The sequence below is a fragment of the Daphnia magna genome, linkage group LG2, assembly GCF_020631705.1.
Source record: "Daphnia magna isolate NIES linkage group LG2, ASM2063170v1.1, whole genome shotgun sequence".
Lineage (NCBI taxonomy): Eukaryota > Metazoa > Arthropoda > Branchiopoda > Diplostraca > Daphniidae > Daphnia > Daphnia magna.
The window spans coordinates 2,567,983-2,636,379 of record NC_059183.1 but is presented as its reverse complement, the minus strand read 5'-3'; the positions used below and the strand labels follow the sequence as shown (position 1 = coordinate 2,636,379).

Below are 68,397 nucleotides of genomic sequence, written 5' to 3'. Positions count from 1 at the left end.
AGTCCGGAAGGGGAGTAAATCGCGCGATGGTATAAAACGCTGCCCCGAATCTGCGTTAGATGAGTCTCCATTGGGTGAGCTCCAAGAGCTGGGTTCCATTAGAGGAGTTCCCTGGTTTCCCTAGAGGTCTTCAGACGCTTCTCCGACTTTGGGTAATGTTATCCCTTTTTAGTTTTAGTAAAAAGTATTGTTAGATTTAAATCCTCACTGGTTGTATTCGTTTATGCTGGATCAAATACAATCTCGTGTGACAATATGCTATTGAATGCTCATGACCATCCTGAATTTAAGACAGTTCAGCTTGTATTCCATATTCCCCCGCATCAATATAAAGCAAAAATTTTTCGTTAAAATTTTAGTAAGGGAGAAGTGGGGGGTGTTAGTAAAGAAGTCCACAATTTCTCAAAAGCAGTTTGTTTCTCAGTTCCCCAAGCAAAAGGTTTTCTGCTAAGGTCCTTATGAGTTAATCGAGTTAAGGATTTTAGCGATTGATCCAAACTCTTTAATAAATCTTCCATAATATTCCATCTTCCATAAGTCCAAGAACTGATCTTTCTTCATCAACTATCCAGGCAGTTCCATCATGACATGAAATCCTCTTAGAACAGGAAATAAAAAAGAAGAAGTAAGGAGGACTCCAAACTCCAACACATCTTAGATGAAAAAATTTATGTCAAAGAGGTAAGCAACGCAATTGGAAAACTAAAAAATACCACCATGGCAGACGACTTAATTCACAACGAAATGCTACGAAACCTAAGTAAATAAAATATAGAAGCGGTAACGTGCCTATTCAACCTATCCTTTTCGCACTCTTACGTACCACCGCATTAAAAACCCGCCGGCTCATCTGACCCATACTTAAGCCCAACAAAGAACCTGGCAACTCAGAATCATATCGACGAATTGCATAAACATTTAGCCTCAGTAAATTGATGGGAAAAATTATGACACACAGTATCACCTGGGCCCTAGAAATGAACAAAAAACTTCCACCTAACCAAGCAGGATTCAGGGAAGGAAAATCAGTCCTTGACCACATTCTGACCCTCGAAGCTAAAATTAAAGAAGGATTTAACAGAAGCCTCATTACCTACGCCATATACCTCGACCTATGCCATGCATACGATTCAACCTGGCACAAAGCAATACAATACAAAATGGCCCATCTCCAAATCGAAGGAAAAACTCTAAAATGGGTTAAAAGTGTCTCCAACGAAGGAAAATGCAAGTAAGAGTGGAAGGAGAAAAATCCGAACCAATCTCACAAAGCATCGGCGTTCCACAAGATTCGGTGCTAAGCCCCCTCTTATTTCTTATAACGATGTCTGACTTCCCTCCATGAACACCAAAATGCACCACCCTAGTCTTCGCAGACGATATAGTAATGCTATGCAGAACAAAAATAACCTGGGAGCCAAAATTATCATGCAGCCGCATCTAGACACCAAAGTAAAATGGGCGTAAAATGGACTCGCCGTATCGAACGGCCAATGGTACGCTTTGTCACTTACAGTGCTGCCCTCACGGGCAGGATTGTAGGTGGCAAGGGCCTTCTTAATTTTATTTACGTGTGAAGTAGCCCTTGCCCAATTTTCTCAGTGTATCCCAGTAATTCGTATGCCGTAGACAAGTACACCTTGTCTACCCCCCTCACCCCGTTATTGTAACCAAGTAATAGTCAGTTCCCCCTCTCTTTTTCACACGCTGGTGGCCATTTTCACTGTCCACCTTAAAAACGAAGAAATATAGTTTGTTTCAAATCCCACCCGTCTCATTAATCATCATCTTTTCATAACCCTCATACCTCATCTCTGTTTCTAACGTCCATCTGCACGTAACATTCGAAACAAATAGTGCAGAAAATCTGGATTTAACGAACACATGCATTTCTTTCGCAATTTCAGTAAAAACGTGTTAGATTCAGTAAAATTGTCGGTAATTCTCCTTTGTAAGACTTTGGCATACGTCCACGCCCACGCCACACAAGTCCCTGTCTACCACGCTTTCAGCATCTGACTGTATCGTCGCTGTATCTACGTGAATCATCGACATCCGTTTACGTGTGACTACTTCCTTGTCTTTGAACGTTTCTACGTCATGAGTGAAGTCGTAGCAAAAGCTGAGAGTATTGAGTCGGGTGGCAATATCTCTGAAGAAGACGAAATGAAGCCAGAAGCAGTGAAGAATGAAGGCCCCCTCCTCCCAGACAACGATCTCAAGCAGAAACGTGGGAAGATAAAGGCGGCTCACACAAAGTTAAAGAATCAGCTCAGAAAAGCAGTGGCAGATCACAAGATGGGAGCCATAAGACTCAAGAAGATGCAAGTTGCAGCATGGCGAGACGAATTAATTCGTATCTACGAAGACGTCAAAGATCTTCACTACAAGTATATGGAAAGCTTGCCCGATATTACACATCAATAACGTAAAGCATGTGAAAAATGGGAGATACAATTCGACACCGACCACGTGGAAATCCTCAACTTTGCCATTAGGTATGCCACGTCGTCTCGTCATTCAGTCATTTCTATAGGTACGTCGGCTTCAGACGTCACGATTAGCACAACGTTATCGCAGAAGAGGTCTACTCGATCGACGCCAACCGATCTTCCCAGACAAACCAGCCAGCTAGACCTGTACATCCAGAAGCAAATGCTGGAGCTGGAAGTAAAGTTGGAACAAATTAAGATCCAGATGGAAGCCAACGCAACGTCAGTCACGGAAACGTTGAGTAAGGCTTTAAAGAGAATGGGTGAGCAACTAGGAACACTCATAGACAGCTCCAAATGTGAAATCGTCGCCAACACACAGTTGGTTAAAGACTCACGTAAGACGTTGCATGAAATGGATCAGAAGATCGAAACGGTTAAGTTAGACTTAAACGCACAGATCAATGGCCTTAGAACGGAGATTGGCGTCAAAAAGGTTCACTTGAGAACGATACATGAGCAAGTCATCAACCAAGGAACACGCATACCTAATCGACCACAGACTCTCTCAGCTAGACAAGAAGTTTCTGCCCGGTCTACCTTGAAGTCACTTGAAGCCACGGTACTTCATCGCAAAACTCTGCTCGACGCCGACACCTCTTCATGAGGGCACTCTTCAATACCATTGCCTATCATGCATCCAGTCTGCGGCCCTCCCATTGGGGACGATACGTCTTCGGACACGTCCCCTGACCACCAGCCTGTTAGTGGCAGCTCAAATCCTTCCCATGGTGGTTGCTGCAGTCGCCCACGTACCTCGAGCTTCACGATCCAGCCGATCGATGGAAATCCGAAGAATTACACTCGGTTTAAGGCTAAATTTCGAACCGTCCAAATCAGTACGGTTTGATGAGAAGAAGCCAGTCAAGAGACAGAACGCTTCTCACACGTCAACCATTGGACACGTTTCGACAGAGGAAGGCTCTAAAGTAACGGCATCATCACCTTCGTTAGCTGCTCTCATGGGAAGACGACATAAGACGGAGGAGAATGTAAACTGAAAAAAACTGACCAGTGGAGTTGCCTCGCTTGTAACGGCAGGGCTCACAACTTTGCCAGCTGTAACGTGTTTATGTCTTTCACGCCCAGGAAATGGGCTGAAGTCGTATTTAAGTCCGGAAGGTGTCTACTATGCCTCACCGGCAAGCACGAACGCAGGGAGTGTTCCAGAGACATCAAATGTACCATTGGTAGATGCGCTGTTTCAAGACAACATCCCTTGCTTCACGGATCTGAATTCATCCCACTGAGGAAACTATCGGATCCAACGACTCCATCAGCGTCTACATCGACTGCATTCCTTAGGACACTAAACCAAAGGAAAACGGTAAAGCGACATGTACGTTTCAAGATCGCGCCCGTTCGTATTAGCGTCGGCGCAACATGGGTCAACACTTTCGGATTCCGGGATACCGAAAGCGACACCACGCTGATTAGGAGTGACGTGGTAAAGAAGTTGGGATTAGTTGGACAGCCCAAACGCATAAACGTTGTCTCGTATGATGAAGACACGTCGAACGTGCAAGCATCGGTTGTGAACTTCTCCCTCTCGTTAGTCGACGGAACAAGCCGGTTTGAAGTCAAACACGCCTACGCCGTTGACAATTTGAAGGTGACAACGAATCCTCCAATCAACTCTCGTCAAATGGAGTCCTGGACGCACCTACGTGGCCTTGTCCCGAACGTAAAATCCGAAGACATTGTTGTACTGATTAGACTCGACGTAGCAGAGGCCCACGACCACATAGATTCCGTCAAGCCGCCGGCTGGAACAATTGGGCCTTTTGCTTTCAAAACACCAATTGGTTGGTGCCTGGGTGATCAAACGGGCACACCACAAGATGGACCTCCTTTCATCGCCCATATAGTATCAGAGGAGTGTCCCGAAAACCTATTCTACCCAGTGAATCGGATAACGTTGTTCGAGTGGTAAAGGTCCCGATCAACAATCACAAAAACCCCTGTATTCGTCCAGTGACTAAGCTCTGTGTTATGGCTTCGACCAAAGAGAAGGATGTTCACGTAAAAAACGAAAATATTGGGTCGTCAGAGTCAAAATTGTTGTCATGGAGTAAAAAAATGTAATGTAAATAGTAAACTCTTAGTAGAAGTTTTTTTTGTACCTGTGGACAGGTGGGCCAGCAATCACTTATAGTGTTGCTTCACGGGCAGGATTGTAGGTGGAAAGGGCCTTTTTTTTTTGTTTACGTGTGAAGTAGCCCTTGCCCCTTTTGCTCAGTGTATCTCAGTAATTCGTATGCCGTAGACAAGTACGCCTTGTCTACCTCTATTGAGTGATAACGTGATTTCCACAAAAATTGCAAATCATTGACATTTGCGTAGGTCTATGGCTTTTGTCGTCTTGGCAGTTGATGCCAAAGCCTAGCACGAACTGTTCCACATGAAGCGGATCAGTTGTCAAAGGATCATCTTTGTAGAGCAACTTACATAAAACTAAATCTTTTCTCTTTCTTCTCTTTCATTTCAAGCCAACATGAGCAGTACCCACCACTCTCACATCATTAATTGTACGCCGGTAGGAGACCTATAAGAAAACGCCACTGGGTGTCGGCCTTCGAGATTTATGTGGGGCTGCGTGGGCTGAACCGTCGGTGGGTTGCCAAGTTGAAAATGCGACACCTCGCTTCGCTCGCCATTTTCCCTCTCTCTAGGTCAGAAGTTTTCTGAATTTTTGTTTAATTTATTTTATTTTTAATATTATTTAATAAAATAATTTTAGATTTGTATGGTTTTATGTTTTTTTTTTTATTTTACTAATTACATATATTGTTATTATTTCACAGAATACCTTTGCGAGGAGCAGCGCCATTTTATCGGATGTCGATGAATATATAATTTGCTTTTGTTTCATTTATTTTAACATTTTTACCGAGTTCAAATCTCGGGACGGTTGAAGTGATAATTGAGCGAAATCGTGGTCTCAAAACAGTAAAGCCCACAAAATAGAAAAAAAACAGCAATAAAATTTACGTTTTAATATAATTACATGTACGCTTTCAGATGGTTGGTTAACGAGTACGCCTACCATACGAGAGGGCGCGAGTTCGAATCTCGGGGAAAGTGAGTATGTATTCAGGAACAATGCACGTTGGTCACTATATACGAAAGGTGGGTCTCGATGAAAAGTCGTGACCATCCATCCCCGTCTTGTATATAGTCCGCGTACTCTTCCCAGTATAAAATTAAAAGCCGTGGAACACTTGTTGATGGACAAGAGTTTGCCACATTGGAATTCCCTACTGGTCGATGGAGATTGTTCTTCTTTGTTCTGTCGAGATCTTACTAGGCTCGATTTCATGTCCGATGACGACACTTTTTGCATTTTTTGTTTTGTTAGTCACATATGCATATGTCCGGTAGAGGGCGCTTTTTTTGCAAATTTTTTTAATTAAATATTTGTGTTTTCATGTATGTCTTATATATATTCTGTATGTTCCCTTGCATGTCCAGTAGAGGGCGCTTTCTCCCCTGGATTGTTTTTCTTTGTATTTGCTTGCGTATGTCTGGTAGTGGGCGTCTTTTTTCGCGTCTTTAAAAAAATTAATAATTGAATTTTCAGGTAAGTCGGACATTCATTGTAGTGTAGATTAGGTTTTATTTCTGAATATTCTCTTTCATAGGTTCAGTAGAGGGCGCTCTTCTGGCGCCCTCTTCTGCGTCCTTTTTATAAATTTACGAATTAAATTTTGTACGAAAAAATTTTAATTGGACTTTCCGTTGACAATCAAATTTTTATTCGGCAAATGGTTGGTCATGAAAACCATGTTGTAGAGCATATCAGGTTCCAAAGTTTTTCACCGTTTGTGCTTAGATGTGTTCATTTTGAGGAAGGCTAGCAGTAAATAGAAGTCACTTAGATGTTATTTACCTATCAAAATGAAGAATGAAAATTTGTTATTTGAAAATATATGCAAAAGTATGGGAAACTGTTACACCCCAATTTAACGTCCTATTCTGTTGACCTTAGTCTCCCAGTCCCCTTGACAAAGCATGACAATTTTCCTGATCGGAATGCAGTGGTTGGTATCTAGTGCTACTCTGATTGGTGAACAACACAATTTTGATTGAAGAATATTTGTTTTTATTCTGGTGACGGCCATGGATTGTTATGGATTACACATTTTCATAATTTCTTTTTATTTGTGATATCAGATTTTTCTTTCTTGATTGACTCGTTCGCGTTGGTGAAATTCATCCCGTTTTTTATTGCTTTTGGATTTCGGCTGCTTATTATTCCACTTGTAGGTGGTTTCAATGTGCTGGGAGCTAGAGGTAATGATTTTGATCTATGGTGTAAAAATAATTTTTTTGTATAATTTGTAATAGTTAGTTGGTTTTTGTTCACGTACTTCAAATTTTCCCCCTTTGGACAGTGTGAGAGTCTTGTTCCCGTCGAAGACATGGACTATTGCATCTTTGACTTTTAAGCAGTAGAAACTTTTTGGTTTCAGCATGTCGATTTGCTCGATTTCAGAATTCCATACTTCCAAAATTTCCTGAGGAGAAGAAAAAGTTTTGTTAGCAAGTTTAAATGGGGTTTAACAAATTTTTGTATTACTGTCTGTTCCTTTTCGCACGAAGCGTCCTAGATGAGGATTTCTTTCTTCTTTGTTTTTTCAAATTTCCTAATTGGGCGCGTGCTGTTACCGATGATGCAATTTGAGATCTGTAAATATATAATTGATGAATGTTTTAAAATTTTCTTTGAGTAATCAAAGAAAGTGGTGTGTTGTTGGATATTACAGATGATACTGTTTGCAGGCATTTTCATTGCCTCGACGAGGGGTGTTATGGGATAATTGTATGTCGGAACGCTCGTGTCCTCGGGTTGCTCAGTAACCTGCATGGCGTATTGGAAATTATTTGATTAATGTCTAGTTTTGTTAATTAAATGTTTTTTGGTTTTTTTAAATTTTACCTGCGTATTCGATTTGAACTTCAGTTCATATGAGTGTTGTGATGGTGTAGTTTTTTGTCCATACTGATCTTGGACTGTGCAACCGGAGATCAGATATATGTTTCCTTCGCGTACATGACCAATCAGGTTAAATTAATTGGCAAAGACGGTAGCTTTTATGGAGGCGGAGCTGTCTATCATTGTGAGCTCCTTGAGTGCGTCTCTGTTTTTGGTGTACTTGATAGCTGTTTCACGGATGATTCTTGCTTTTATGGTCCATCTGGAGTGGCAAAAATTTTTTTAGATAGTGAAGCAATAGGAAGTAAACAAACCAAAAAAAACAAACGGAAAAAAACGAAAAAAAAAATAAGAAATAAAAAAGAACAAGAAACAAAGTAAATTTTTTTGGTTTGACAGAACGAATCAACAGTAATGAGAAATGATTTTTTTTTTACCCTTCTTGTAATTTTCTTAAGTCCGCAATTTTGGTGATGGTGTGACAGGGACCCTTGTCCATGTTTAGCTCCAAATCTTCCTCGTTTTCCAGATCTTCGATCTGAAAGGGAGTGTCTTCTGAGGTCGAGTTATCCATCTTGACGATTGTAGCACACTGATGTGTTACGCTAAGTGTTGCCATCCATTATATAGTACCCGGTTGACTCGGTTTATTCGTAAACTTGACTAGATGAGAACAGTTTTTTTTTTTGAGAAATGGGTGACTGTGACGCGAATTCCAAGTCGATCCAACGCGTTTCTTTGAACGTCCAATTGTTTGTTTCTTCCTTTTCTTGCGAAAAAAAAAGTTTGTTTATCGTCGGCGGTTTTTCTCTAATAATTTTTGGAAGTGGTTAAATCTGATCAAGTCGAATAAGTAATTTCTGCATGCAAATATGTATGAACATCACCCGTGGTGTATTTGAATGTTATATTTTCACGCGAAATATATTGTTTGTTGAGTAGCTTCTTTTTTTAAGATTTTAAACAAGTTCAATATGCGCTTACAGTGCTATTGCAATTATCAGATGACTCGGCAACAATATTGATTGATATGTCAAACTATTTTAAAATTTCTTTGCCAGAGAGGCCATTCGATCACAGAAAAGTGATCGTTGATCTTTCGATATCATCAGGCAAATGATGGATTGATCGTTAAATAGATCACTTTTAGCCAACACATTCAAAAATTATATACGTCGGGTCACGGGCTTGGGCGTCCAAAAGGCTTTTTGGTTTCAACTTCAACGAATAATCGGGTTTGAGTGCCAGGGACTCGACGCGGTGTAGAGGTATCCAACGGAAGAATCCGTCCTCGTCCTAAACCTTTTACGGATCCGTATTTTTTATGAGGTAGAGGGTTAGAGGACCATTGATTTCTCTTCCGTGGGGGTATGTTTGGTTCTGGATTTTCATCAGGGAAAAGTTGGATAAGAGACTTCTCGTGTTCCGGTGTGGGTTCTGGAGCAGTTTTTGGATCGGGTTTTTCCGTGGGTTACCCACTTGGAGTAGGCGTAGATCCTACTTCTTCTGGAACTTCCTCAGTTGGTTTATACCTGATATATCCGTAATTTTTCGGTGTAATGGCCTCTTTCATCTCCACCAGGGGCATATGTTTCACTATTATTGGGAGTACTCACTCCAGGTGGAAGTGGTCTTCTTTTTGTTCTCTTGATCCGTTGTAGCACCTGCTTCTGCGACTTGGGGATTATATTCCCGGATATAGCGACGCCCATAAGCGGTAATTCGAAATTGCCCTGGCAATTGAACACCAGTTCACAGCCTCTCCAGGTCCACCGCCCTTCTTTGCCCCCGTTTGATCTTTTCTGAATCACTAATTTTTTGTTTGGTGTTGGAGACCCTAGGTGCTCCGCTAAAGCGGAGAAAACAAAGGATATGTTATTAGGAATTTGTACGTCCAACGAGGAACTGGGAATGTGAGAAAAAAAAAGAAAATTTCAAAATTGCTACCGAACGTGGCAAGAACGTGATTCAGTATATTTTATGTGCAAAACAGAAAAAATAAAAGGAAGAAAAAAGATGGCCGCCACCGAGCAAACGATAAAAAAGAGAAAAAAATTAACCACTTTGATGTTAAACCTTTGACACCTAGCCCCAAGTGAGGCGAGGAAGCAAAAAAAAAGGAGAGAAAATAAGATTGGGAGAAAAAAAGTAAGAAAAAAAAATCCTGGAGAGCAGGATTGCATCCAATAAAAGCCTCAGACAAAAATGGGAAATTTGAAGTAAAAAAAACGACCACCTTAATGGCCGCAGACCACGCGGTGCAAACTAAGGATAAAGTCTATTTTACCCGACCAAATATACTGTATTGTTACTATACTTTTACTGAATTCAGAGAACCAAGTATACTGAACTGATCTGTATCTACTTGAAACTGAATAAATGCTCTGCTGGAATTCTAATGTTGCCAAAGGTAGGAATGCAATGTTGCCGTCATTAATTAGTAATATCTATTAAATACCTATTAACGTATATAGATATTGAAAAATATTTATATGAACTGGTAACTTTGCTAGCTCAGTGGTATAGCACTGGATTACCAAGAAAAAGGATATAGGTTCAAATCTAGTTGATGAATGTTTATTTAATATTATATGTTTAGTATTTAGTATATTCAATTGGGTATTTAGATGATAAAGTGATTGTAGTATTTACTTTATTTTTATTACGACATTTCTGTACTTTATGTCTTATTCTGTACTTGAAATTATATTGTATACCGAATTTGACTATACTATAGTATACTATACTGTAGTATACTATACTATACTATACTATACTATACTATACTATACTATACTATACTATACCATATTATACTATACTAACTTATACTATACTATTTTATACTATATTATACTATACTACACTATACTATTTTATACTATACTATACTATACTATACTCTACTATTCTATACTATTTTGTTTTTATTTAGCTCATAGAACACCCATTGATTGGTATAATTTTTGCCGTGAAGTTTCGGAAGATATAGTAATTAACAATTCTGAAAAGATTGGTGGCGTTGGTATTACGGTAGAATTTGGCAAAAGTAATCTGTTAGATGCTTTAATCATATTAGTTATTGTAATATAACGTTTATATAAGAAAATATAATCGAGGAAAAAGGGTAGAGGGAGTATCGGTTTTTGGTGGAGTTGAAAGAATATCTGGATTCTTGTTGCAGTGACCAGTGAGTGATAGATCCTAGAACTATATCTGCTTCATTATTTATATGTAATTGTTAATGTTTCAAAAGTTATATCGTTCAAAAATGTTTTACCTTTTTCAAAGTTATTAATGGTTTCCTTCAGCTCTCCATTGTCTGTTTCTAATTTTTGTATTTGTTGGTTTTTATAGAAATATAATGTTAAATATATTTTTTTTATAGTTTATTAATATAATTATTATATTTACCTTGTTTATTTCTAATTCCTCTAATTGTTGTTTGTAATTTTCAATAGCAGCCTAATATCGAGTACAAATTATTTTCATTTTTGCTACACAGTATTGTAAGATTTCTTTACCTTATTTATTTCATTTTCTTGTTTTATAGTTTTTGATTCAGCTTGAAGTTTTAATATTTTGGCCACTAAAGATGTTTTTTTACACTAAGAAATTTTTTTCTTCTGTTTTGGTAATTAAAAAAATTTGTTTGTAATTGTATTTTTGATGTTTTTGAATCTGTAGCAGATGACAGTAGTATATAGTTTATCCAGTGTTGTGACTTTATATATATGATTATGTAATTTATAGTTTTCACGAATGATTCTTAGACTTTATTTGCTTGTTAGATATTTAAATAAATTTAGTTATACTTTATTTTTCGGAAAATGAAGTTATGGAATGTAAATGTTATATATATAGATTTTAAAATATAACATGCAACAACGGATAATTTAAAGTTGCAGACGACAAATCATATACTTTGTATTTCATTCATTTTTTACAGTTTGCAGTGTGTACATCTATGTATTGGATAACACATATTTTTAAGGTAATATTTCATTTTTAATTTTTTGGTAATAGAGTAGTGGTATATTTATATTTGTTTGTTTTTTATATATTATTTACTTGACTAATTTAATTAATTAACTTAATTATACATTACTTTATAAAGTAATTATTAACTTAAAAGATGTACTTTACTTATTTGCTGATATTTTAGTTTTCACTTAACTTAAATTTGTTAATTTTACTGAATATTTATAGTATTTAACCTAATTATTTAACTTAACTTTATTACTTTACTCTTCCATTACTGTACCTACCCAAAACCCCTATTTGGCCTCGCATAGCTCGGGCTTGGTCCCGCTTAGTAACTTAAGTATAGTTAAGTTAAGTTATTTTAGTTAAGTAAATTTGGTCGGGTAAAATAGACTTTTACTCAAACTAACTTTTGTAAAGATGAGTGGTGGGAAACACAAACAAAAAATTGCACCCCACCACGCTGAGGGGCCGTTAACATACTACGTAGTGGGATTTTGGCGGATTTTTACCCCCCCCCTCCCCCTTGTAGTAGATTGAAGTGTTCGGACTGACTCACCCCCTTGAAATTACGTAGTAGTTCGCTCGACCCCCCCCCCCCTAAAAAATATAGGCCTATATATATTTCGAAACTCAATTATTTCTGTATTAAAAAAGTAAGCATTCTTTGTATCATTTTTGGTACAGTGACATATTGAAAATTAACGATGCAAAGTATTTTTCTGGTTGCCAGATTCTACTTTTTAACGGATTAATAATACAATTATTAAACAGAAACATTTTCCCATGGACTAGCATAATGATCATCAATAGAGCAAATGGGCATTAAGGGAACTGAAGTATTGTTTGCTTCCACTGGATATCCAGGAATTCGGCCTGACAAGTCTAGTTCATCTTCCTCAATCCATTCGGCGTCTTCCGGACCATTTTCACTGTTAGCAATTATTACCATCATTTCTCTTTGACGCCTAGCTGCAACACGAATAGGTCTTATCCGTGTTTGAATTTCAACTTGCGCAGGGGCGTTTTTTTCATTTTTATGAATGCGCATATGGGTATTAAGCATAACTTTTGATGCGAAATATAACGAAAAATTTTTACAAATGCGCTCCGTCAACTGAGATTGAACAGAAGGGTTGTAGAGATCATAAGGAAGAGATTTGAAACTTCGAGTAGATCGCGGCAACAACTCTCGGCTAAGGTTCAATGATAAAAAAAGAGAAGGAAAAGAATGTTTTTCAAAATGAGATCTCTCTGTGGCCCTTAAACCACTTTCTAAAGTTGGAAACAACGGAACTGGGCCAGGCAAGAATCGAGAAGGAACAATAGAAGATTGGCGGTGAAATAGGACCGAAACGAAATAGGACTGGAGAAATAGGACTGGAAATTTTCAGTCCTATTTCTCCTGTAGGAATAGGACTGGGTGAAATAGGACTGTTTTTTAGACACACTTTGAACAGTCCTATTTCTCCTTTGACCAGTCCTATTTCTCCTTGGATATAAGGCTATTTCGATTGCGTTTATCTTACATCTTTAAGGGACAATGAGCCTCCAAACCGGTAGGCGAAATGGGGGGGAAATTGTAGTAGAAGAGCGTTGGCTTTATATGCCTACGCCCTTGAAAATTACCGTTGGCAAAATGGCAACGCTTACTTCGCTTGCATGCTAAGAATTCCTTATCCTATTTAACTTTTTATTGCAGAATATTAACCGTCATTTTTGACTGAATACAGTTCATTTAACAAATAATTTAATTTAATAAATCTAAATGTTGTTTAACTTTTTCTATTGTAAATTTTTCGTACATCTTGCAACACAGAGGGGGTTGCGGGGGATGATTCGTACCTTGGAATCTCAGCCCCTTTGGTGAATCATCCTCCTCCCTAGATGGGTGAGGACCTCACCCATCGTAGCCCCTCTATGATGCAAATCGTAAGAAGAATAAATAATAACCAAAGTAAAATTGCACTCATATTTATGAAATGATTATTTTTTTGATAAATTAACTATGTATTGTAAAAAATTTCGGTTAAAGTACTGATAAAAAAATTTTTTTATCATAACGAGTTCTTAAGCTGCAAGTGAATTAAGCGCTGAAATTTTGTCAACGGTAATTTTCAAGGACTGAAGGATATAAGCCAACCCGCTTATCTTCAACAATTCCCCTCCCATCTTGCCTACCGGTTTGGAGGTTCATTGTCCTGAAATATGAAAGAGTAGGAATAAACAAATAGGCCTAACCTTAAGGAGAAATAGGACCGGTCCAAGGAGAAATAGGACTGTTTCAAATGTATTTAAAAATCAGTCCTAATTCTCCCAGTCCTATTTTTACTAGAGAAATAGGACTGGAAATTTTCAGTCCTATTTCTCCAGTCCTATTTCGTTTCGGTCCTATTTCACCGGCTACCCCATAGAAAAGTAAGAACTTCTTGGGGCTGTGCAACAGATTAAATTATTGCACTTCACGATTTGGAGAAAATACTGACTAGTCCTGACATGCTCAGAAAACGAATTCTGATCTGCAACGTTCAAGTGCAGCTCATCATTGAGTTCGGAGCTAAGAGGGTCAATATAATGAGCTACAATTGGATGACCGTCGACAATTACAGAATTCCAGACCTCGGCGAGGGTGCTTCCAGCATGTTCAAAATTCTTTTTCTCAAGCTCAGCATCAGTTGTTTTACCAGAATTATCTAAATGACTGCCGTAGTGGCCGTGCTGCAAAATCAATCCGGCCAACTCGCGACTCAAAGGCGCCATTCTTCTTTCAACGCGATTGAATGAACTCCGGCCTGGCGCATTAGTAGCCACGAATACAGCGTTGAAATTCTGCTTCTTGAAGTGATGAATAGCAGTCTCAATTACCTTTTGGTAGCGCGGATTCTCATCTGGCCCTCCGTCCACTGAATAAAGTATAAATATTGATTTGATGAAATTAAAAAGAAACAAATAAGTATTTTAAGTATTCATACCAGTTAAAATCAAGATAGGTTTCACCGATTTATCCGTACCACATTTGGTTAGCGCCTCAAATTCCGGAATACAAAGCAACTTTTCAAAATCTTTTCCGTGGGCCGACGCTGTCTAAGAGCAATGTTTCCCAGAGCGAATTGCTATATACGTCGGACCGGAATAGCCTACAACTTCCGTCTTTCCTAGACCGTTGGCACCAATAACTATTCCGGCGTACACCGAAGGAATTAACTTGTGACCCGACGCCACTACCCAGTCATGATCTGGAAGTTGAACTTCATATTCTAGATGCATTAAAATCGGGGCTTGTTTATTTGCTGCAACAATTCCAATTGCAACTCTATAAAATCGTGTTGAATGAAAAAAAGATTAGACTTACCAAAGAATACGTATTATTAACTCATATAAATCAATCATTACCTGGCTTTATCATCTTGAGAAAGAAAGATGACTTCAGATGGCCCAAGAAGAGAAGCGAGCTGCTCCAAATTGTTGATTGTAGCTTTGCAAAAACCTTGATCGGGATGACTTTTGTGCAGATCATTTTGGGCGCGTATAAGTTGTACTGGCATCGTTTTAACATGGCGCTTTCCTTCCGTACTATTCCTTCGTTTAGGTTTTAATCGAAGGTAAACTGAGCTTCGAGTGACATCAAAGCCATCTCTAATTAATTGAGCAGTCAAATCGTCAAGCGTCAAGATGCTACGATATATCTCGTTTCTTCTCTTTTCTTGGGCAGCAGATCCGTGCATCGCAATGTTTACGATGGTCTCCAAAAAATACGGCTGTACAGTCTCAACTCTAGGTTTTCCAACTTGATTTCGAAGTTTGAGTTTATCCTTGAATTCAGAACTGGCAGATTTAAGAACAACAGCACGGTTGTTGCGAAGCTTTTTTTTATTCTTTTTGCGATTTTGCAAGTCTCTTAGCTTGTTTTGAAGCTCAGTCCTTTCTTCTTTTTTCTTTTTGAAAACAATTTCTTTGTCGTGAGTCAACATGTCAGCATCGCGACGCTTATACAATGCCACCAAATCGCTGTGTATCACTTCAAGTTTGGCCTTGATCGCATCTTGTGCAGGAGTCTTTGAACTAGTACTACTGGCCGATAAGTTACTGCTATTGATTGATGAATTATGAATAGCTTCCCCTTCTGAATCACTCGATGATCTTGGTTCTATAAATTGAGAAGAGTCCGGCAGGAACTCAATGTTTACATGTTCGAAACCATTTTACTTTACGTTTTCGGACTCTTCACTACTTGCAGCATCAGCAGACTGAGCTGTTGAAGCTTTTGCTGCGACTTTGGCAAACAAATTAACAAGACTACCTGGTGAATGACGTTTCAAAGTGATGGCACCTTTTAACGCCTTCAGATATTTTTCAGCTTCCTCTGAACGATTTTTACATTCTTTAATTGTTTTCCACTTTTTGTTAAACTCTATTTGACATTGTTGTCTGGTCAAATCACTATGAACTTCAGAGTAAGCTTGATATAACTGTTGATATAGGTCCGGTTTTCCCGTAGGATTTTGTTTAGACATTCTTAAGTTTCAATCCACTCACAAACGAATTTCAAAATACCATAACAGTCGAATGCTCATGAGGAGCTTTCGCCAAAAATAAACAACGACAGCGTTGCCAGCTTAGGAAAACAATTTTTTTTTTATTGGAAAATTTTTGAAAATTTGTTTCTACTACGTATCAAATCCCCGGGCTCCCCCTCCCCCCGTAGTATTTTGAAGTAATTTGTCTGACCCCCTCCTCCCCCTAAGCCCACTACGTAGTATGTGAACGGCCCCTGAATTAAAAACGTGGATTGAAAATACAATGAGTTTGCAAATTTTACAATCTCTGATCTTTGAAAATAACAAATGCAAAGGAAAAGAATGTAAAAAGGAAGACAAATTTGTGCTCTCTATGAGCTACGCACGTGGAGCACTACACTAAGGGCAGAGAGGGTAAAAAGGGGGTAAAAAGAAATAAACTCTCCACACAGTTACACAAAATAATTGCCTAATTTTGATTTTATTTAAATATGAGCTGGTTTGAACTACCATGTAGTAAAATGGTCAGCCCGTGCGCTGATTTTTACCTTTTAAAGATGATAAGTGTAGAATTTAGAGATAGCAAGGAAAGCACTGGTTTAGTGTTGACTGGATTGTACGACTGGAAGCCCTTTGCCCTATTCAAAGCAACGGCAGGTAGGCCAGGGGCGGGGCTCACATATAATTGAAGCACAGAAATTAGGGTGTCGGCCCTCCAGTTGCGTTTCCCTGTCGAGGGAAACCCAAATCATACAAAGAAAATTGGCTGGGCAATCTTGTCCGTCATTACCTTGTTTGTTGATTTTGGCGGTAAAATAAAGCATTATTATTGAAAAAAACTACTAATGCCATTCGTCTGGTCATCCACTACCAAAAAACTATACATACCCTATTAGGCTCCACCTGTCACAAAATAGCCGGGTGAACGAACATTTAGATGCGAACCTTTAGACCACTGTAAGCTAAATTTACGGCTAAACTAAGCATTTTGATATAGTAATATGATTGGCAATGTTTTTTAATTTGACGAGTTTTAGAAGATACAACCAATAAAAAAAAAGTTTTTCCTTTTATCCCTATTACCATTGATGGCATCGCTCAGATTTCATGAAAAGGGGAGCAGGATAATAATGGGAACTCAGCTTTGATAAGCATTGAATCTGTCTTCCTGAAACTGGGAACACATTCGAAAACTGCTCTCATCTGAAAAATTCGATTCCCCTCAGCTGATTCTGACATACCATGAAAAGTGTTTCTTACAGAAACTTACTGTATTCTTAAAACCGTTTTTATCTGTCAGAGGCCTTGCAGGGAATTAGCTATCCTACCATTTCCTTGATTCCCCCTGCTGTTCAGATTCAAGGCAGTGTGACATGAAAGCATTCTACAAAATTTTAAGTTTGTTTTCGGACCGTAAAATTTCTATAACGGAAATAAAGATAAATGTGAAAACCACTATGCTATAACGGTTTCCGTCTGACTTGGACGACTAAATAAAACGCCATATCTGACCGATCTGACTATCATCCAGCAAAGAAAATTATAATTTTGGTTTTTTACGGTTACGTCTTACATACAGAACCCTTAATAAGTGAAACCCAGAAGAGCTTCTTAAAGCTGAAATTTAAAAATTCCTCTCCATTCCTAGATTGACTGCCCGTGATATGGACGAACTTGATATCTTATTTTGGTTGAATCGTCAGTACGATTTTCCGCTTCTTGATAGTTATGCTAGATATATCTTAGGGATAGTAGCAACGTCGGTACCGCCTGAAAGGCTTTAGGCACCGGCAGAAATGTTGTTACTCAAAACGCTAGAGACTAAAATCTCAAAACGCCAACAAATTAATCTTCCTAAGGGCAAATCCCCCCTCTAAAAAAAGAAGGTAACATTTGCTGGGAATTTTTATCAATTTTAAATGTGATTATTTCAATTGTTGTTCTATTAGCCGACAGCCCAACGGATCTCGGTAAATCACATAGAATTTGCGTAAAATATTGTTACGTACGCACATGCTCTGCTAACCACTTTTGATCTTTAGATTTTAAATGTTGCTAATCAAGTTCAAAATTAGTGGGATCAATATATTCCGCCGGAAAAGTCATCCATTTCCACTTCAGACCAAATATCAGCGAGAAGATGTCCTGCGAAACAAAAATTTTGTTTTTCCAGGTCATCATAAAAGTCGCAAGGGTGCTCGCACACCCATTTTTTTATTACTGGCTTCGTCATGGTTTTTTTCTATACGAATAGCTTTTTCGGTTGCATCAATGTGAGATCCTAAATGGTCATGCAGTAAAATTAATCAAGACAGCTCTTTACTAGCGGAGCCATTTTGAACTCGACTCCATTATACACGATCCGTTCTGGTTGGTTTTTACCGTCAAACAAAGCGTCCAATTTGTATGTAAATAACTGACGATGGGATGATGCAATGACTTTTTGGTAACGGGATTCCCATTCAAAGTATCATCGATGGTAACAATGGTAACGGGCTTCACTGATTTTTTAGGTCCAGTTTTCTTGAATGATTCAAACTGAGGCAGCTGCAGTAGTCGGCTGAAATCAAATCCAAGAGCAAGGGTAGTCGATGACGAATGTTTACCGAATCCGGTTTACCAAGGTCGTCACGCCCGATTTCTATGGCAGGAACCACAGAAAGAACCGATTTGTGGCGGTTTGCCGCTACCCAGTCATGACCAGGGAGAGTAAACCAATATTCCACGTGCATTAAGATAGGGGCCTTTTTTCTGCAGTTATTCGATAGAAAAGCTTGCTCTGCCATCCTGACAAAAAAAAAGGTATTGCCAGGGTTTAAAATAGAGGCTTTTTCTGTCCTCCTGATTGTGGACGCACAAAGCTTTCCATTAAGATGTTTAACGTAAAGGTTATCTTTTGAATGTATGAGTTGGACAGGAACAGTTGAAACAACGTCTTTTTTCCTCGTGAGTGCTACTACGTTTTGGGACCAAGCGTATATAAACGTTACTTCGGCTGATTTTGAATCCATCTTGTTGTAAGTGCAGACATGCCGTTCGATCACTCAAAAATTACCAATCGCTCATTCATCAATTTTAAAAAACATTTGATCAATCGATCACTCAATTCGATAAATTTTCGATTGCAATTTTAAAAATTTTATTTCCCTTTTTATTATTTTTAGCAATAATAATATCAGTTCGTGTACCACTGTACTTTACATTTAGACAGTCTTGCCGTCCGATCAATTTTTTTAGTTTGATCGCTATCAAACTCAAAAGACGATGAGTTGATCTTGCGATCAAACTAAAAAAATTGAGTTTGATCACGATTAAAATTTTTGCGATCAAAGTCAAAATCATTTTTCTCACAATTTACGCCATCTAGTGGTCAATCTAACAAACCCACCTATATCTCGTCCGACCAACTCGGGAAGTAGATTGTACAATTACAAAAGAAATTTCACTGGTAGGCTAGTGTAGTACATACTATCATATATAAGATAATTAATATATAAAAATATACTATTTCTCTAAAATACATATTGTCATCAAGAATTTATTGATAAAAGCGAACATGAAAACAAAAAATTTATTCTTAACGCTTCCGTTTTATTTTATTTTGTTATTGAAACATAAAATGAAACAAGAAACATAACGGGAATGAATTTCTCACGTCGTCTGAGTTTACCACTTATTTGACATGTTGTTATTGACCTTTAGGAATAATAACATTTTAAAATGATTTTCAGTTAACTGAAGTCTTTTGGGTGTAAAAATTATTCCACCTTGACTGAAAAGTCTCTCCACTGCAGCTGATGATGGTAGTGTGACGTTGTATCGTCTAAAGAGCAAAAATAATTACATGTATTTTTCATATTATGATATCAATACAAAAAAAATGAGATATTCATTTATGATACTTACTTATACATTTTCATGATCGTCGGAAAATTCTTCAGGTCTTCAAAAGTTTTAGACAACTGCAAATAAGACTCTACTTCATCAATTTCTAGAGTCTTAGCATTTCTTTTTGTTATTGAGGAAAAAAAATACTTTGCATGTTTCCGTTTTTTCTCAGGACTGGGATCTGAAAGTGATGAAGGTGTCCCGTCACTAGAATCATCAGAGCTGTAACAAGTTAAAAAACATAATTTATATCTATGATTTTGTTCAACAGATATGTTCAAACATAGGATTGAGAATCATCGTTGGGTCCCTGGAAACGGATGAACTCTCCTTTAAGTAAAGTTTTGGCACGACGTATTTCATCGTCATTTTCCAGCCATGAGAGTTTAAAATGAGGATTAGTGATTGTGGCCAACCGTTATTCGTTGTCCGCAAACTTTGATTGGAATCTAAAAGTATAAGAAATATGTTGTTGATACAAAACAAATACTGACAAACTTTTTTCTACATGATTACGTACCTGAAGTGAATAGCATCAAGAAGCCCGGTAATCAATGGTTGACAATGTGTTATTGTCGGGTCATCTTGAAGCTTCTGAAGTTTTCCTTTTAATTCACTAATCGTTGGAAGTACCCAATCCGATTTTCTTTTCTCATTGTAAAACATTCAATGCGTCAGCAATTTGTTTCATGATCCTTGAGTACTCTTTTAAAAACTGTACCTCGTTTGGAGTCAAACGAGTAATCTTGAGTTCTTCAAATAGTTTTCTCAGTGCTCTATTTTTCTTCTTTAAGAGCCGGACTATGCAATTTATCGCATAGTACTCCGAGTTCCATCTCGTGTCATTCTTTAAAACCAGTAGTTGGTCAAGATATTGCTTAATAATATCAACGTTCAAAGAGCTGGAAGTTTGTTTATTCCACAGAAATTGAAAGTTCTCTAGGGTTGATTTGCGCAAATGTTGAAAGCCCGGATCTTGAATCTTCAAAACATTAGCCTTTCCTATCAGGCTTAACAATTGGCATGCACATCTCCGATGTTGGGGAAGAGTTGGATCATGATTGTTGGAGCAATTATGTTCCGTAATTCGAGCGTTAGTTATTTCACCAATTACAAAATAAGCCATTTCTTCTTCTTCTTCTTCTTGTTGATCCTCGTAATTAGGCACAGTATACGCCTCACCACTCTCGCGAAATGCCTTAAGAAAATTGGAACCCTATCCGTTGTGGATCCTCGCAATTTTTCTACGACATCATATTCCTTATGGAGATCTTCTATTAAAGTTGTAAGTACATCATATGTATGTCGTCCTTTGATGCGGCGAATAGCAAGACAAGCACTTTTTCGATTTAGTGAGTCAGAATCAAACCAATGTATGGTTTCACCCAGATAAGATCTTCGTCTACATGTCCAGGCATCAATCGTAGTTGCTGCATCTGTACATTTTCCTAAGGCATCGATTAGCTGTTGTCTTCGTTCCTCATATTCTTTCTCTAATTTGTTGGTAAAGAAAGTCCTTCCATGTAAAATTAAGGTGGGTGCCAGACTAGACACTAGTTTCTTAAAACCTGGCTTTTCAACAATGCTAATGGGCAAGACATCGACGATTATAAAATCCTGTAAATATAAGAAATATATAAAAATTAGAAATAATGAAAAGAAGATCAACCATAATAGCTGATGTAGGAGATTAATGTTGCTTACCAATACCCAGTTGTCAAGATCTTCTTGAGTTATTATTTCATTTCTTTTTGTTGAAATAAAGTTGGATCGAGAAGATGTTGATTTATCATCAGCTGTTAATTTCTTTATTGCATCGTCCCACAATTTCTCATGTCCTAGTTTATCCTTGGGATAATGACTCTGTGATAAAGTGAATAAATTAGAGTGTGTGGTATGAATTGTGACTCAAAGTAGACTGTAGTACCAAGTAATGTCTTTTTGCATTGTGCCTAGAAGTATTGGAAACTACTAGTAGTTTATCAGATTGATCCTTTTTTTTGCACAGCCAGGAAAGAGACACTTATACTGACTTGAATTTTTCCCAACTAAATCACCAACATATTCGAAAAACTGTTTTGGAAGAACTAGCTCCTTTGTAGGAGTAGAACTTCTACTATATAATGAATAAATAAATTGTCAAGTAAACAAAATGTATGTAATGTAACATAAAAATGTTTTACCTTGCATTTTGTTGTGATGTATTAGGATCGTTGTTCTCCTCATCAGACGGCTCATACACTTCAATGAAGTTCTGGTGAATAAACACGTAATGACACACAGAATCTTGTAGTGTAATGCCTCACAGTGAGAGAGCGTATAGATGGTATGGAAAAGAGATAATTGGTGCGCGATAATCTGTTGTGGTTCCTAAATAAATAAGAATTTAGACTAGTAAGAAAGATATAAAACTGGCAATGAAATTTACCAACATAATGCAGGACACACATACACAGTGTATGATCACCACTTCTTCTTAAGTCTATGAGTGTCTTGCCTCACAGACAGAGAACGTCTAGGTGGTAGGAGGAAGAGTTGAAGAGATAATGAGCTGATGTGTTCGTGTGATTCCTAAAGAAATAAAAATGTAGATGGCCATAAAAGAGAGAAAACTGGCAATGAAATTTACCCACGTAATGCAAGACACACACACACAGTGTCTGATCACAACTTTTTCTGTAATCTTTGAGTGTATTGCCTCACAGTCACAGTGAGAGCACGTCTAGGTGGTAGGTTGAAGAGATAATAGGCTGATGTGTTCCTGTGGTTCCTAAAGAAATAAGAATGTAGACACTAAAATGCTAGACAAGAGAGAAAACTGACAATGATATTTACCCACGTAATGCATACACACACAGAAAGTTTCTGATCACAGAGAATGATAATTCAAGCCAAAAAATTTCTTGTTTCTATGAATAACTAAACGAGAATCGACGTGATGTATATTGAAAATTGCCACGTTTCTAGAAAGCACCCGAGAGAAATCAGACGTCAGAGATAAAATCGAATACAGAATTAAAATTTTTATTAGAAGATGGCGTGCATAACAACAAAATTGATTCCAGAATTGAGTTTGAGTTGCGATCAAATTTTTTTAGTTTGATCGCGATTAAACTCATTTAAAAAGAGTTGATCGATCGATTACTTTTTGAGTTTGAGTTTGATTTCGATCACGGCAAGTCTGCATTTAGAAGGTTTTAACCAAATACAATGATTCTTTTTTAAGTTTTTTCGCAGGATTATTGGTCCAACCAAAGTTAAAGATTATATGGTTTAGGTACCTCATGATCCAAACATGCCTGTTTGCAATCGTTTCGAAAGTATTTAGCAAAACCGGGTGAAAAGTAGCCCTTGGCTATTGTCCCACGAAATTACCGGAATTCTGGACCAGTTACCAAAATTCCGTTATTCTGCAATTTTTTTTTAATATTTCGGATAGATTACGCCGAAGAGAATACTAGCAAGTGGTGTTACCTGACAAAATCTCACCCTCACCTTCCTTGTCACAGTCCATAACATTTCGTTTAACTCCTATCCACCCTATCGCGTTACATAATATATGAACGCCGCCCATGTTATGTAATTAACGCATTACAGTGATTGTGTTTAAGAATGTCTCCATCTAGTTATGCTAATGAACTATCATGTAAACAATAGTTTAAAAAATTCAAAATAATTAAAATAGATATCTGGAGGTGAAATTTGTTGATCTGTTGGGCAACAGTCTAATCCAAGGAAAAATGTGTAAGCTAATAAAGGATAAGTAAATTAATTCTATAATTTTCCCATTTCACCCTAACACTCCTATGTTATTTTCTCTCCCTGTTTTAACACACAAGCATGCAGAGTTTTTTTATTAAGTAACATTGCATCCGGTAAAACACTATGGGATGATCATAAAGTATGGTTGAAACGCTAGAAGGTACTGGCGCGACGTGCTGAAATTACTCAAAAAAAAACTCTTCGAATCTTTTCACCTTTTACGCAATCAAAATATAATTATTATACTCACCTAACCACCAGAATATCACGACATAATTTTAATCGTGTTAATTCCATTAGTAATAATTTAATTTAAATTGCTGACGCGTGTAGAATTACCGGAAGATACTGGCGTAACAGCTAAAACAAAACCAAAATACTAATGAAAACAAGCGTTGATTTATAGACGATAAATCCAAATATGAAATAAAATTTTAACAAGCAAAATGCCATTATATTGCACAGATTTTATCTCAAAAATACAAAGCAAACAGCAAATTATAAATAAAATATGCGATGAGCAACTAGGGTACTATGACTCTGCTGTGAGGATAAGAGCTAAGGATTAGTCCGACTGGCTTTAATCGGGGTCCCAGCTCCGAAAAATCAATTAGGGGTCCCACTTCTTCAACTAGGGAAGAGTGGTACTATTTTTTGTGTGTACAGTATCCTCAAAAAAAATCCGAATGCGATTTTTTGGGGGGAAACCATCTAGCGGCTGGTGAAATAAGTAAACGTCGAAAAAACTGGATAAGTTACGAATTATGCGGAATTCTTTTGAAAATGGAATTACGAATTGTGTCTGCTTCTGTTATTCAGTAATAAATTGTTGGTTTCATCTGAAATGTGAAAAAAGTTGTGACGTGTTAATTTATCATTTCCAGATTGGTGCACTCTGAAGTGTGGCAGGAACTTGCAAGCTTTAGTCACAGAGGAACCAACTCATGTTTCTGATCGCTTCTGATGTTGTCCGTTTCAAGTCTCATATAAACATAGCTGCTGATTTACTGTCTTGTGAGGTTTCTGTCAGAAATGGTGCTACTGTAACCGACAAGGCTCTCTTGACATGAGAGTGGTGCCAATTAATCTATAATGAACCTCCACTTGGATCCTTGGAATCGTAAGTAATACTACATAATGGGATGTTCAACCCACTCAGTTCATTTTATTTGTCGTTACAGAAAAGCCATTGTGGAACTTCTCCTCGACAGTATGTTGGGTAGTGAACTCTGTGAAAGTTCTTTTGTGCATGGCATCACGGTTTTGTTGACACTACTACAGGTTCACAGGGATCCGTAAGTCTCAATTTACTTCAGTTTTATGTGGGCCGATGCAACAATCCCTATAACAATAACTATTTTCTTTTTTAGACAATTGCTGTCCAGCGAGCCAGAAGTATTGATTTCTAGCTGATGCTGTCGTTTCACCTTGTTTTCGAAACACTGTGGAGGACATCATTCCACGTTTAAAAGACTTTCATCAAATTCTGTCTCAACTTCCTAATGTAATAATGATTTTAGAAGTCGTTGAATATTTTATTAATGTATTTTTACGCTGACTCTATGAAACTCAGACCTGGCCCTGCAACATTCAGCCCCAGTGCTAAACCACTTAGCCCCGGCTCCAAGTTACTGTGCCCTGGCCTACATTTCCATTCCGTGGCTCTTCGCTGCTCTACTCTCGCTCAGTTCTACACCACTTGGCCCCAATCCAAGTTACTGTGCCCCGGCCTATACTTCCCCTTCGTGGCTCTACGCTGCTCTACTCTCGCCCAGTGCTACACCACTTAGCCCCGGCTCTACTCAACAGTGCCCCTGCATACGTCATTCTGCCTCATCCCTACAACAATCTGCCCCTTCCTACAACAGTTTTTGTTTTGAATATATCATTTTTATGTAGTTTTTTTTTTAAATAAAAAGACTTAAAATCAATTCCGGTCCTTGTCAGTTGTTGCTCTCTCCTAATGGAATCTTTGAATTCTACCAAAATACACAGTTCAATTCATCTTTTAGCATTGTATTCTTCCACGATATTGCTTAAATCAAGCCATAAATATCCTACAGTGGCAGACAATACAAAATATTCATTTTCCACGAAAGATAACCAAGACGATTGAATTTCGCCCCACAATTTATCGAAATTACCTATCACCGGACTGGTCATGTTGAATTCTCTGATGAAATTCCGCCAAATGGATGTCATTGGCATGATGTCCGTACTTTGCGTTGGCCACAATATGCGGGACATGTCCCGGGATGCAATCCATGTTTTCACTTTTGGGGATGAACGAATGGGACTTCTCAAATGGACGATGGTTCTCCCGACAGCCGCAACGTTTTGCAAAACACCCAAATACTGGTTGATGCTGCGAGATTCTTCAACGCGGTGGATCTCTCTTGGGCAATCGTATGACACGCACTCGGTAACCAGCACCGATCGTTGACGGGAACAGCGCATTGGAATTGAGATTAAATCTCCTGCTGCATTCAATCTGAAATTTAAAAAATACTATAAAATCAAATATATAAATGAATCACACAAATCAAATTTATAAATACCCAAATCTATGGTCATCGACGAAAATACAATTTTTCCAGAAAGAAAAAGATGAGGACGAAAATTGCACGGCGAACAATTGTTGTTGTGTCATGTTCTAGAATGAAAGGCGAAATGGTGATAGGACTCACGACGAGTATCACCTTTTTACAGTCTACCGTGTTCTCACACCCTTTTTTTACAAGTCACCCCAGGGTATGGAGGTTGAAAAGGGAAAAATGAAATAATATGCGTATACAAGACAGAAATGGTATAGTTTCCAAGTATATTTTTTCACCGGATGTGGTCAAGGCCACTCAATCTAAATAATGTTATAAGAATTAACACACTAAGGTCATACATATAGCTAGCAAAGAGTTTACTTACCCACACCCCGTAAAATAACCTGACTTTACCTATCCCAATATTACTCGCATCAAGGTCATATAGAAATGGAGCAAGTTTGAGGGAGGGGGGTCGTTCAGTCGTTAGAAAAATATCTGCTAAAGTTAGTATTTAACAGGTATTTCATTCGTCACCATGTTTCGTGCTGATCGTGGCCGAAAACATTTAAACGATCAGGAACGCGCAAGTATTATTGCATTTACCGAATGTGATAGAACAGTTTCTTTTATAAGTGAGCGTATGGGAATATCGTGCAGTACCGTATTTTTATGGCAAACACGTTATCGCGAAACAGGTGAAATAATTAGGCAAAGGGGTTCCGGTAGACCCAAAAAATTGACACCTGCGGATGAAGAACATATCGTTCAGGCGGTCGCTGCAAAACCTATCACATCAGCGCAAGAAATCGCAGGCAAGTTTAATGTTACAAGATCACATTAAAAATAATTAACATGGTTTAATGTCGTAGATGTCGTCAATGTTGCTGTGTCACCAAACACAATCATAAGTGTTCTTAAAAAAAGGAATATTCATCCCAGGCGTGCTGCGCGTAAATTATTTTTAACGCCACAGCAGCCAAATTTGCGCTTAGAGTTTGCGTTCCACTTTATGAACGCAACCGAAGCGTATTGGGAAAATGCAATTTTTACTGACGAAAAAACCTTTGGGTAATGTTAAGATTAATATATTTTTTAATAGATAATCTGAATCTAATAGTAAATTCCTGTTAGATCGGACGAGTGTGGACGAGTGTTTGTTTACCGGCGTGATGGGACCCGTTTCGACAAAAACCACGTCCAGATAAAAGACCGGAGTGGAGGAAAAACTGTTACTGTATGGGCATGGTTTTCCGCAAGGGGACCCGGTGATTTCGTCCGCATTCACGGAAAATGCATCTACGAAAAATATCTGGAAATCCTGGGAGACACCTTACTTCCTTCAGTTCATCTTAGATTTCCAGAAGTGATCCGCGTTCCGTTTGTCCACGATAGGTCTTCCATTCATGGAGCCCATATCATCAAGAATTGGTTTGAAGGTCATCCAGAATTAGATGTTCTTCCCTGGCCGGCTAAGGGGGCAGATCTCAACCCGATCGAGAACGTTTGGGGTGACATCGTTAAAGACTGTGAGTTTTTTCGACCCCGTACTGCCGACGAAGTTTTTGAGAGGGCAAATTCTATTTGGGAGGGGTACAGAAACAATGCAAACTATTGGCGAAAACTTGCTCTTTCCATGATCAACCGTCTTCGTCTTATTGTTGAAAATGAAGGGCATTGGACAAAGTATTGAAATACACAAACTCATTAAACGAAAATATTGTTTTAAATATCTTTTTATTTCAGAAACAAACAGTACAACAAACTGTATATACAAATATGATATTATCTTGCAAATCTGACACTAGGGAGACTGGTGTAGGGCTTGGGCAGAATGACGTAGGGCTGTGGCACTGTTGTAGAGCCGACTTGTATAGAGCCGGGGTCAAGTGGTGTAGCACTGGGGCAGAGTAGAGCAGCGTAGAGCCACGGAGGGGAAGTGTAGGCCGGGGCACAGCAACTTGGAGCCGGGGCCAAGTGGTGTAGCACTGGGGCAGAGTAGAGCAGCGTAGAGCCACGGAGCGGAAGTGTAGGCTGGGGCACAGTAACTTGGAGCCGGGGCCAAGTGGTGTCGCACTGAGCGAGAGTAGAGCAGCGAAGAGCCACGGAAAGGAAGTGTAGGCCAGGCAACTTGGAGCCGGGGCTAAGTGGTTTAGCACTGGGGCTGAATGTTGCAGGGCCAGGTCTGAGTTGCATAGAGTCGGCGTAAAAATACATTAATTAAATATTCAACGACTTCTAAAATCATTATTACATTAGGAAGTTGAGACAGAATTTGATGAAAATCTTTTAAACGTGGAATGATGTCCTCCACAGTGTTTCGAAAACAAGGTGAAACGACAGCATCAGCTAAAAATCAATACTTCTGGCTCGCTGGACAGTAATTGTCTAAAAAAGAAAATAGTTATTGTTATAGGGATTGTTGCATCGGCCCACATAAAACTGAAGTAAATTGAGACTTACGGATCCCTGTGAACCTGTAGTAGTGTCAACAAAACCGTGATGCCATGCACAAAAGAACTTTCACAGAGTTCACTACCCAACATACTGTCGAGGAGAAGTTCCACAATGGCTTTTCTGTAACGACAAATAAAATGAACTGAGTGGGTTGAACATCCCATTATGTAGTATTACTTACGATTCCAAGGATCCAAGTGGAGGTTCATTATAGATTAATTGGCACAACTCTCAAGTCAAGAGAGCCTTGTCGGTCACAGTAGCACCATTTCTGTCAGAAACCTCACAAGACAGTAAATCAGCAGCTATGTTTATATGAGACTTGAAACGGACAACATCAGAAGCGATCAGAAACATGAGTTGGTTCCTCTGTGACTAAAGCTTGCAAGTTCCTGCCACACTTCAGAGTGCACCAATCTGGAAATGATAAATTAACACGTCACATCTTTTTTCACATTTCAGATGAAACCAACAATTTATTACTGAATAACAGAAGCAGACGCCATTCGTCATTCCATTTTCAAAGGAATTCCGCATAATTCGTAACTTATCCAGTTTTTTCGACGTTTACTTATTTCACCAGCCGCTAGATGGTTTCCCCCCAAAAAATCGCATTCGGATTTTTTTTTAGGATACTGTACTTTCTCATAAATAGTGAGAACGTCCTTAATTTTTTCCAGAATTTTATTTTAACGGGAAGGCTGGGTAAAAATTCGATGAAAAAGTCTTTAGAAAGCCGAGAGGACCTTATGAATGACGTCACTTTGGTTTTTTTAAACAAACAGATAGGGCTACGAAGACACAAAAGAGCTTTTAAAAAAGCTACGTTAGCTCTACCTGTAGCCTAATTTTCAGATTTTTTTCTTTTTATTTGACGATTTTAGAGTAGGTTAAAAAACGAAATTATGAAAATCCCTTTTTTGCGGCATCAACCGGAGTGGCCGAATTCTTAGAAACCCTTTGTTTTTTTTCTACAGTTTTACCAGAATAAAAGAATACTATACATATAATGGAATACTATGTATATATACCAGAGTAATAGAATACTATCAGACAGAGGAAACGAAAGTGTCGGCGGGCCTCTACAGTGGGCGTTTTTCCGGACCGATTAATGGTCAAAGGGTAGATACTCTGAGGGATTCGATGGCCAGAGACAAAGACTGGGTCGCCGGGTATTTTTTCGGGCAAAGAATGGGTCGACGGGCAGAGGCAAAGATTGGGTCGACGGGCAACTAAAGCAAGCGTGTTGGCGGGCAGTGAATGCGTAGACGGGCAGGAGGCGGTGAGTTGGAGGATGGACAGAAGCAACGATACGGTCGATGGGCAGCTACAGCGGGCGTTTTTGCAGACAGAGACTGGGCCGACGGGAAAAAAAGGGATAAGCGGGCAGAGACTGTGAAGGATTAAACGGTCAGAGGCCTTAACTGGGTCGACGGATAACCAGAAGGTGCGTTTTGGCAGGCAAAATAGGTCGACGAACAAAAGACTGTTAGAGGGAGGACGGCAACCAGAGCGGGTATTTGGTGGGCAGCACCAGTAGCAAAAGAAAAAGAATGCAGGAAGTCTAAGAGATCCACTGGCAAGGGGACGATTAGCAGGCTCAAATGGCGTAAAAAGCGTTAAAAATACGCTAGCGCCATCTATCCCCCGGCCCCTGGATGGGCCCAAAGTTACTAGTTTGTGCATAAGAAATCTAGTTAGTGATCTTTCCCACCGCTTGTATTGGGTTCAGCAAACATTGCATTTGCTGTCACAAAACATATGCAGTTATGCACTGCTTCAACATCAATATCCAATTCGGCCAGAAATGATTTGAGTCAAATTGCATCTCTAGATTGATGCACAATGTTCGATTGGGTCAATCTCTCGTGATATAGAGTCCGACAAATCTGTTTGGAGGCATCGTCCGGACTTTGAAATGCTGGCGCAAATAATCCAGAAAAGCTATCAAGACAATTGGTCATTTGCCACACGCAAGTACGTCGTAGTTATTACGTATATCCGGTAATAAACACAAGGATCATACTTGGATCTCATGAACTCAAACTTCAGAAGAAATTTTTTGAATTCACTGTTCCAGCTGTTAGACAATTGCTTCAGTCCGTAGATCGGTCGTTGCAGTTTGCACACTTTGTCGTTTTTGTCGGGTACCACAAAGCCATCTGGATGTCTCACGTAAATGTTTTGTTTTAAATTCCACCACGCAGAAATACTGATTTTACATCAAGTTTAATTATTCCTAATTCAAAGGCAGCGACAATTCGAAGTACTAGACGGATTGAGTGATGCTTCCCTGTCGAAGAATAAGTTGCCAAATTATTAAATCCGTACAGTTGATCATATCTACAAGCAACGAGTCTAGCTTTGAATCTTGGAATCTTGGAATCTTAGTCCTTCGTAGCATTCTTTGTAATCCAAAACTCACTTTTATTTGATCGCATACCAGTTTTCTGGCAGTGGTACAAGTACCCACATTTGATTCTCCATGATTGAGCCATATGCTTCGTGAAATGTTAGCTTGGATCCAGAAAAAAGAATCGAGGGAGATTGCATCATGGTAATTTATCGGAATGTAGGGCACAATGTCTTTATCTTAAGATGATCCTGATGCGGATAACTCCGAGGGGAAATATTTTTCACTGGATGATTCCGCTCCATAGCTGGACTGGCTGGGTACTTCACTTCTAACTTCACTCGTAAATCTTGCTCTATACTGCAGGTATCTTGAAGTGTAAATTGGCTCTTGTGGTACTAAGATTGGACCATGTCTTGGTGGAATCGGTTGAACCACATTTTCTGGTGGTTAGTTTTAGATCGGTAGTATTATCCCTGGGTTAACGTGTTGGACTAATGCATTCAATTGAATCTCCATATACTCCCAGTTCATCGGTTCAACTTGATTATCCAAAATAATAAATTAAAACGAGAGTTTTGTTTGCATTTGCAATTTTGAAGTCATTTTATCATTGTTCCCATTGTTCAGGAGACAAGTTAGACATTTTTGTTTTTTAATTATTTAACATCAGTTAGATAAACAAACACATGTTCAAGAGTGACGTAATAATAATGACAAAGTCTAGATCCGCTACCAGAGCCAGAATGTTTTTATTAATTTCCTTGGTAAGTAAAGACGGTATTTCAAACAATGGCAACTGTTGAATGATCTCAGGATGATTGAGTTGGTTCTCAATTCACCTTCTGGTTTAAACCAATGGAATAGGTTTATAACGGGTTGATTGTTGTTGTCGATCGGCTCCCAGATCTCATAAGTTAATTTGGCAAATGGATCAGCAGATAGATTCGTCTTGTTCAACCAGACATCAAAACTAACTTTAGTTTCGTCAATGAGCACATTCCTACTGACTTCAACCTTTCCTGCGGCTGGATTAAAGAGGGTAGGCATCGTCAACTTACAAAACCCAAAAAGGATTCACTTTTGGCACTTTGCGTCGAGATTCTTGTTCTCTTGACATCCGAAAGTGTGAAACATTTTCACTTTCTTAACTTGTCTTAATTTTTTTACGATTTAAAATGCTGATTGTCTTCTCTGTCCGGTTGGGATTCGGTTTTGGATGTAAGTCGAGTATGCCGTTGCTTCCCCCACATTTAACCTGATGCCTTGGGAGGCATCAGGTCATTGATCTTGTCATTTCCATGGTCGTTCTTTTGCGTTCTCTCAGTACATCCCATAACATTTTGTTAAGGGGTGTAGGGGGCGCTTGTCTCAAGGAGAATTCCGTTTTCCAAAACCCAATCAGTGACAGCGGCATTGCAAGTCTCGGTGCCATTGGGTAATTTCGTTCAAAGGACCGTTTGGTAGAAGAAGTTGACAGTCAGGGTGAATCAGTCGAGACTGCAAGAGAGTCAGAATCGGATCCAGAAACCGAGGTCGATTTAAGAGCAGCGACAATTCCAGTGGTTCTGGTCAGTGGACAACAAATTGTAATACCATCAAGGCATATTGAGCAGCCGCAAAGACAAGCTATGGAAACTGTCAGAAAACTTATTAGCCTGCCAATCTAGCGAAAAAATTTGAAGAAGATGCCATCAATTGATGGAGCGCTTCCAAGAAAATTCTACCCACAACAGATGCGGTGATATGGAAAGAGAAATAATTTTGAAAAATATTTCGATGACGCCGCCAGGAGCTGGTTGCATTGTGCAAGGCTCTCGAACGAGGGGATGGTAAATCCCAAACTGCAGGAAGAAATGCAATTGCAACGCCTCTTCCGTGGTTGAAAGCAAACGGTTTTTTAGAAAAAAAATCTTTAAGACTACCGGGAAAATGCAAGAAACGTTTGAAAAAGTAAGCGCAACCAGAAGGAGAAAAAACGATGGAGTAAAATTTCCTTACGTGCCAAGAGGACGCAAGCAGATTTTTGTAGTCTCATGAACCTTCGTTGATCGCAGAAGATTAGTACAGTTAGGTCACCTGTTTTGAAGAAGCAGGGACCTGTCGAGGGTGAAAAGGGAGATTGGTTATCTATTCACCGAGATAAGTCACCCCCTCCTTGGACAACGCTGCGATCGTGGTGAAGAAATTATCAGGAGAAGTCTACTCTTAGGAAGAAACGGAGATACGCAGCCCGGAAGGGTAGTAATTTGCGCGATGTATACCATCGCGCAAATTACTACCCTTCCGAACGCTATCCCGAATCTGCGTTGATCGCAGGAGCTCCCGGAGCTCGTCTCCGTTAGAGGAGTTTCCTGGTGTCCCTAGAGGTCTTCAGACGCTTCTCCGAGTATGGGAAAGTTGTTATTCCCCTTTTGGTTTTGGTAAAAGATTGTTTAGTTTAAGTCATTGCTTGCTGTATTATTTCTTGTTTGTGACAAATACAACATGACTTTTGGACGACATGGTTGGATAACGCGTCTGCATTAACCATGAGTTTCACAGCATCCGGATTAATTACCCAAACAATATCTAAAAGGCTTTTCACATTCTACATGAAGAAATTGAAGTTGTTGACTGCCATTTGCAAACATGCTTTGCCATAGCATTCTTTAGTTAAGTTTCTTTGTTCATCTGTAAACTATCAATAAAAATCATATTTCAAATTGCAGATGGCGTGTTAATTTCTTGAAATAGTAAACACCTCAGCAGAAGTTAATTCTTTTTGATACATCTATACCATGTTTCGTGCGTTAATGTCTTGCAAAATTTCCTGTTCCATACTTAGGTTCGAATACGTAGGCCGTTTTCCATTTGTTATCATCATTTGTCATTTGTTGTTGTTGGATTTCGTTAGCTGACAAACCATAAATAACTTTGGCACAGTTCCACCCAGACATGCCGTAATCGCGATTAAAAAATAATCAAAATCAAAATTTCGATCAATTTTTTAATCGAAAACCAAATCTTTATTGTTTGATCTTAATCGCGATCGAAAGCCAAAGAAATAATTTTTTAATAATTTTTGTTTTCGTTAAATTTTTAGTGACTTCTGCCATTGTAATTAGAAATGCATTACAGATGCAGGCGGATATAATGGATGTCGTCTGACTTTCGTCTTAGTACCGTTGTCTGTCTGTGTTCTATATGTACTATTTTTTTACATTCAATGCGGTTGATTTAAGTTGAAGTTGGCTTAAATTTTCACTGAAATTGTGATTTTAATAGTTTTTGTGCCCTTGGAAACTTCTGAAACGTCAGAAATTGAAAGTATGAGTGGCCATAATTCAAACTCAGTAACCACAGTTAGGTACAAATGTGTTTTTATTGTAACAAATAATTGTTTGTGATAAATTAAGTTTGCTTAACAGTTATTTTTCTTTATTTGCAGTAGCAGTACCACCGCTTGTAAAAGCGTTATTACTGCCCCATGAGTTCTTTCAGTTTCTTGGTGATGTACCCGGTAAAGAAGCAGGGTACTACAAGTGTCTTTTCCCAGGATGTCAGCCGAAAAAGGATAAAAAGAATAAATAAAAACCACTCACTGTTTACAATGAGACTAGAATTAATGGCAAATGCCATTTTTGTGTGAGATACTTAGTGTATGTGAATTGTTATACTAGTTATACTATAACGTATTTTTTTAGTGTAGGACCACGACCCTACTGGTGAGCTGAATCATGAGAAGAAATGGAAAGATGCTTTAAAAGTTATGAAAGAACAGTTGAGGCCTTGCAAACAACAGTAGCCCACAAGCGCTTCCCAAACAGTTTATAATCACACAACATGATTTAAACGACTGGGTATTGGTATGTAAATAAAATGTGAAATGAACAACTACGTAGAAATAATTATCTTTTTCTTCTTAGAACTGCTTAATTGTTGATGTAATGCCTTTCGAAAAACCCGGATTTAAAAGGCTCGTCACAAACCTTGCTCCAAATCTCAAACTATTTGGACGTACTTTTTTCGCACGGCTAGTACATTACAAATTTGATCACAGAAGACAGCAACTGATCGAGGAGTTAGAAAACAGCACTGATGCAAGTACTACGATCGACGCATGGACATGCCGAAGAAAGAGTTATCTTGGCGAAACCATACATTGGTTTACTGAAGGAAGTTTTCAACGCAAAAATGCCTGCCTGGCCATTCGTAGAGTGAAGGGTAGTCATACTTTTGACGTCTTAGCGCTGAAACTTATCGAAGATATTAATGTTGAATTTGCTGGAACTGATAAGCTGCGGGACTCTACAACCGACAACGGATCCAATTTTTGTAAATGTTTTCGCGAAAGAGGTGAGCCTTTCAATATTAATTTGACTGTCACTTTCAGATGGTTCAGCGTTATATCTTTGCAATTTAAGGTGCTGGGTCTAGCTTATCAGACGGCCTAGAGGAGTTTTCTGAGGAAGAGCACGACGATGAAATGGTATTTATTGATCTGGGAGAAATACTTAGTTCACAAACAATACCCATAAGCAGTCGCCAAGTTACGCTTCTTGTCCACCGAAGATGCGCATACCATCTATTAAATTCGATATGCAAACCGACCGTCGACAATCGTCGATTTAAAATATCTCTGACTGTGTAGTTAAATTGCTGCGCTAAAAAGAAAAAGCTTTGTGAAAACTAATGGAAGAGTTGAAAATGCCATGCCATGAAAGGAAATGAAGAGCTATATATAAAGGAATACGCTAAAAGTATGAAAACTGTTGTAGAAGCCCTTGATATTTTACAATGAAAAAAAATGTCGGCCTCGGTTATCTTTTACCGACTATAACAGTTTTCAAATCAAATCTCCTACTTTTAAAAGACGACTCAAGTTTTTTTTCTTTTATTTTTTTTTTTTTTTTTTTTTTTTTTTTTTTTTTTTAATAACACATAATTTTTTTTTTTATTTTTTTTTTTTTTTATTTTTTTTTTTTTTTTTTTTTTTTTTTTTTTTTTTTTAAAAAAAAGAATTTTGGTTGGTTTTTTTTTCCAACCCAATGTTTAAGCTATAGTGGGTTCGAGCGAAAAGCCTTATCGTACATTCGTTCTGTCTTTGAGCGAAACCGGGACCAATGTGACCCACATTCAAATACGTAAAATCTTTTTTGGTTTAAGAGTATTGTTTATTTACTTATTTAAAATTTTGTTGTTTTCGTAGATCGGATAAAGACACAGATGGAACAACATCATCGAAATCTGATCCCAGCCCTGTTAAGCGCCATAAACGAAGTAAAAATTTGTTTGCAAATCTGACAAAAGAACTCGCAGAAAAACAGTTTTGAAGAGCTCGATATTTTTTTTTTTTTTTTTTTTCCCCCCTTTCTTTTTTTTTTTTCTTCTTTTTTTTTTTTTTTTTTTTTTTCTCTTTTTTTTTTTTTTTTTTTTTTTTTTTTTTTTTTTTTTTTTTTTTTTTTTTTTTTTTTTTTTTTTTTTTTTTTTTTTTTTTTTTTTTTTTTTTTTTTTTTTTTTTTTTTTTTTTTTTTTTTTTTTTTTTTTTTTTTTTTTTTTTTTTTTTTTTTTTTTTGTTTTTTTTTTTTTTTTTTTTTTTTTTTTTTTTTTTTTTTTTTTTTTTTTTTTTTTTTTTGGTTTTTTTTTTTTTTGGTTGGTGTTGGTGCCCGCCTTTCCGGGTGGTCGTAATTTTTTTGGTTCTGTGGGCCGTAGGCCCGGGGGCGGGGGGGGGGTGGGGGGGGGGGGGGGGGGGGGGGGGGGGGGGGGGGGGGGGGGGGGGGGGGGGGGGGGGGGGGGGGGGGGGGGGGGGGGGGGGGGGGGGGGGGGGGGGGGGGGGGGGGGGGGGGGGGGGGGGGGTGGGGGGGTGGGTGGGAGGGGGGGGGGGGGGGGGGTGGGGGGTGGGGGGGGGGGGGGTTTGGGGGGGGGGGGGGTGGGGGGGTGGGGGTTGGGGGGGGGGTTGGGGGGGGGGGGGGTTTGTTGTTGGGGGGGGGTTTGGGGTGGGGTTTTTTTGGTGGGGGGTTTTTTGGGGGGGGGGGGTTTGTTTGGGGGGGGGGGGGGTGGGGGGGTTTTTGGGTGGGGGGTTTTTGGGGGGGGGGGGGGTTTTTTTTTGGGGGGGGTTTTTTGGGGGGGGTGTTTTGGGTGGTGGGTTTTGGGGGGGGGGGGGGGGGGTTGGGGGGGGGGGGGTTGTGGGGGGGGGTTTTTTGGGGGGGGGGTGGGGTGGGGGGGGGTTGGTGGGGGTTTGGGTGGGGGTTGGTTGTGGTTTTTGTTTTTGGGGGGTTTTGGTTGGGGGGGGTGGGGGGGGGGGGTTTGTTGGGGGGGGGGGGGTTTGGGTTTTGGGGGGGGGGGGGGGGGGGGGGGGGGGGGGGGGGGGGGGGGGGGGGGGGGGGGGGGGGGGGGTTTTGTTTGTGGGTGGGGGGGGGGGGGGGGGTGGGGGGGTTTGGGGGGGGGGGGGGGGGGGGGGTGGGGTGGGGGGGGGGGGGGGGGGGGGGGGGGGGGGGGGGGGGGGGGGGGGGGGGGGGGGGGGGGGGGGGGGGGGGGTGGGGGTGGGGGGGGGGGGGGGGGGGGGGGTGGGGTGTTTTTTTTGGTGGTGGTTTCACCCTCCTGGAAGGGGGGGGGGGGGGGGGGGGGGGGGGGGGGGGGGGGGGGGGGGGGGGGGGGGGGGGGGGGGGGGGGGGGGGGGGGGGGGGAAGGGGGGGGGGGGGGGGGGGGGGGGGGGGGGGGGGGGGGGAGGGGGGAGGGGGGGGGGGGGGGGGGGAGGGGGGGGGGGGGGGGGGGGGGAGAAAGGGGGGGGGAAAAAAAGAGGGGGGGGGAGGGGGGGGGGGGGGGGGGGGGGGGGGGGGGGGGGGGGGGGGGGGGGGGGGGGGGGGGGGGGGGGGGGGGGGGGGGGGGGGGGGGGGGTGTTTTGGGTTTTTGGGGGGGGGGGGGGGTTGGGTGGGGGTTTTTTTTTTTTTTTTTTTTTTTTTTTTTTTTTTTTTTTTTTTTTTTTTTTTTTTTTTTTTTTTTTTTTTTTTTTTTTTTGGGGGGGGGGGGGGGTGTTTTTTTTTTTTTTTTTTTTTTTTTTTTTTTTTTTTTTTTTTTTTTGGGGGGGGGGGGTTTCTGGGGGGGGGGGGGGGGGGGGGTTGGGTTTTTGTGGGGGGGTGGGGTGTTGTTGTGTCGGGGGGTTTTTTTTTTTTGTTTTTTCCCCTTCCTTCCCGGGGGGGGGGGGGGTTTTTTTGTGTTATTTTTTTCCCGGGGGTCGTTTTTTTTTTGTTTATATTTATTTTTGTGTGTTCCCTTTTTGCCCCCCCCTTTTTTTTTTTTTTTTGTTGTTTTTTGTTTTTTTTGGGTGAATAAGGTTTTTTATTCGCTACTTGAGTCTCAGCGTTATTCCTCGGCGCGACAATGTGTATTTCAAGCATTGTTCTAATTTGGAAGAGCTGTCATAGTATCCAACCGTGCAAAAAATTTACAAATAAGTTTTAAGTTTACAATCATAGTTGAACGACAGTTTCGCTGTACTCTCACCGACACTTATTGCAATAACCAAAACATTTCATTTTTTCTATACGATTCAATATCACACTGGCGTTCTCAGCCTCGGTAGAGAGGTTGTTTAGTCAGGGAGGATTGATTTACGTGCCCAAAAGGACAAATCTTACTGACAAACATTTTGAGATGCTTTTATTTTTAAAAAATTAATGACCCTGATTTTACCGTGTAGTCCAATATATACAAATGCCGACCGTTCCACAGTTCCACTTCTTATCATTATATCTATTTTTAAGTGAAATAAAAAAATTTTGACCCATCTCAGCCTAGTGGTAGTGGTTCTAAAAACAGAAAACGTGAAATAGCCCTTTATGGTCATATTTTACATCACTTTATAGCTCTTAACAAGATGTATATTTTACAGTTTTAATATTAACTGCATTTGAAAGAGAAATATAGTATAACTGCGCAAAATAATTATGTTTTCTGGCGCTAGATGCCGCAAACTGTAATCGAAAAAATCTTACGAAAAATAAATTGAAAATCAAATCTTTTCGAAAATCTTTTTTTTTTATCATTTCTTTTTCGATAATTTCTTATGTCGATTATCGCAAAAGAAATTATCGGGTGACAAGTCTGGTTCCACCCGATTCATCGACAACCACGCTTTTTCCCTCTTTAAAAAAAATCATATTTTAAATTGCAGACAGCGTGTTAATTTCTTGAAATAATACCTTAACAGGAGTTAATTCTTTTTGGAAGATACATCTATACTATGTTTCGTGTGTTAATGTCTTGCAAAATTTCCTTTTTCATACTTCTTTTCGCATTTGTCATTGTCATTTGTCATTTTATTAGCTGATAAAACATAAATAAATTTTGCTCAGTTCCACCCGGTTTTTCAACAACCACGCTTTTTTCCTCTTTTTTTAAATACTTATACCAAAAAGTAGAGAGACATCGAAAGTGGTAGGGGAGCGTTCAGAGTCGACGAAGGTAAGAAAAGGGGGTTATGGAAATTAAAGTTATACCAAAATTTTTTTTTTTAAAAAAAAAAATTAGAATCATTAAATGTCCAAAAAAAAAAAATCTAAACAGCATCTTTTAGGCAAACAATTTCCTTCCTAGCCTTTAAAATTAATTCCTTAGGATAAGATATTTAAAGGACAGCACTTTATTTTTTCTATAAAAATAAAAATATGAAGGCATAACTAATACAAAAAACCCCACTTCCTAACCTTCCATGTAAGTTCGACTCGTGAACAAGGCGCCCCGTTCCAAAGACGACACTTGGGGGATCCTAAGGTACCTCTAAACTATTATACCATGCTTATACTGCCAAGCTTGACTTTAATTTTTCTCATTACCATTATAGGAAGCCATACCATTAGTGAACATACTGACAATCGTTGCACAACTACAACTAGGATTGATAGTAAGGCTAGTTTACTAAATTAATCGTGTAATAAACATAGAAAAATCGGAAAATAGTGGTCAACTGGCAATAGTGCAAATTCGAATTCCCTGTGACACCATTGGTACACTAGTGTCGACACGCAAGTAAACGTGACCAAGGGGTTGGTTTTCTTTATGGTTGCTGAACCTGCGTGTCGAAAACAACAAGTAAAGTGTTGCCACCATGTGAAAATTTAATGTCCAAAAGTCGACTTTCAACCCGCAGGTAGGAGCACTATACTCTAAAGAACGAAAACAATTTGCATCTTTTTATTGTCCACCATTTATTCTTATGCAACCATCGTTTTCTTTAGGCCCCTCTTTTCTTGTAATTTCTTCTCTAGACGTTTACTTTCCCTAAAAACGTATTTACCCTTCAACGAACGTTTCACATATTTTTTTTATTTCGAAGCAAATACTGCAATTCAGAAATAAGATCGTCAACAGGAATTTCCGTTTTTCTGGTATTTCCGTATTGATGATAACACCATACCCGATCTTGGTTCTCTTCATTTATTAGTTCTGGATTGTGTAAATCTATAGAGATATCTCTTGTGTTTTCTACCCTATCCGTTGTTTTTTCAAGGTACGTAATCGCCCGAGCCTATTCTAGAAGTTGATTATGTAAAGAACCAAAACAATTTATTCTTTATTCTTTTCCTTATTTTTTCCCTACCCTTAATTCTTACGTAACATTAACTTTTTATACGCCCCTCTTTTCTATGTAATTTCTTCCTTTGACGTCTTACAGACTGATTTACCCTTCAAACGTTTCAACTTGATTTTCTTGTAGTTCGACCTTCACGAACCCCGTATAAAAACTTTTTGTTCTCTAGAAAATAGCAGAGACACTTTCACACACTTTCACAATTCAGTTCCTCAAGAGTTGTTCCCCAATTTTCTGTGCTACTAAAAATATACTTCCCAAGAAACGACAATGAAAAGGTAAGGTAAAATATTAATAGCTTACAATTATATGATAGCAATTCTCTGGTTTCGTCATCTATCAGAGGTTCGACTATTGCTTCGTTTTCTTGTGCCACTACTTGCATATTGAGTATTTCCTTCCACTTATCATCACTCTTTAATTCTCTTATTTCATTGGAATCAAGTAGAACAATATCGGATTTATGTGGGCTATCACTACCTAGTTGAACACTTAGATTTTCGTTATTTCTCGAAGTTGACGATCCGCGTCCAGATCGCAAAGGGAGTGAATCTCTCACGTACTGGTCGAACAAATCTTTGTATAAGCGGTCCTTTTCTTTAAATTCTTCTTTCAAAAGTAGTTTCTACACTGCTATCCTCATCCTACTTAATAAAGTAATTTGAACTTACTTCTTCATGTTTATCGTTTAGACTCTTTGTATTCAAAATAGAACGGAAAGTTTGGGATTACAACACTAAGGGACTGAACTGGTCTTAGATCCAACTGAACCGAATTCCCTCAACTGGTCTCTACGTTTTGAAGAAAAAAGGGTTTTATACTTAGTTCTTAGGTCGAACTACATTGATTCCGTACCGAATGTGTCAGCGTATGAAGAAGATGCCCGTAAAGAACGGAACACTATACGGGTTATGGCCGCGATACACAAAGGACAAAACTTAAAGAGCAAGAGAAGGCAAGCGATTTTTACTGATGGCTGAGATTCCTCGAGAACGGTTGGCTGGAAGCGGCTGGACCAACTCTGACTGCTGGACGCCTGAATGACTGGGAATGGCTGGATGGCTGAAACTTCCGATGGGACGGCCAAAAGCAGCAAGGACAGCAAGGTAGCAAGGCAACAACAGCAGTAAAAGGCAGCAAGGCAGCAAAGGCGGCAAAGGCAGCAAGGCAGCAAAGGCAGCAAAGGCAGCAACACAAACAGCACAACACGATAATGGAAATATAAACTATACTACCGAGAAATGAGGAGAACTAGGCCGGAATTGGTGAAAAATGAATGTGTGTATTACTGAGCCTAAAACCGGCTCTTATATACCAATTACAAAAACACCGTTGACAGAAATAATAATTGGGTGTAACATAATTTTTGACGCTGGCGTAGATGTCGTTGTCGTGCTTCTTTTCTTCTTTCCGCGCGTGAACCTTATGAGGTGAATGAACTTTGGTTGCTATGGTGATGGACTTTGACCGGTTAATCGTGTTATGAACGGTTAGCCTAAGTTTCTGAACTTGGTTGTCTGTTGCTTGTCGCTGCTGGCGACATCTCGTGATGGATTCTTCTACGAATCCAGTTTCGCTTCTTGGCACTAGATCTAGTCCTTTATATATATGTAAAAGCATCCTAGCTGTTCCGATCTCACATTAATCTTCTCCGACTTTCCGCCTATTTGTTACATTGATCTATCTATTATTTCTCCATTTGAATTTTCTCAAATGCCGGCCTCCCGGATGTCCGAGTCACCAGGTTTGAGTGCCGGAATTTCTAACAGCCTCCAGTCTATTTTTGGTTTAATGAAACCACTCAGTCGCTCCTTGCAAACTAAATCTGGAGATGTTGTTCTTATGCTACGGATAATCGATGTGACAAAAACCATCTTTACAAATCTACGGTCTGAGAGTGAAAATTAATTTTAAAAAATATTCAAAATTGAAAAAGATTTTGTAAACAAACTAAACGTCGACATAGTGAAGCCCTAAATTGCAGCAAGGTCTACTTATGGCCCTTCTGCAGCTTCTTCTGAAGCTGCAGAAACATACTGTTGGGCCAATGTCTATATCCCTCTTTTTGATGCCGAGTTAGTCGATTTCAGTAAAAGATTTACCGAAAATTTTCTAAAACTGCCGTTTTATCATCGTTAGTACCGTAACTGGTGCGATCACGGTCTTGGAAAGATTTGAAGCCTGCATTCGACAAATATGCATCTTTTCGGTCAGATTGTGAAGAAGTAGTAAAGGCGGAATCTCTTTTTTGCAAAATTTGTTTGACGCCTTGGAAGAATTCAAAGATTTTAGTGCTAGTGGCACTTAATTAAAAATTCAAGAGGCTAGTGCTTTGGTAAAATAGAAGGAAACTTATTCAGCCATACAGGCTATCAATGCCTGTTCCGAGAAAATTTATCACAATGTGTTTATCCTTGTCCCTATTCCTGCTACCCTGCCAGTGACAACATGTGAAGCAAAGACGGTTTTTTCTGCAGTGGAAAGAACATGACTGCCATTCCAAGCAACACGGGGAAAGAAAGACTTAGTCTTTTTTTCCATGCAATCACACAGGGAATATTTGCAAAGTCCATATGAGGTGGTCCGAATTTTTGCAACAAAGCCCCGAAAAGTCCTACTTGTACTTCTATTTTTTAATGTACTTTTTTGTTTAAAATGTGGCTTTATCTTTTAACAGAACTTGAGATTGGCTTAATTAATTGGCATTAAACAAGGCTTAAAACTGTATTCTCAATTTTAAAAAATAAATTGTTGCTTTATTGGACAAATAATAATAGTAAACGACTAAATGACTAAATGGTGCCTCTAAAACGTAATAAAAGTGACGACGACATGGCCCCCTTGAAAATTCTAGCTGGATCCACTCATGCTTCAAGACAGAGTCACAAGTTGATGGCAAACAGTCATCTAAAAAAATGATGCAGCCATCAATGTCCAACCTATCCAGTTTGGTAACAATAAAAAAATTTAAACAAATCATAATGAGAACATAATCTGTCTGTTCTAAAATACTTACCGGTGATAAAGGTAATGCAGTTTTCCGTTGTGACATTATTTAAAATAAGAAAGGTGAACATAACGGGGAGCCATCTCGCAGTGAAAAAGGAAATTGATTAAAGCCATCTAGCGTTGGGAAAACATAGGAATTTCCATCAATTTCTCTGGACACTGCCAAAAAAATATCTTAAATTTCGGTAATGATGAGACACATTGTAGTCTACATAAAAAACATACATGGTATCGTGAAACATTTATTAAGTGACAGATATCAAACCTTTGATTTTAAATTCTCCATATGCAAAGAGGATAAAAACACATAGACGTACAGTATCCTACACAAAAATCCGAACACCGATTTCAATGTTGAAAGCCACCTATTGGCGAGGTAACGGGTTTTTTGTTTGTTTTTCTTTAAGGGGAAGGGTAGACGAGGTGATAGACACGGCAGGGCAGGATTGGGAAAGTGTATACCTTGTTTTTTTATATGCCTTTAGTTATTACGCTTCAAGTAACAGGTCGGGTAATTCTTGCAGGAAGAGTTCTTAATAAAATCATTTTTTAAATTAAAAAAATAAAATAACGCTATTAAATAAAGAACTCTGAATTTTTTTGGTTAAAAAAAATATTTTTGCGTAGTTACAAATATTTTATTTTAATATGTAAAAAATGTGGTTTTAACACAGCGGTTATGGGGGAAAAAGCTCTTGTACAGTATGATGCACAAAAAGGTGAACACCGATTTTTTTTTTTAAGCCATCTATGGGTAGGTAATATTAACTGTATACTTTTTTTCAATAGAGGAAGGGTGGATTTGGCGGAAAACCACCATAAGCGGAGGCTGGGTAGTTTAAGTGTAGACACCTCTCTGTAATGCTTCTGGCGATAGGAATAAATGTCTGGAAAAAAGTGTGCGTTGTATTTTTCTTAGACACCCGAACCCTTCCCCCCCCCCAGGCGAAGAAGAAAATTTATAGAATTATCTAACAATCACGATGTCAAACTCTTTCACCCGTCATTGTAATGATTACACCAAACAAGCACGTATGAAAACATTCAAATAAAAACGCATAATCATATGTTATTATAAAAATATTATTAGTGATCGATACTAATATATTTTATGTCATAAAACACAGGAAAAAAGGTTGTCTTATACGGGACTTGAACCGCCGCAATCTGTGCATGAAGCCAATGCTATACCATCAAGCCATTATAACTTAAAGATTACTCTTTCGGATATCTATATATGGTGTTATTTCATGAAGGCAAATTTAAAAAAAAAAAAAAAATTATATTTTTCCATTTCCCAAGCATGCCGCGCAATTCTATATATTAATACCAGATATCACGTTCCAGACCATATCACCTTCCAGACCAGAATTTTCTTCTTCGCCTGGGGGGGGGGAAGGGTTCGGGTGTCTAAGAAAAATACAACACACACTTTTTTCCAGACATTTATTCCTATCGCCAGAAGCATTACAGAGAGGTGTCTACACTTAAACTACCCAGCCTCCGCTTATGGTGGTTTTCCGCCAAATCCACCCTTCCTCTATTGAAAAAAAGTATACAGTTAATATTACCTACCCATAGATGGCTTTAAAAAAAAATCGGTGTTCACCTTTTTGTGCATCATACTGTACTTAATCAATGAACGAGTGTTTAGGAGCGCGGGGGTTACTCCTAGAAAAAAGTCTAGTGTGAATGATTTGTAGATCTATTCTTCTTCTGATCAGCAAAAAAAAATCTATCTATAACCGTCAAATATTTATTTGAGTTTTACTGACACACGTAGTGTCATAAGAATACATAGAAATAGAGGGGGGTTTTCTTAATCATTTGGTGGGTACTGTATTACATTGCAAACTAAGCTGAAAAAATAAAAATGTTATTGGAAAATACTCAGTTCACCATCTGGTGCACATAGTGTAGTTATTATGATCGAAAAAAAGAGAATTCAACTCTGTCGCCTGAACAACAGAAACCGATTACTTAGAAATTTTTTAAGTATCGACAAGGAGCCAAAATGGTACATATGAGACAGACCCTAGATAGCCACTTGGGCCATTACGATTTGTCTTTCTTAACGTACATGAAAATTGCCACATTTTATAACGAGGGTCCAACATGGGACATTTTAAAAATATGCCTTTCCCAGTTGTCCCGTAAGTAAAGGTTTAGAACTGGTAGGGGGGGATTCCTATCTGGGCTTATGGTAAAAAAATGGAATCTGATGCTTTGCGCTAGTCCTTATAAAACGGGGTCTTCCATTTTTTTTATGGTAGTAACAGAATATTTTAACAATATACTTGTAATTGTCTCTTTTGGTAAATTAACTATGCTATTTACTTGGTTAGGTGGTGGAGGAGGTAGTGGTTCAACATCCATTTCCGAAGAAGAAGCTCCCGCTCCATTAAAAATGAACTGGTCGAAAATATCACTGATTTTATTAAAATATTCCACTTCCTGAGCTGCAACAATTTCTGCGTCATTTTCAAGATGGAACCATCTTCCAATAACTTCGACTCGACATAACGCACCCTCCTTATGCATAACTTCAGTAAACTCCCCTAGACCCAGCGGCTTCTTGAAATTGCGTGGCTCAAGTAAAAAGTTGGACAAAATGTGGTAGATTGTAAGTAACTGTACGATGCTATAGCTGTGTTCTGTAATCACGAGTTTCACCAGAACCAACTTCATCAGGGAGGTGGGGAAGACAACGGCCATGGAAAAAACACACAGATAGTTCTCTCCAGGCACTCCCAGTACTTCTTTATTCTTGTGAAATTTACGTTAGTAAAGTGGAAGGCTATCCCATGATTATTGTTTTTCTCTTGGGTATCCATCCGTGTCATAATTGGCTGCAAATCTGGGAGAGTATTTGGGCTTTTTTATTTTTACTTATGTATGTTTCTTGTTGTTATTTATGTTATTAATTCATGTAATGTATACCTGTTTTGCTAATTCTTAGAGCTCGTCGAATTTTTTGTACGGCTCAATATATCTGCTAAATATTTCCTTTTTGTAGAGGATCTTCAAGGCAGAAATTATACCCTAGTTAGTTAACTAAAGGTACAGTTCGTCGGGGGAAAATTATTTTGATGTGTCCGTTTGGGTCAAGACACGTTGGATCATGTCCAGAGCAGTTTTCCATTAAAAGAAAACTGGTTCTTTGGTAAATTTGCCCATGAAAAGTATAAATACGTTATTTCACCACCACCAGTAGACTTTACGATCAACCCAGGCGTTTCTTTGCCATACATGAGGGATTGTAGACGGTTGAGCACGAAAGCTGGGAGGATTTTTGGAACTTCCAACCAAAATAGGGTCAATTTTTACAAGAGCCTGCCGTGTTTACGCAAAGAACGAGTGTTAGTCTTCTGTATGAGCCAATGAAAGAGGTTAAGATACCTTATTTGTTTAACAAATTTTCTTTTTCCCTAACCTTCCATCCATTTTTACTTAAAATTTTGTCTTAACATCAATTACTATTTTAGTAACCCTATTAGTTTTAACGTGTTAACCATAAAGACTAAGTATTAAACTACATTCTGACTTACTTGGGCATGGAAATGTACATTCAGTCCCCTCTTTTGACTGAATCAGAAAACTTCTGCTTTATTCTTTCATTTGAGCATAAGGTTATAGGGCTGCGTAATCGCATGTCACATCATGGTAAAAGTATAAGAGATGTCAAAAGTAGAGTTAAGTAAATATGGGCGGAGGATTGGGTGTAAGAAAAAAATTTAACAAATAGGGTATCTCAACCTGTGCTAAAGGGTCATACCATCTGCCAATAAACAGTAAAAAGGCGGGTTTTTGAGCTACGCGTAAACAAACTTTCAGTCGTGACTATACTCTATGGAGAAAAAAAAAGTATATACCATTATGACTTATATATTTTCTGGTTGACGCTCTAACTACTACGCAACTAATTACATATTCTTTTGGTGTGTTTTTATATATGCTACTATACAAACATCTTACACCTAACGGGCTTTTATAGCCTTACTTCCTTACGGACGGACCTTACGAATAGCGTTGATTCCCTGTTAACTTATTACAGTTTTGACATTTTCATCCCAATGGCTTTCATCTTCATGAAATAAAACAAGAAAAAAGGTTTAGCTATTAGCCGAGTTCCATCTTAAAATTTTATCAAACTTGAAAGTATTAAAATATTGTTTAAATAAGGGTAAACCATTACTGGATAAGTAGATTTATTTACGGCCCCAGACCTTAAGATAAATGTACTCAGTATCCAGTACTGCTTTTATTGAAATGGAACTTTACCATGGAATTACTATATTACACAATGGAATCCCTCTATGATTCAATGGTAACAACCTAGAATTTTTTAGCTGGGTGCTTGGTCTCGTGTGCTTTCAAAAAGGAATTTAGCAATCAAGCATGTCAAGTCTCGTGTGTCATATGAAAGTGGTGACCTACAGGTTTAGATCTCGTGGATAACACTCCTCCTGTTGGTGGAATTAGCAGATCCTTAATCGAATGATGTACAGCTATAGCCAACAATTTCAGTTTTGGGATGTGTTGTGTGTCTCTAATAGAATTGCAACTCGTTTTCGGCAAAATTTTTTCGTTAATCATTTTTGTGATTTCTCTTTTCATGAAAAACCCCAACATTAATGTTAGATTTGGCTGAAATTTATGACGGGTGAAAGAGTTAGACATCGTGATTGTTAGATAATTCTATAAATTTTCTTCTTCGCCTGGGGGAAGGGTTCGGGTGTCTAAGAAAAATACAACACACACTTTTTTCCAGACATTTATCCTATCGCCAGAAGCATTACAGAGAGGTGTCTACACTTAAACTACCCAGCCTCCGCTTATGGTGGTTTTCCGCCAAATCCACCCTTCCTCTATTGAAAAAAAGTATACAGTTAATATTACCTACCCATAGATGGCTTTTAAAAAAAAAATCGGTGTTCACCTTTTTGTGCATCATACTGTACTTAATCAATGAACGAGTGTTTAGGAGCGCGGGGGTTACTCCTAGAAAAAAGTCTAGTGTGAGTGATTTGTAGATCTATTCTTCTTCTGATCAGCAAAAAAAAATCTATCTATAACCGTCAAATATTTATTTGAGTTTTACTGACACACGTAGTGCCATAAGAATACATAGAAATAGAGGGGGGTTTTCTTAATCATTTGGTGGGTACTGTATTACATTGCAAACTAAGCTGATAAAATAAAAATGTTATTGGAAAATACTCAGTTCACCATCTGGTGCACATAGTGTAGTTATTATGATCGAAAAAAAGAGAATTCAACTCTGTCGCCTGAACAACAGAAACCGATTACTTAGAAATTTTTTAAGTATCGACAAGGAGCCAAAATGGTACATATGAGACAGACCCTAGATAGCCACTTGGGCCATTACGATTTGTCTTTCTTAACGTACATGAAAATTGCCACATTTTATAACGAGGGTCCAACATGGGACATTTTAAAAATATGCCTTTCCCAGTTGTCCCGTAAGTAAAGGTTTAGAACTGGTAGGGGGGGATTCCTATCTGGGCTTATGGTAAAAAAATGGAATCTGATGCTTTGCGCTAGTCCTTATAAAACGGGGTCTTCCATTTTTTTTATGGTAGTAACAGAATATTTTAACAATATACTTGTAATTGTCTCTTTTGGTAAATTAACTATGCTATTTACTTGGTTAGGTGGTGGAGGAGGTAGTGGTTCAACATCCATTTCCGAAGAAGAAGCTCCCGCTCCATTAAAAATGAACTGGTCGAAAATATCACTGATTTTATTAAAATATTCCACTTCCTGAGCTGCAACAATTTCTGCGTCATTTTCAAGATGGAACCATCTTCCAATAACTTCGACTCGACATAACGCACCCTCCTTATGCATAACTTCAGTAAACTCCCCTAGACCCAGCGGCTTCTTGAAATTGCGTGGCTCAAGTAAAAAGTTGGACAAAATGTGGTAGATTGTAAGTAACTGTACGATGCTATAGCTGTGTTCTGTAATCACGAGTTTCACCAGAACCAACTTCATCAGGGAGGTGGGGAAGACAACGGCCATGGAAAAAACACACAGATAGTTCTCTCCAGGCACTCCCAGTACTTCTTTATTCTTGTGAAATTTACGTTAGTAAAGTGGAAGGCTATCCCATGATTATTGTTTTTCTCTTGGGTATCCATCCGTGTCATAATTGGCTGCAAATCTGGGAGAGTATTTGGGCTTTTTTATTTTTACTTATGTATGTTTCTTGTTGTTATTTATGTTATTAATTCATGTAATGTATACCTGTTTTGCTAATTCTTAGAGCTCGTCGAATTTTTTGTACGGCTCAATATATCTGCTAAATATTTCCTTTTTGTAGAGGATCTTCAAGGCAGAAATTATACCCTAGTTAGTTAACTAAAGGTACAGTTCGTCGGGGGAAAATTATTTTGATGTGTCCGTTTGGGTCAAGACACGTTGGATCATGTCCAGAGCAGTTTTCCATTAAAAGAAAACTGGTTCTTTGGTAAATTTGCCCATGAAAAGTATAAATACGTTATTTCACCACCACCAGTAGACTTTACGATCAACCCAGGCGTTTCTTTGCCATACATGAGGGATTGTAGACGGTTGAGCACGAAAGCTGGGAGGATTTTTGGAACTTCCAACCAAAATAGGGTCAATTTTTACAAGAGCCTGCCGTGTTTACGCAAAGAACGAGTGTTAGTCTTCTGTATGAGCCAATGAAAGAGGTTAAGATACCTTATTTGTTTAACAAATTTTCTTTTCCCCTAACCTTCCATCCATTTTTACTTAAAATTTTGTCTTAACATCAATTACTATTTTAGTAACCCTATTAGTTTTAACGTGTTAACCATAAAGACTAAGTATTAAACTACATTCTGACTTACTTGGGCATGGAAATGTACATTCAGTCCCCTCTTTTGACTGAATCAGAAAACTTCTGCTTTATTCTTTCATTTGAGCATAAGGTTATAGGGCTGCGTAATCGCATGTCACATCATGGTAAAAGTATAAGAGATGTCAAAAGTAGAGTTAAGTAAATATGGGCGGAGGATTGGGTGTAAGAAAAAAAATTTAACAAATAGGGTATCTCAACCTGTGCTAAAGGGTCATACCATCTGCCAATAAACAGTAAAAAGGCGGGTTTTTGAGCTACGCGTAAACAAACTTTCAGTCGTGACTATACTCTATGGAGAGAAAAAAAGTATATACCATTATGACTTATATATTTTCTGGTTGACGCTCTAACTACTACGCAACTAATTACATATTCTTTTGGTGTGTTTTTATATATGCTACTATACAAACATCTTACACCTAACGGGCTTTTATAGCCTTACTTCCTTACGGACGGACCTTACGAATAGCGTTGATTCCCTGTTAACTTATTACAGTTTTGACATTTTCATCCCAATGGCTTTCGTCTTCATGAAATAAAACAAGAAAAAAGGTTTAGCTATTAGCCGAGTTCCATCTTAAAATTTTATCAAACTTGAAAGTATTAAAATATTGTTTAAATAAGGGTAAACCATTACTGGATAAGTAGATTTATTTACGGCCCCAGACCTTAAGATAAATGTACTCAGTATCCAGTACTGCTTTTATTGAAATGGAACTTTACCATGGAATTACTATATTACACAATGGAATCCCTCTATGATTCAATGGTAACAACCTAGAATTTTTTAGCTGGGTGCTTGGTCTCGTGTGCTTTCAAAAAGGAATTTAGCAATCAAGCATGTCAAGTCTCGTGTGTCATATGAAAGTGGTGACCTACAGGTTTAGATCTCGTGGATAACACTCCTCCTGTTGGTGGAATTAGCAGATCCTTAATCGAATGATGTACAGCTATAGCCAACAATTTCAGTTTTGGGATGTGTTGTGTGTCTCTAATAGAATTGCAACTCGTTTTCGGCAAAATTTTTTCGTTAATCATTTTTGTGATTTCTCTTTTCATGAAAAACCCCAACATTAATGTTAGATTTGGCTGAAATTTATGACGGGTGAAAGAGTTAGACATCGTGATTGTTAGATAATTCTATAAATTTTCTTCTTCGCCTGGGGGGGGGGAAGGGTTCGGGTGTCTAAGAAAAATACAACACACACTTTTTTCCAGACATTTATTCCTATCGCCAGAAGCATTACAGAGAGGTGTCTACACTTAAACTACCCAGCCTCCGCTTATGGTGGTTTTCCGCCAAATCCACCCTTCCTCTATTGAAAAAAAGTATACAGTTAATATTACCTACCCATAGATGGCTTTTAAAAAAAAATCGGTGTTCACCTTTTTGTGCATCATACTGTACTTAATCAATGAACGAGTGTTTAGGAGCGCGGGGGTTACTCCTAGAAAAAAGTCTAGTGTGAGTGATTTGTAGATCTATTCTTCTTCTGATCAGCAAAAAAAAATCTATCTATAACCGTCAAATATTTATTTGAGTTTTACTGACACACGTAGTGCCATAAGAATACATAGAAATAGAGGGGGTTTTCTTAATCATTTGGTGGGTACTGTATTACATTGCAAACTAAGCTGATAAAATAAAAATGTTATTGGAAAATACTCAGTTCACCATCTGGTGCACATAGTGTAGTTATTATGATCGAAAAAAGAGAATTCAACTCTGTCGCCTGAACAACAGAAACCGATTACTTAGAAATTTTTTAAGTATCGACAAGGAGCCAAAATGGTACATATGAGACAGACCCTAGATAGCCACTTGGGCCATTACGATTTGTCTTTCTTAACGTACATGAAAATTGCCACATTTTATAACGAGGGTCCAACATGGGACATTTTAAAAATATGCCTTTCCCAGTTGTCCCGTAAGTAAAGGTTTAGAACTGGTAGGGGGGGATTCCTATCTGGGCTTATGGTAAAAAAATGGAATCTGATGCTTTGCGCTAGTCCTTATAAAACGGGGTCTTCCATTTTTTTATGGTAGTAACAGAATATTTTAACAATATACTTGTAATTGTCTCTTTTGGTAAATTAACTATGCTATTTACTTGGTTAGGTGGTGGAGGAGGTAGTGGTTCAACATCCATTTCCGAAGAAGAAGCTCCCGCTCCATTAAAAATGAACTGGTCGAAAATATCACTGATTTTATTAAAATATTCCACTTCCTGAGCTGCAACAATTTCTGCGTCATTTTCAAGATGGAACCATCTTCCAATAACTTCGACTCGACATAACGCACCCTCCTTATGCATAACTTCAGTAAACTCCCCTAGACCCAGCGGCTTCTTGAAATTGCGTGGCTCAAGTAAAAAGTTGGACAAAATGTGGTAGATTGTAAGTAACTGTACGATGCTATGGCTGTGTTCTGTAATCACGAGTTTCACCAGAACCAACTTCATCAGGGAGGTGGGGAAGACAACGGCCATGGAAAAAACACACAGATAGTTCTCTCCAGGCACTCCCAGTACTTCTTTATTCTTGTGAAATTTACGTTAGTAAAGTGGAAGGCTATCCCATGATTATTGTTTTTCTCTTGGGTATCCATCCGTGTCATAATTGGCTGCAAATCTGGGAGAGTATTTGGGCTTTTTTATTTTTACTTATGTATGTTTCTTGTTGTTATTTATGTTATTAATTCATGTAATGTATACCTGTTTTGCTAATTCTTAGAGCTCGTCGAATTTTTTGTACGGCTCAATATATCTGCTAAATATTTCCTTTTTGTAGAGGATCTTCAAGGCAGAAATTATACCCTAGTTAGTTAACTAAAGGTACAGTTCGTCGGGGGAAAATTATTTTGATGTGTCCGTTTGGGTCAAGACACGTTGGATCATGTCCAGAGCAGTTTTCCATTAAAAGAAAACTGGTTCTTTGGTAAATTTGCCCATGAAAAGTATAAATACGTTATTTCACCACCACCAGTAGACTTTACGATCAACCCAGGCGTTTCTTTGCCATACATGAGGGATTGTAGACGGTTGAGCACGAAAGCTGGGAGGATTTTTGGAACTTCCAACCAAAATAGGGTCAATTTTTACAAGAGCCTGCCGTGTTTACGCAAAGAACGAGTGTTAGTCTTCTGTATGAGCCAATGAAAGAGGTTAAGATACCTTATTTGTTTAACAAATTTTCTTTTTCCCTAACCTTCCATCCATTTTTACTTAAAATTTTGTCTTAACATCAATTACTATTTTAGTAACCCTATTAGTTTTAACGTGTTAACCATAAAGACTAAGTATTAAACTACATTCTGACTTACTTGGGCATGGAAATGTACATTCAGTCCCCTCTTTTGACTGAATCAGAAAACTTCTGCTTTATTCTTTCATTTGAGCATAAGGTTATAGGGCTGCGTAATCGCATGTCACATCATGGTAAAAGTATAAGAGATGTCAAAAGTAGAGTTAAGTAAATATGGGCGGAGGATTGGGTGTAAGAAAAAAATTTAACAAATAGGGTATCTCAACCTGTGCTAAAGGGTCATACCATCTGCCAATAAACAGTAAAAAGGCGGGTTTTTGAGCTACGCGTAAACAAACTTTCAGTCGTGACTATACTCTATGGAGAAAAAAAAAGTATATACCATTATGACTTATATATTTTCTGGTTGACGCTCTAACTACTACGCAACTAATTACATATTCTTTTGGTGTGTTTTTATATATGCTACTATACAAACATCTTACACCTAACGGGCTTTTATAGCCTTACTTCCTTACGGACGGACCTTACGAATAGCGTTGATTCCCTGTTAACTTATTACAGTTTTGACATTTTCATCCCAATGGCTTTCGTCTTCATGAAATAAAACAAGAAAAAAGGTTTAGCTATTAGCCGAGTTTCATCTTAAAATTTTATCAAACTTGAAAGTATTAAAATATTGTTTAAATAAGGGTAAACCATTACTGGATAAGTAGATTTATTTACGGCCCCAGACCTTAAGATAAATGTACTCAGTATCCAGTACTGCTTTTATTGAAATGGAACTTTACCATGGAATTACTATATTACACAATGGAATCCCTCTATGATTCAATGGTAACAACCTAGAATTTTTTAGCTGGGTGCTTGGTCTCGTGTGCTTTCAAAAAGGAATTTAGCAATCAAGCATGTCAAGTCTCGTGTGTCATATGAAAGTGGTGACCTACAGGTTTAGATCTCGTGGATAACACTCCTCCTGTTGGTGGAATTAGCAGATCCTTAATCGAATGATGTACAGCTATAGCCAACAATTTCAGTTTTGGGATGTGTTGTGTGTCTCTAATAGAATTGCAACTCATTTTCGGCAACATTTTTTCGTTAATCATTTTTGTGATTTCTCTTTTCATGAAAAACCCCAACATTAATGTTAGATTTGGCTGAAATCGACTTGTAAACAACCTCCTTGTGAGCACGATACAATCTTTCTCTCTCATTTTGAAAAAGTTTCATGTGCGCTTTACTGATTTTGACATGTAATTCTACGGCAGTTGACGGTGAGGCACACATATTCCAATCTACGTCATTCAAATCCTTGCAACTTTGCGTGAACATTTTTACAACTTTGGCATTCTGCCACTATTTGACCGATTCTTTTGCTTGGTTCCATCATTCAGTTTTCACGCAAAACTTTTCAGATTAACATATACAAAATTACATTCGTTTAGCGGCCTAACACCGGAAAGAATTTCTAATACTATGCTGAGGTCATTCTTTGAATCCAGTTCGGTAATCTTTCTTTCAACTAAAAGGAAATCCTGGAACTGGTGGAATCCCCTGATACCTTATTGGCAATTTTTTAAACTATCTTTCAAAATGGACAAGGCACCTTCTAATCACTTCGTTAGCTCGCTTTCCTCAATATTGGCAGCCAAACCATCCCGTTAAACCAATCTATAATCAACAACCCAGCAAAGAACATTTTTTCCGTGATCAAACACTGGGTATTCTTTAGTAGGGAGAGTAAACAACATTTTTTATGCAATCTTATATGTCTCAATAGTAAACTTCATCATCAAAATGCTTCCAACAGGTATGAACTACATTATTTGTACATTAAAAGTAACCACATTCATAGAGTATCGGAAACATTTGGTATCGATAACTGCCGTCTAATAGTAAAATTTCAGCTTCTTAGAGTACCTTGAACATTTGGGGTGAAGCCAGTAAGATCATCGATCTTACGGATGGAAAGGGAGAGTGGTTATCTCTTCGCCGAGATGAGTCATCCGCTCTTCGGACAACGCTGCGACCGTGATGAATAAATTATCATGAGAAGTCCTCTCTAAGGAAGATATGGAGATACGTAGTCCGGAAAGGGAATAATTCGCACGACGGTATAAAACGCTGCCCTGAATCTGCATTATATGAGTCTCCATCAGGTGTGCTCCAGGAGCTGAGTTCCGTTAGAGGAGTTCCATGGTTTTCATAGAGGTTTTCATACGCTTCTCCGAGTCTGGGTAAATTGTTATTCCCCTTTTGGGGAATAACAAACATGGTTTACAGTAAAACATTCTTAAGGTTTCACTTACGTATTATTTCTTGTTTGTGCACACACAACATTCGTGTCTTTCCACCAAAAAAATGGTTCCTAAATAAATTTTAAATCAGAACTTTTAAATACAAGTCGTTAAAATACCTGAGGTAGGGACAACGTAATTTCAAAATTTCATCGTTGAATTTGTTGCATTCGGCATGTTATCCATTAGCTTCTTCGATTTTCCCCTTTCAAAAAATTGTGAAAATTTCAAAAGATGAATTGTGCCCTATTGCCCCAGTCAGAATTATGCTTGCTGAAATGGTGAAATAAAGTCTTTTTATTTGCTGCAGCAGAAGAGCAGCTTGCACGGTTGTATCCAAGACGATAACTTTTACTCATGTCCGAAGATTTTTTAGTTGGATTGTCTTTGTCGACTATTTTTATATTTTTGTCGAGTTTGTTGTCAATTTTTTATTTTGCAGGGATCGGTTTGCAATGCCTTGCTTTTTCATTGCCACTGCCATTGGCAAAAAAACCAGCCAATGGCGTTTGTCATCAGTGTTCTTGGGAAACACATGCACACAAAAACGTTGGGACACGGAACACTTGGAAGAAGTCTAGCCTCCCTGTGACTCATACAATAGCTTATATGCCTACGGTTTGACACGGAATCGTCGTAAGGCAAGTCATCAGAGTCAGCGCATACCTAAACACAAAAAAGAAAACATCACATGAAAATGAAACATCGAACATACAGTAGGTACCAAAACACCAAGCGTTTTCTGACCGTTTTAGTGCGGTTTCTTATGGCGGCGCACGTCTTGCGCAATTAGGGAAAATATGTTTTTAAAATGTCTGTAAGACTACGAAATTTATTTTTGTTGCTAGAAAACGAATAAGGTACCTGAAAAAAAATTTCGACTTACGGCCGCCAGTGGGTATTTCAGTCCGCAAATAGCCGAACACCAACTTTCCCCCTTGTGCTTTCTTATGGCACAACGTCATATTTCTAAAATTTATTTCCTACTAAAACAATACGTAAAATATTTTAAAATTAGAGTCGTGGAATGAATTTTTTATACCATGCCATTTTCACCTTGCATTTTTTTGCGGCCTTAAAAATATTTTCTCCCTGACTCGCTTTGCTCACCGTGTAACAATTCACCGTCGGATGAAAAAATTGGCAAAAATTTCTGGGATGCAAAAAAAATAGGGGAAAATGGCAAGGTATAAAAAAATCCATTCTTTTGGACAAAGTTGCTTATTTTCTCCGCTATCTAACGGCTATAATTTTATAATATTTTACGTATTATTTTAGTGATGAAGCGGCTAGTAGGTTCCTTATTCTTGCAATGCATCGATTCCTTGGGATTTGTGTGGAGTTAATTGCTTTGGCTGTGGCGCTGGAACCAGTAAAATGTGTATGCTAGGGACTGGTGGGACAAAGATGTAAATGGCAGCCAGGGCTTTGCGAATACCATGGAACTCAGCAGAGGAAATGCTTGAACCGCGTGAGGCGCCAGGATTAGGGATTTAGAAGGCGCATGTGGATATCGTTGGGTTTTGGGTGACGGCGCCATTGGTGAACACGCAAATGTCCGAAGCAAGGAAATTCGAGTTGAGGGCATCGAATAAATTTGAAACGGCTGGTGGGTTTGATGTTGCTTTGCGTTTACTTATAGGGAACCATTGATTGTTGAGCGGGGGTAAGGATTAGGACGGGCGTTGTTTGGCTCTCTGATCCATTACGAGGGTATTGGAACAGTTTGATCTCTTTTTTTCTGATAGCCGAGCACGCGGATATAATGCTAGGGGAACATCTGATAAGCCATAGCTCTGTTGCTTCGAAGATATTTTTTTGGGCATATATGTTAGGTTGCGTGGGTTTAGGCTCATGTTTAGGGTGTACTTTGTGCTCAGCCAATCTCTCCTGTCAGCCAGTGATTCGGTGCACGTTTCTGCGTAGATAATTTTAGTGGGAGTTGAGGGTTTTGAACCCAATATCATTCTGAGTATGGAACGGGAGTTAACATCTATCTTCTGTAGGTTAGTTTTACAGGATGAACCCTACACTATGAGTCAGTAATCAGAACGGCTGCAGAACAGGCTTTTGAATAGGGAACAGAGCGATCTGATGGGGTGTTGCGGATCACGAACTGTGAGCTGACGGGCAAATAACTAGTTCGGGCCTACTCGTTTGAAAACCAACTAAATTTGATCTTTGCGGATCACGAACTGTGAGCTGACGGGCCAATAACTAGTTCGAGCCTACTCGTTCGAAAAACAACTATATTTGATCTGTAATACATATAAGGCCGCCAGGGGCGCTTTAATCAGCACTTTCTTGGTGACCGATATCAGTGAAAGCCATTCTTCACAAATTTCATCAAGGTAGAGCAGACGTCAGTATTTTGTGTGTCAGAGTTTCAATAAAATTAGAACCAGTATTTTTCACCTGCGTCAGTCTTATCAATTTACAAGGGTTACTCAGCAGGTATAATTTAAGTAATTAAGGAGTAAATACTTGTCATTTGGGTGGTATGACGGTTTTGTTTGGACGTCGTTTATTTGCCTGACGGACGCTTTACAAAATGACTTGCAACTAATCGAATTTAAAAAAACTAGGACTAAAACCGGTATAGTTCATTCGCGATCAGTTTTCGCAGTGCCTTCTCCTTCGCCTCCCTCTTTTCCTACAAGCGATGGCGTTTTTACCCCATTTTCTTCTCCCAGCAGCGTTGCACGATTGCGGTTCTAGGCTGTCGTGGTCTGGAACATGGGGCGTAGGTAAATTTAGTAATTACGCAGAACACGTTCTTGATTCTCACGCAGCTGTTTACGACGTGGGCGATGAGATCTTTCCACAGGAGTTTGGAATCTAGGATTACTCAAAGGAATTTGTTTTTTCCTCGTTAGGGATGCGGTATTGAAATAATAGAAGAAATATTAGTGGGTCATCGCCTGGCTTGTGTGATCAGTGAAACTTGACAATTACTGATTTGCTTGCCGAGAGTTTGAACTTTCGGTTACCAAAAAAGTTACCATTTGGTAACTTTTTCGATATAAGGTTGGAGGATGGGTTAGGCGTCTATTAGGTGATTGGCCGGGGTCTAGATAGTAACGCCGTCGGCATAGAGTAGTAAAATTATGGCTGGAGAGGGGGGGACGGGAAGTCGTGCACCATAATGTTGAATAGCAGAGGGCTAATGATGACACCTTGGCGGACTCCGTTCTGGATACGTTAAGGGCCGGAAGTTTGGCCGCAGAGTCGGACGCCAATTGAGCGGTTGAAGTGGAAAATATAAAGCCAGTTCGTGGCAATTACTGTGGATACCGATTTCGGTAACCTTGAAAAGAAGACCGTGGATCCAGAGCGTATCATATGCTTTGTTTATGTTTAAGAAGATAGCACCAGTCAATTTGTTTTCCCTTGAAGCTCGTTTTTATGTCGTCGTCTATTTTCACGAGATGGTCGGTTCTGTTATGGTTATTCCTGAAGCCTGCATGTTCTGGGCCAAGTATGTTGTTATATTCGATGTACTAGTTGAGGAGATTGGTGACAATTCTTTCGAATAGCTTCCTTAGTCAAGATGTAATACTAAAGAGGCGGTAGGAGCAAGTTTCATCTGGCGAAATATTTTCTATTGTAAGATTTACAGGAACATCATTATCAATGTCAACAATTACGCATTCAACTGCATCTAGCAGCCAGTTTTGTCGTCTAATAGACTCCTTATGCATCGTTAGGTGGGGTTATTGTGTTATTTTGGATTTGCATTTGGTAAGTTTTCCCTGTTGATGCTTTGGCTTCAGTGTGAGTTTAATGGCCGTTTGGGACGATAAGTATTTGAGTTTAATGGTTTGTTTGTTTGTTTTTTTGGTCTTATTCGTCTTATTTCCTTTTTCTTTATAGCTTATTGACGATTTCTGTTTGTTTCAGGAAGATAATAAGGGCTGGATTGTTCTCTGGTGTGCTGGTGGTGCATTTTCCTGGAGGCCTAAGATAGTGGTGATGGAGAAAGTTTGGTCAAGGAATCTGAGTTTGTCTTTAAACTTTCAGAGTTTTTCTTTCTGTTTTATAATTTGAGCATTCTAATAGGTTTTACTGTGTTGTTTACATGGTAGGTTTTCACTGGAATTCTATTGTGTCAACAATCTTGCTTATTATGTAGCCAAGGTTGTTGTGGCCACTTAGTCTGAATAGTTTTCTGAAGAGCTCGACTGATGTTTCCAGATGCAATGGCAAGGGACCCAACTGGGATCTTTTTGTTTTGCTTTTGCGTAATCTGCCATCAGTCCTTGTGGTGAGTTCTGATATTACTCCTTTTCGAATTTTTTTGGTAATTCGTTCCAGGTATGTTGGATTATTGAGAGTGTTCGGGGATGAGGACCCTGCATGGCAAAGTGGTCTGCCTGCTCGCTCCCTTTTATTCCTGCATGACTTTGAACCCATAGCTTGTATATTTGTTTGCCTTGCTGTATCAGCTTAGTTTGCAGGCACATTATTTTCTTCGCAATTAAGTGAGAATCTTCTTCCTTCGTTTGTTTGTTTTTTAAGTGACTAACTTATTATGATGGCTGCGTAGTCGATTGAGTCGCTCTGAATGGAGATGGCTCGTTAGATGACGTGGAGTTCTGCGGAAGTAGAGGAGTATAATCGGGGGAGTTTCCAGCTTTCTTCTATCTTTTTCCTTGGGCACCAGATCCCGAAGCCGACTGAGTTATTTTCTGGGTTTGCTTATCCATCTATGGTACAATTTACAGTCTGGCGTGAGCTGCTCCAGCAGATGAACCAGTCTGGTTGCTTGGCAACACAGGGAACTGCTCAAGCAGAGGCTTCTGCAGAGGTCCTGTTCGCTGATTCGGCAAAAGCAGATGTCTACATTAACCGGTAAAATTCCCGATTAATCTGAAATATCGGTCAGACTTGATCGATTGACAATTTAATAGGGTCCACTTAATTCATCAATTTGGGCGATTAAAAAACGATGAACCGATTAGATAATTAGATTCTATAAAAAAATCCGAACAAATTTATTTGTAATAGCAAGTAGGGAAATAAGTGAAAAGCATTCATTGCTGATATTATACGGTTTCAAAAAAATCTATTTATGTTCATACATGCCAGAATTATTGATATTATGCAATGACGCCACCTAGCGGCCTAGGTTTCTTGAAAGCTCTGGTGATTTGTTTGGTGGATTACTGCCTCTGGAGCAGCAACTTAGCAACTTAGCCGTTGAGTAAGTTTTCAAAGGTACTCCTGAGTAACCAACATCTAAATTTGCGGAAATTTTTTGAAAATGATATAGAAGAAGACGATTCTGTTGACGGAGGCAATAATTCAACGTCGGAGCTGGCATTGGAAATAAAGAGCTATAATCCCTCCGACAAAGGTAGAAAGGTCTAATTCATATTGGCGCCATGGTGGAAAGCTCAAGAAAAAAATGCATTTTAAAAAAATTATTAAATAGTCCTTAGCATACGGGGTACTTTAACAACTCGGCCACGTTAAGTGAATGACTTGCTGGCAATGGTAACAACGTTCCGACTGCTCAAAAGTCGTCCTTTTATTCTTTTAATGTTGACATAAATATTTTCGAACATAGCAATTTTAAACAATTGCATAAATGCAATAGATGAATATGAATAGAATGAAATCAAATAGAAGCCGTCCTATTTCTCTCTAGATATTATCACACGGATGTTGTCCTGATTTTATTCGTGCATTTACTTAATATATTATGTTTGCTGATCTGGAAAGACCATGGAAAGGTTCGGCAATATCTCATGTGTTTTCTGCGATTCCGCTGTCGCAATTTTCCATCCTGTTGCTTCTGACATGAGTGACGCTTTGTATTAAATTTTTCTACCGTCAAAAATTCTTCACATGTTTTTGGTTTCAACGGATAAATATTTCTAAGAGGTGTTAGTCGAAGGCCTCGAAAAAGATGCTCGAATTGGTGTATTTCCGACATATTTGTATCGACCAATCTGCAAAGGTCGAGGATTTCGTAATTGTACCAAACGCTTGGTTAATCCACTCCTTGTGTTCTACTTCTTGGTCTGGTCTCTTGAAAAAGACCGTAGTTTTCCGGTTGAAACTCTTTTTAAAACATTGAACATAGAGCAGGTGCTGCAGGTGTGGCCGGGTTTCCTCCTGCAGCAAGTTGTGCCGTAGTATCTTGCCAGTCGTTCGGGTATTGTCTACATTATGTGTAAGGAAAAATGAGCTGCGTTGTAAAACGGTGTCATCATACCCAGGGCCTAGGACAATGAAAATTGTAAGCAATACCGTTAAACATTAAAATTTAGCTGTTTTCTAGAATTAAATACCCTTAATTTAATATTAAAATGTAGCTAGTTCATTTACCTTTAACACAAAATTATTGCTAGTATCCTTTGGTAAATTGGGAAGGTTTCACAAATTTTTTTTGCGATCCCCTTTTTTCCCTATAAGGATTCCTCAGAGGAAAAACGGACTCGTAACAAACGTGGCGAAATCCGCAAGAGTGCGTTCACAAATAGGGAGGGGGTACGCGTCAATCACTTGCTCTATTCCTACATTAACATTTATTACCATTCCAGAAATTTGAGGTTAGAGATAAGTAAATAACTACGGAATAGACATTGAAGAAATTGTGTCATCTGCATTTTGTTGTTACAAATTTTTCATGTTGACGTTTTACGTCTGCTACTCCACACTAATCAATATATAAAAAATTTTTAGCAAATTTCAATAAGCTACGTAATACTATTATCAATATTTTTGAAAAATTTACAGATACTGTCATTTCCTAAAACAACTATATTTTTTTATTTCTATCAAATTTACAATTAAGCATTTCTGAAGGGGATGGGAAAGGAGGAGGAGCTTTCCACATGTTGAGATCAATTTTCGTTTTATGGTTAACTGCGTAGTTCAACTAAAAAGTTCAACTCGATCAACCGAAAAAGCATTTTATGGTCAATCAAAAAGTTGAGCAGCTCAACTACAAGTTGACGATAAAACGCACCCTCCGCGAGAGAGTCTCGAAGGGTCGAGACCGTCACCGCTACATCCCAGTCGGACTATCCCGCCCTCTGATTGGCTCTCTCAACCCTTATACCCTTCTATGTATTTCTGCTTTCCGCTCCCACATTTTCCTGATACACGCAGCATGGTTTTCCGTGGGAGTGGAGTTCGCCCTTTGATTTGTTTGTTTCTTTGTGTATTTATATTATTTACATTTATTGTTTGCTGTTTGTTAAGTTTTACAAATACAATATTTTCACTTATATTAATTATTTTTTTAATTTTATATAATAGATTGAATTAAGGGCCGGTGTGTTTTCTTAAATAAGTGTAAATTGGGCCATAGGCACTTGGGCTGGCGGTTTCCAAAACCCGATCAGGTAATGAACAGGAAAACTATAAGTCCAAACATTTAAAAAATGATAGGAATGGATATATCTTTATAAGATCTGTCCATTTTTGCAAAAATATTGCTTTAAAAAATACTTATTGAAAGAGTTACCCGATTTGCCGTTTTTCAGGTAGGTCGGTGCGGTTTAGCGGGTATCCGGTTACCCCCCAACCCCCCCCCCCAAATAATAAGTAAAATTTCAATAATTTATCCCTGAGGGTATATATGTATATATACCGAAGGACTATAACAATTTTATCCCTGAGGGTATATATGTATATATACCGAAGGACTATAACAATTTTAGGGTGTGGGGTATAGGGGATAGGGTAGTAGTAGTAGATCTCAGAAGGTTTAATGACCATTATGTATTTCCATATACGTTTCTTCCCTGAATGACCAATCGTCCCCAAATTTTGTACAAAATTCTGTCAAAATTTGATACGTGGTATAGTAGCTTTTTCATTTGATTCTATTACAGTTTAAAAAAATTAATTTGCGTAATTGTTACCTAACTGGTTGCCGAATCCTAGGCAGTGAATTTGATTTTGTTTGCGTAACCTTACAACTGTCAATGCATTGCAGTCAGTGCAGAAGGCTGTATAACAGTCACTAAACAGTAAGTGTTTTCTTTAACAAAATTTTTTAAGCAGTAGATTTTTATATATTTTTTTATATTGCAGTAGTAAACATGCTGCCAGAACGGAGAATATGGAGAAGAAAGTTAAACAGCGGCGACAAGATAACTAATTTTTGATGCTACAATAACACGTATGTGTGTGATAGCTCAGCGGTAAGGTGTTGGGCTCATAACACTAATATCAATGGATCAATACTCTTTGAAACATAAAATTTATTTAGTTTTTTCCTTTTTATGCGTACATTTTGTTAAATTTTTAAGTCGCTTAGTATGTCTTAAACTTAAACTATCCTAAGTAATATTTATATGGTTACATTCCCTAAAATTGCTTTTACAAGACAATTCAATTTGTTGCCTATTTTTGAGGAAAAATCTTCATCTAATTGACGATTGCATTCTCATTTTTTTTTACATAAGTCCCCGTGTTGCTAATTCCGGACAGTATACTGCTGCAGATGATGTAAAATTAAACTGCTATTCATACTAGTCGCATTATGTCAATAACAGCGTAGTGGTAAGGTGTTGCGCTGGCATCATTAAGTTTAATTGGTCAATACTCATGCGGAAATAAAACATTTTTTCTTCAAATGTCATTGTTTTTCTAATTTTTGGAAAAAATTTTTAAGTCGCTTAATAGGTCTTAAACTTACATTATCCTGGCCAATATTGATATGGTTAGATTCCCAGAAGTGTATTTTAAAAAACTATTGCATTCGGTAGTACATTTGTTGTATAAAATTCTTCAAATTCGTTATTGCATTTTCATTTTTTTACATAAGCTCCCGTGTTGCTAATTCCGGACAGTAGACTACAGCAGATGAACACTATAAATTTATTGAAATCTTGGCCCACGTTACATGTCTATAGACAATTTTTTTTCAAAAAAATAGCCCGAAGGACATTACCCAAGGAATCTTGTTGCGGGAAAACTTTAAGACCAAAATTAATAAATTTTACAGAAATGGATAGCTCTTGGTAAGGTCAGGGCTATCCATTTCTGTATAACTTTTGAAAAAAATTTCGTGCACAAAAAAGTAAAACAAAATTAATATTGCTACTTAAGTCTATTTGATCTAGTATATATCTAGAGCGCCAACACTACAAACAGCTTCTTGTCCAAAATTTTTTTTGTTTATGAAAAATATTGTCGCGGGTGAAAAGGGAGATTGGTTATCTCTTCGCAGAGATGAGTCATCCGCTCCTTGGACAACGCTGCGATCGTGGTGAAGAAATTATCGGGAGAAGTCCGCTCTAAGAAAGATACGCAGATATGCAGTCCGGAAGGGGAGTAATTCGCGCGACGGTATAAAACGCTGCCCCAAATCTGCGTTAGATGAGTCTCCATCGGGTGAGCTCCCGGAGCTGGGCTCCGTAGGAGTAGTTCCCTTGAGTCTTCAGACGCTCTCCGAGTTTGGTATGGTCATCCCTTATTGTTATTAGTTAAAAGTGAATAATTGTCTAGAATTTAAGTCATCACTTGTTGTATTCGTTTGTTCTTGTCCCAATACAACTCGTGTGACAATATGTTTATGTTTTTACAGAAATGGATAGCCCTTACCAAGAGCTATCCATTTCTGTAAAATTCATAAATTTTTGCCTTATAGTTCTCTCGCACTTAAAATATTACGTATTTTTAGGGGGGGTACCTTTGACCCGCTAAACCGCACTGACCTACCCGAAAATGGCAAAGCGGTTTGCTTTCCTAATAGAGCAGTAAAACATCCTGCGTTGCGCGTTTTCCACAAATGCGAAAATCTCATTTGTGTCCAAGTTGGTCTGCTGCGGCTGCAGCGTGTTATGGAGAAACCATCTTCTTCACGTTAAAAATTAAGTTTTCATAACTATAATTTAGATTTCCCCCTTTTCTTCCTAGCAGTGGGTACCCTATTCATCTTTTCATTTCCTAATTTTTTTTTCTAGCTCCAGTTCTATCTACTTTATTTTTATTTTATTTTTGTTTGTAAGTTGCTCGTCTCTTTTAGCCGAAGAATTTCGTTTGCTGCCAGAAATTCGTCTGCTACAAGGGGATGAACAACAAACCATTCACAAACAATAGCTAAATAAAAATAAACCAGATAGAACTAGGGCTAGAAAAAAAAATTGGGAAATGAAAAATGAATAGGGTACCCACTGCTAGGAAGAAAAGGGGGAAAATCTTAATTATATTTATGAAAACTTATTTTTTAACATGAAGAAGTTGGTTTCTCCATAAGACGCTGCAGCCGCAGCAGACCAACTTGGACACAAATGAAATTTTCGCATTTGTGGAGAACGTGCAACGTAGGATGTTTTACTGCTCTATTAGTACAGTATCCTGCACAAAAAGGTGAACACCGATTTATTTTGAAAAAGCCATCTGTGGGTAGAAAATATTAATAGTTTACCTTTTTAAGGAGAGGTAGGGTGGTTTTGGCGCAAAATCATTATAGACCAGTTTCGGATGCTGCGTTGCAAAATTTTAAAAAATCCAGGGGGGTTTCGATTGCAGGGGGAGATAGGAAAAAAGGGGGTTTTTGATTTATTTACCCAAGTAATACTTTTCCAATTCAGGAAATGTTCTAAAATACTACACTTTAAGACATTCTGCGTCTTCTCCAGTCTTTATAAATAATTAATCATCCCTAGTTTATCCATTATCCCCATATCCACATTTGAATCACCCATGTTTACATATTTTCTTGACACAAGCAGAACAATTTTTGCAATACAAAATAGATTTTTTTTTTTTTTTTTTTTTTTTTTTTTTTTTTTGGGGGGTTTTTTTTTTTTTTTTTTTTTTTTTTTTTTTTTTTTTTTTTTTTTTTTTTTTTTTTTTTTTTTTTTTTCTGGGCCCGGGCCCCGGGCCGCCGGGTTTTTTTTTTTTTCCCTTCCCTTTTTTTTTTTTTTTTGGGGGGGTGGGGTTTTTTTTTTTTTTTTTTTTGTGGGTTTTTTTTTTTTTTTTTTTTTTTTTTTTTTTTTTTTTTTCTTCCCCCCCCCCCCCCGGGGGGGGGAAAAAAAGGGGGTTTTTTTTTTTTTCCCCCTCTTTTTCCCGGGGGGGGGGGGGGGGGGTCCCCTTCCCCCCCCCCCCCGGGGCGGGGGGGGTTGGGCCCCCCCCGGGGGGGAGCCCCCCGAAATCAACAAGAGTCTTTCCATTACTCGTCATTGTCATTATCGGGTCGGGTAATCGGGTAGCATATGGAAACACAAAATTATTTTTATCAGTATGCTAGCTGTCTGTTAGGAAATTGTTAGTGGCTTATTGAATACGTTTCCGTCGGCGACGCGGTAGATCCACGTTCAAAAATTGTTTACGTTAATAGTATTCAGAGCTAATCTAACTAACGAATATAATGAAATAAAACTTTGATGTGATATATAATATTTAAAATTTTGAAAAAGTATTTACATATGATTAATGCTTATTTAATTCGTCAACAATTACACTGTATTCATGACCGGAATAATTTTGAAAACAGTTATCTCATCCAGGTCTAGAACGCGGATCTCCCGCGTCGCCGACGGAAACATATCAGCTACTTGATACGACCCAAGTTGCAATTACTCTGGAAGTCTGGATTAACAGAAGAAATGTCACGCCGGGCCAGAGTAAAATGCGGACGCGGACGCGGACTACGGACCGGGTCTGCAGACAGTTCTTTTTTGTTAACTGTAAGCTGTAAACTTTAGTTTCCAGTATTTCTACAATCTACAGTAGTGATTATAAGTTAGGGTTTCCACGAGGTAATAGCAAGTTTTGCCACTAGAGCCCCGTGGACTCCACGGGGTAATAGGCGTGACCATAGATTTTTAGCATTTTATCTTTTCAAGTTCTCATAAACTCCAGCTTGGGTCAGTATAGTGTTTGCTTCTGAGAATGCTTAATTAATAAATGCAGGAAATTTTCTTCCGATATACAGCCATTTCTTTTATTATAAAGATTTCGGTTCGATGACCAATTAACAAATCGCGTGCCTTCTGGGTGTGGCGTTTTACCGTGTTGGGATGACAAGTGAATCGAACGCAAACATCATCTGGAAACAATGGCAAATCAGCTCGTTAGTTTGATTGTGTTATATGCAACACAGTTTTATTATTTAACCACAGGTTTTCCCATATTCATTGAATTAAATCAGTAGATAAATGCAAATTAAAATGTATACATTTATCATAGCATTACAGGGAGAGTATGTAGGCTGCTACCAATATCCATCATTAGTGGACAGCAGTGCAATTGATTCATTATTTGGGGTAAATATCCCATCAGCCACAGATTCCGCAAGCAATTGTTTGGCTCAATGCAAACTACTACAGTACAAGTAAATAGAACAGCAAATATGCTTTATCCTATCAAGTTGAGAATAATTTTTTTTTCAGGTATTCAGGCATACATGGTGGAAAGCAATGTGTCTGTGCAAGCTCTCTTGCTGCTCAATCAGCAAATGATACTTGCTCGTTA

The 68,397-nt window shown here is 38.5% G+C and overlaps 3 protein-coding genes and 4 long non-coding RNA genes across 10 annotated transcripts in view; 3 read left to right on the top strand and 4 right to left on the bottom strand.

The window, feature by feature from the left end:
- Nucleotides 1–19,622: 19,622 nt before the first annotated feature.
- On the bottom strand, nt 19,623–22,791 carry LOC116915711. The gene is made up of 9 exons (XR_004390235.2): nt 22,653–22,791; nt 22,447–22,587; nt 22,246–22,388; nt 22,001–22,187; nt 21,745–21,933; nt 21,522–21,680; nt 20,338–21,434; nt 19,836–20,266; nt 19,623–19,752 (listed from the first exon to the last, which is right to left on the bottom strand). It is a non-coding gene; the product is annotated as an uncharacterized LOC116915711 (long non-coding RNA).
- A 1,604-nt stretch (nt 22,792–24,395) lies between these two features.
- LOC116915713 lies at nt 24,396–25,458 on the top strand. Its single transcript, XR_006643591.1, has 3 exons — nt 24,396–24,874; nt 24,950–25,083; nt 25,153–25,458. It is a non-coding gene; the product is annotated as an uncharacterized LOC116915713 (long non-coding RNA).
- Nucleotides 25,459–25,580: 122 nt separating this feature from the next.
- Nucleotides 25,581–26,229, bottom strand: LOC123470226. Its single transcript, XM_045170250.1, has 2 exons — nt 26,138–26,229; nt 25,581–26,070 (listed from the first exon to the last, which is right to left on the bottom strand). Exons 1-2 carry the CDS (start codon nt 26,227–26,229, stop codon nt 25,581–25,583), a joined length of 582 nt encoding a protein of 193 aa, XP_045026185.1.
- A 1,720-nt stretch (nt 26,230–27,949) lies between these two features.
- On the bottom strand, nt 27,950–29,080 carry LOC123470124. Its single transcript, XM_045169860.1, has 4 exons — nt 28,751–29,080; nt 28,665–28,693; nt 28,223–28,301; nt 27,950–28,164 (listed from the first exon to the last, which is right to left on the bottom strand). Exons 1-4 carry the CDS (start codon nt 28,780–28,782, stop codon nt 28,002–28,004), a joined length of 303 nt encoding a protein of 100 aa, XP_045025795.1. The 5' UTR covers nt 28,783–29,080; the 3' UTR covers nt 27,950–28,001.
- Nucleotides 29,081–34,038: 4,958 nt separating this feature from the next.
- On the top strand, nt 34,039–35,786 carry LOC116916075. Its single transcript, XR_004390412.2, has 5 exons — nt 34,039–34,275; nt 34,357–34,553; nt 34,613–34,774; nt 34,835–35,264; nt 35,333–35,786. It is a non-coding gene; the product is annotated as an uncharacterized LOC116916075 (long non-coding RNA).
- A 7,438-nt stretch (nt 35,787–43,224) lies between these two features.
- Nucleotides 43,225–43,686, bottom strand: LOC116915724. Its single transcript, XR_004390250.2, has 2 exons — nt 43,514–43,686; nt 43,225–43,436 (listed from the first exon to the last, which is right to left on the bottom strand). It is a non-coding gene; the product is annotated as an uncharacterized LOC116915724 (long non-coding RNA).
- A 23,776-nt stretch (nt 43,687–67,462) lies between these two features.
- LOC116915610 (putative tyrosine-protein kinase Wsck) overlaps nt 67,463–68,397 on the top strand; it is a 4,016-nt gene continuing 3,081 nt past the window's right edge. Inside the window, exons 1-4 of one of the 4 annotated variants that reach the window (XM_032920720.2) lie at nt 67,463–67,610; nt 67,879–68,045; nt 68,113–68,257; nt 68,316–68,397. The exon at nt 68,316–68,397 is cut by the window's right edge and continues 73 nt beyond it. In XM_032920720.2, coding sequence (XP_032776611.2) covers nt 67,982–68,045; nt 68,113–68,257; nt 68,316–68,397 — 291 coding nt within the window. In that variant the 5' untranslated portion in view covers nt 67,463–67,610; nt 67,879–67,981. Of the gene's footprint in view, nt 67,611–67,652; nt 67,791–67,858; nt 68,046–68,112; nt 68,258–68,315 lie in introns of those variants that run through there. The other 3 variants (XM_032920718.2, XM_032920719.2, XR_006642877.1) reach the window with 3 other exon arrangements.

Bases quoted from the DNA above. Each gene is read 5' to 3' on its own strand.
- LOC123470226 (XM_045170250.1), bottom strand. From the start codon at position 26,229: ATGACACAACAACAATTGTTCGCCGTGCAATTTTCGTCCTCATCTTTT. The intron at 26,071-26,137 runs GTATTTATAAAT...TTTAAATTTCAG, and splicing joins GTCGATGACCATAGATTTGG to ATTGAATGCAGCAGGAGATT.
- LOC123470124 (XM_045169860.1), bottom strand. From the start codon at position 28,782: ATGAACCTCCACTTGGATCCTTGGAATCGTAA. The intron at 28,694-28,750 runs GTAATACTACAT...TTGTCGTTACAG, and splicing joins TTGGATCCTTGGAATCGTAA to AAAAGCCATTGTGGAACTTC. The intron at 28,302-28,664 runs GTATGTTGGGTA...TATGCAACTCAG, and splicing joins TGTGGAACTTCTCCTCGACA to ACCTGGCCCTGCAACATTCA.